Source organism: Chlorocebus sabaeus, chromosome 11 (genome assembly GCF_047675955.1).
Source record: "Chlorocebus sabaeus isolate Y175 chromosome 11, mChlSab1.0.hap1, whole genome shotgun sequence".
Taxonomy (NCBI): Eukaryota; Metazoa; Chordata; class Mammalia; order Primates; family Cercopithecidae; genus Chlorocebus; species Chlorocebus sabaeus.
The window spans coordinates 39,416,407-39,480,218 of NC_132914.1; the positions used below are offsets into that span (position 1 = coordinate 39,416,407).

Below are 63,812 nucleotides of genomic sequence, written 5' to 3' on the forward strand. Positions count from 1 at the left end.
AATTCAACAAAATTTTTAATAATAATTAAATTTTTAGGGAACACTTATTCTATTTTAATGGAATGAAGTGTTGCTCAATTCAACAAATGAAAAAACCATTTTAAATAATAATAATGAAATTTGTATAAGTACCTGAAGATACTCATGCTTTGCAAACACCTAGGCCATAGGCCCTCTTAGAAGAAAAAGCACATAGTTCATGTCCTTATCAGAAAACTGAAGCCAAACCTTGTTTGGGGTAAATTCTTGGCCAAAGATCTAGGAATATCCTAAATTTAATAAGAGATTCTATTTGTATTCAATGAGTGAACAATAAAGACTTATAAAAGTCAAACATCAGAAACATTTTATCAACAATGTTTGATCCAGCCCATCTCTATTTATATTGCTTTATTTTTTATAGCACGTACCCACTTACATATTATACATTTATTTGTTTGTGGGTTTTTTCCAATTTATAAATTTTAATTTAAAAGTAAACTTCAGTGTCAAAAATGCAAACTTAGGGAGGGCAGAAATATCACACACAAGTCTGCCACTTCACACTTGGAGGGTTGCATAGTGACTAGGCAGAGGCGCCCCTCACTTCCCAGACGGTGGGTTGGCCAGGCAGAGGTGCTCCTCACTTCCCGGAGGGTGGGGCAGCCGGGCAGAGGCGCTCCTCACTTCCTGGAGGGGTGTTTATCTGTTTATCGCCTGTTTTCTCACTAGAGTGTTAGCCCAGTGAGGCTAGAGATTTTGTTTGCTCGCCTCTGTATCTGAATGCCTGGAACTGTGCCACTCTGTCACTGACTAGGGCCCTCAGTAAGTACCTGATGGTTAAATACTCAAAATAACCCACACTGGTTTCTCAGTCCTCTGCTAGTGAAGTTTTTCCTTTAAATATCTCATATGTCCAAGCATCTAAAATCCTTACCCTCATTCCCAGTTAGAGTGAAGAAAGGGAGGTCTATCCATGGTCAAGCTCTCTAGATTTGCCACGGTTATGGGTAAGGTTGGGTCTTTTATTCTTGAGGGGATTGGAAGTGCTGACTTCCAATGACAACAACATCCTTTCATTTGGGGGTGGCAAGAAGTGAGATTATTCCTTTCTTTCATAGAGTCTTTAAAGAGGTCCCTGGGCCGGGCACGATGGCTCACACCTGTAATCCCAGCACTTTGGAAGGCCAAAGTGAGCAGATCACTTGAGGTTGGGAGTTCGAGACCAGCCTGGCCAACATGGTGAAACCCCATCTCTACTAAAAATACAAAAATTAGTTGAGCATGGGAGCACACACCTGTAATCCCAGTTACCTGGGAGGCTGGGCAGGAGAATCACTTGAATCTGGGAGGTGGAGGTTGCAGTAAGCCAAGATTGTGCCACTGCACTCCAGCCTGGGTAACAGAGCAAGACCCTGTCTCAAAAATAAAATTTTTAAAATTAAAAAAATAAAGAGATAATTAACTCTTTAAAGTTCATAGGGGTGGGCCCTAATCCAGAAGGACTGGTGACTATAAGACGAAGAGACACCAGATCTCTCCTCTCTCCTCTCCTTTCTCCTCTTCTCCCCTCTCCTCCCCTCTCCTGCCTTCCACCTCCTCTCTCTCATCCTCTCTCTCTCTCTCTCTCTCTCTCTTTCTCTCTCTCTCTCTTTCTCCTCGAGTATAGAAAAAAGGCCACATGAAGACAAAATGAGAAGGGGTTGTCTACAAGCCAGGAAGAGAGACCTAAATTGAATTTCCCAACACTTTGAGTAGTGACATGGCAAATGGCTGAAAGTTTCAGCTGGTTAGGCAGGACTATTCAAAGAAGTATGTGTCTCAGCACCAGCTGGAACTATCCCAAGCTTCTATACAGGGAAACTTCTAATAGATTGATGTTTTGAAAGGGCATGTACCAAAGATAGAATGAAGGGCAAGTGAGTAGCATCGGTAAGATTAGGACAGGAAAGTTAAATAGCACCGTGAGCTAAAGCTTAGGAGAAAATGCTAAGACAACACGAAGGTTAACCATGCTCAATAAATCAATGAAAATGGAATAAATGAGCCCACTTCTTGAGAAAAGCTGTGTAATAGTAATATATGAATAAAAAAGAAGAGTCCTTAACAGCCCCTGTCTTCACCAAAAAGAAAGACACTCAGATTAGGAAAAGAACAAATATGGTTAAGAGGAAATTGAACAGCTAAGTAAATTACAATACTTCCATCTTTAACATATGAGGCAGCCACTAAAAATTATGTTTCTAAAGACTCTTTAATAACATGGAAAAAGACATGGCATAAAATTAAGTGGGAGGGAAGCAGGATACAAAATTGAATCACAAATAATCCTGATTTATGAAAAAATGAAATCAGAGAGAAAGTACCAGATGGCTATCTACCAACACTGCTGTCTCTCACTAGTAAGATTATGGGTATTTTTTGCCTTGATGTTACATTTGTATGAACTTTCAGACACGGAACATTTGTTACTTTTATAGTCAGAAAATAGAAGTAGAAAACTAAAATCAAAAATAGCAGGCCAAGGTACTTGAAGCTATCATAAGGCAGCTTTACACCAGTATTAAATGAGGCCAAGAGTCCAGACCCAGGAGCTGGTGATGAGGAAATCAGTATCAGTAACACCTAAGGACTCGTAAACATTAAGTCAGAGGCCAGAACACTTTCACTTTCAAAATAATAGGAATCTTAAACCCTTGGGCACTATGTCTCAGGAAAACTCTTGATTTGATAAATTTGAGAACCTGGAACACATGATAGAAAGGAGGAGGCTTAACTTTATTCTGCCCATCATTCCCCAAAATGTGAGCTCTGTGTTGCTTGTGATGATGACCAAAACCTAGTAGATATAAGATGCAGAGGCCCCCATAGCCTCTAGCACTGTGTTCCCTGGGGCCCAACACAGTCTACTTGTAATTGATGGCATCTGGGAGTCAGGGCATAAGTTCTCTGTTTTTCCTGGAGCCCACTATTCCTCCCAGCTGTCGCCCCTCCCTGTCCTCACTGCACTCTGCATCCGCCCTCTCCTGGTCATTTCCAGTCTTAACAATGGTCTAGTCGGTCCCTGCTCCTTCTGGCAGGTCCTTCCGGGCTCTGCCTGCTATAGCCTTCTTTGTCCATGGGCCACTGACAGCCAACGTTGACAACATCTGAGGATATTTTCCAGCGTGTGCTTCTCATAACTAGCCCTGCAAAACACTCTGTGATAGCCCATGACCAAGGGGACTGATGGTTTAAGCCATGAGAAACTCCCTTTGGGAGATTCCTAATGCCCATTAGCATAGTAAAGGTTTTTGAAATGCCTACAACAAAGACACTGGCTTAAATTTGGCCAAATTTAATAAACTTCTAAGACTTTTTTTTGAAAATATCCTGTTAAATACAATAAATTTGTAATGTGAAAGCACACTTCATTACCCTTGGAGGACACTGCTTATGTAGCTTCCTCCCCAATAACACATTTGGCCTAGAAATAATCTGTAGTTCCTGTGCCTTTGTCTAATATCCTGATGTTGGAATTGGGACACCAAGGCCCCTTAAGAGCAACAAGCTGCAGCTTCTGCATCAAATCACATGAGAAGTGTCTGACCTGCCCAAATGGAAGTGGACTCCACCTCACCGCAACCAACAGACTGGAGTCCTGATCCTCTCACTTTATTCCCTCTGACCCTTTCTTCTGAGCTACATTCTGCTTCTTATATCTCTCATGCTATCCACCAAAGACTACTCTGCATAAAAGCTCAGACAACCAGCAGATATTACCAAAGAGGCAATCAATCAAACAATCCATTATCCAGCCTTGCTCACAACCTATCTTTTCCAGGGTTTTTCTAGAAAGGATAGTTACATCTTGATTGGTTTTTGTGATAAGTAACTCATAGCTCACTCACCACTTCTTTAGGAACACCTCCCTGACCAGATTGGAATCCCAGCTGTAGTCTCTTGCCCCATCTTTGGCACCATAAACCACTCCATGAAGTACCTGTCACAGTTAGTGCTTTACATGTTTTTGTATGAACATGTAATTAATGTCTGTCTCCCTCACTAATACTCATGCCCAATAAAAACTGTATTCCACATACTACCACATCAAATGTTTTACAAATCTTTCCACTTAATCCTCATAACAAACCAGTTAAGCAAGGAGGTGAGGAGTTGCAGTTATTATCCCCATTTTATAAATGAAGAAACTGGGGAATAGTAGTTAAGGAACCTGACAAAGATTAATAGCTAATGAACGGCAGACTGGAATTTGAATCCACGCATTCTGATTCCAGAACACTTATGAGCCTCTAGGCCCTATCATCTGGCCACTAGACACTAAATTCCATGGGGGAATGGACCATATCTGATTCTGCCCACCACTGTATCTCAAGTGCCTAGCACATATAATCTTTCATTATATTTTGGGGAGTTCTGTGTTTCTTTTTTTTTTTAAGAGATGGGGTCTCACTCTATCACTCAGGCTGGAGTGCAATGGCATGATCATAGCTCACTGCAACCTCAAACTCCTGGGCTCAAGTAATCCTCCCACTCAGCCTCCTAGGTAGCTGGGACTATAGGCACAAGTCATTACACCTGTCTATTTTTAAATGAATAAATGAACGAATAGATAAATATAATTTCAAGTATAAAATTCAAACATTTCAGAAATATACAATATAAAAAATAAAAATAATCCATAATCCTACCATCACCTGACCCAGGGAAAACAATTTTCAGCAGTTTTCTAACTGTTCCTTACAAAGCAAAGCTTCACCAGGCAGTGTCATGAAGTACGTTCGGTATGTGACTGAGTCCATGAACGCTGGGGACCTCATGAGGATAAGCACCTTACCTCCACTGCCACCACACAAATGCTCATGTGTGGCTTAACGTGAACAGATGATAACATCATATACAATATCTGTGATGAAAAAAGGAACTATGGGCTCAGTAACAGTACAGTTATGTAGACTCAAATGGAATGAGTAACAAAAGTCAGAAAGGAATGCAGCAAATATGAAAACTGAAAAGGGATTCACAGCAGCAGCCACATGCTCTCTCTGTTTCTGGCCTCTCCTGCATTTCTAGTTACCATTTCAATGAAAACAGAATGCACTGTCATTTGGTCATTTCTGCAGATAACACAAAACAGAAATAGATATTCCAGATGACAAAATCAGTTTTTAAAATTATTCCCACAGATGGAAATAATGAGTCAAAACCAACAAGATTAAATTTAGCAGCATATAATATAAAGTCTGCATGTGTTCTAAAACTCAATCATACAAATTTAGAACGGGGGCCCCATTTCCTTGTTAGCTTATAAGAAAAGCCTGGACACAGCCAAAGGATGATTAAGCAATTCACACTTCAGCAGCAGATATAAAAATCAGTTTCCAAACTTAGATGTGCAGGAAATGTCTATTTATTTTCTGTAACTCAGTTCAACTTCTGACTTTGAGATCTAAATCTGCCAAGTAAGCAAAAAATATAATCTCAGTCATTCTCGAAAATTTTTCACATCCCTGGAAAATTTCAGGAGTCTTATACGGTGGCAAGACCCGGGGGATAGGGTGGACCCTTCTGTCCCAGGATGTTTGTCTGCACAGCCTGTAAGGACCGAGGGCCCTGCTGCTCCATGGCACTCTTGGGCCATCCAGATCCCTGCCAAGGCCTGAGCTGTCTCTGCTTTCCACCTCCCCACCTCTGTTGCCAGCAAGTAAGACTGGATCCCCCTTACTCAGGAACCCACAGGCCTCTTTCTCCACCTCTCTCCCATCCTCTGGCCTCCTTTTTGGCCTTGGGAAATTCTACTCGCAGAAATACTTTCTTTTTCTCTTTGACAAATCCCCTGGACCCTTATACAACTTCAGTAAACATTCCAAGTTCCACTATGGGCTTAGGCTTTTGGAAACAAAGTCCAGAAGACTACACATTGCTTCTGCTCTCCACCTGACATACATCTCTCCGGGGCAGCAAGGGAGTGCAGGCTACCTGCTTGAATTGGAGGAATGAAAAGGGAAGATACAAAAAGAAACAAAACAATATCTGAAAATATGCAGCCGTAAAGGTAATGGAACACTATTTTATGATATTCAAAGCAATTCCATGGAATGGCAAAATTAAAAGAAAATGTGTACATGAAATAACGTGAAGTGAGAAAGAAGAATACATACATAAGAATGACTCCAATGTAGAAATACAGATTTTATAAGTATTGAAAGCTAATTTGAAATGACATAAATTGATTTTATGTCCATTGTAATATTTTGATGTAAAACTAAGTGCATAATGACTTTGAGAGAATACATCATACTAAAGAAATGTAAGACCAATTAAAATCTTTTTAGCAATATTTAATTTTTATAAACTCAATGTGAGCTAATAAAATGTTTGTTTAAGGAAAGTTAATGCAACTTAGAGGTGTGTGGCAGAAACTGCTAGCCATTTAATAAAATATATTCTTTCCTTCCTCCATTGTAATTGAATTGTAGCAAGTCACATGGCTGCCTAAGTAGACCACATTCCCCAGTCTCCCCTGTAGCAGGTGTAATCATATGACTAAGTTATTGCCAATGGAACCAAACTGGAAGTGATATTTGCCACTTCTGAGCCCACGGTAGGTCTGCCTTCTCCTTGCTGTCTTTTCCTACCTTTCTAGCTAGAACCCATCCATGGCTGCTACCAGCTTCGACTAAGATGATTCCAAGGCCCTAGGGGATGGCAGAACAGCACACCAGAAGGCACCTGAATCCCTAAATGACCAAGTGGAGCAGCACTCCCCACCAGCTTAGAATGTTCACCTCTGACTACCACAGGAAAGAGAAATAAGCTCCTATGTTCTTTAACTCAGTTTCTCTCTTGTTTCTACAACTTTAGCTTACTCAGATAAATACAGTGTGCATCACCAGAAGCCTCACATTCGGCTCTATTTAGTTGATTATATAACTGGACTTTTTCAGTGATTAAATCTGTTCCATTGATACCCTAAAGAAATAGGTTCCATTGATACCCTAAAGAAATAGGTTCCATTTTTAAAACAAAAGCACAACCCAAAGGCAAAAACTAAGATGGACCTCTTCTTCTGGTGACAGAGGGAGAGAGCAAGAAGAGGGTTGAAGCAAACATCTATTTAAGTCCTATGGCAAGCACTTCACAGGGAATCTCACACATATTATGCCATTCCACTCTGAGAGCTGGGGTTTAGCCTGGAGCAAGAGATCCATCTTCAGATATTTGAAAGGCCATTCTAAGGGAAAAGACATCCTCTTTCTTTTTTAAATTATTGTATACTTTTTATCACGTGTAAATATAATCTCATTCTAACACACTCTCGAAGTATAGGAAGACATGGAATAAACCATGGTAGTTTGTTGTCAAGCCTCTTTCCTCTCTCCAACTCCCCTCCAGAGTTATCTGTGTTATCATTTCCAAGTGTATTCATCTGTAGATTTATTACTTGCAGTTTCATAAAAAAGCCAAGCAGTTCACACACCATGACCTGCAAGAATCCTTCCTTGAACTTCTGCCCTCAAAATTAGCTAAGGTAACTTCTCTTGTACCATCATAGCACTAGTACCATTCCCTAGCCTTGTACTTAAACATGATATGCTATTTATTTAACTGTCTTGCCCATTCGACTGTATGTTCTTTGAGGACAAGAAGCCTTTTATTTATTCAAATAACTGCACAGAGACTTCATAGTAAATTCAACAAATGTCAAACCGAATGAAGTGAAGTTAAAGGGAGGCGGATCTTGTTCGATGAACCCCAAGTCAAAGATTTAAGAAATCACTGTTCAAAGTAGAACCAAATGCTTTGAATTAACTATTTTTTAAGTCAGAGAGTTTTAAAGAAAAGGTTTTCAGTCAAAGAGTTTCTTACATTCTAAGAGAATTTGACTCATCCATGACCAATACCTCTTAACTCCAAAATTTAATCCCCTGTAAATCCTTGTTCCACTTAAAACACTCACTGTGTATTTCCGAGAGCTACAAGAGAGGATCCAACATCTGATATTTTCTCCTTCTTCATTTAGGACTCTTCTCTACTATGATCCTCCCTCGATCTTTCTTCGAGACTCTAAGAAGAGACTGGGAAACAAACCTCTCGTTAAGAAAAGAATAAAATATCCAGACCTTATTTCTGTAAATGGTTTAACCAGAGTTCCCTTTCTTCTTCAACGCAAGAGGGTGAGTATGGTTACCTAATAGAATTTTTTTAAACAATATTCTTTTATATGTTAAAAAAGCATGCTTTTATGTTTGCTGAATTCTTAAATGTTAATAATTTTATTTATCTAACAAGAAGTTTTCACAATAAGCTGCACTTCCATAAAAACAATATTTAAACTGAAGCATGGTCATTTTTCTTCCCTTATGGGTAAAGAACTAGGTTACATTTAACTTAATGGAGTTTTTTTCCTGTTTCCTCTACTCTTTTACTTACTTCTTCTTCTAGATCTATTCCTATTAAATTTTCATAATATCCCATTAACTCAATGAAAAGAATTTTGCATGCTATGAGGTTGGAAAGAAAGCATTTCCTTTCATTATTGTCATGAAACATTTTTTTTTCTGAAATATTTTTTCTTTTTCCTGTGGACCTTTAGTTTGCTCTCTTTCAGGATTTTTATAATTATTCTACTGTTATCATTTTCCCCTTAAGGCCAAATTGAATTGCTTTGAGTTTATCTCCAACCTTTAGCATTACTTTCAAATTATTGGATATCTAATTAGAGAAGGTTTTTTCATAAATAACATTTCAAAACCATACCACTGAATGGTTGAATACCTGCTGTTACCTCCTCAATTTTTTTTCCTCAGGTTCTTCTAAAACAGCTTTCACTGAACAGTGAACACTGTTGCTGTGTTGCAAAGATGAAAGCAAGATTCCATGTGTGAAGCCCAAATTGAAATCACAGAAGGCAGGATTCACACTGCTAATTGTTGCTTAGCAATAAAATGTGCAAAACCTGCTAATGGAACAGTGACACCAGGCACCAGAGGCATCTGTATCCACACTGGCAGTAAATTAGGGAATTAGAAACCCTACAGTAACAGCAAGAAAAGGAATGCCATCCCTTAGGAACCCAGGGAGGGTTTCTGCACTCGTTCCTGCTTGCTGCTCAGTTGAAAAGAAAGTCTCTTCATTCACTAGATACTGCTATTGTGACACTTGAAGACTGCAAGGAAATAGATGCTTGGAGGTTCAGATTATTCTAAAAAGTGTCCCTGATGGATTTGCACGTGCCTACAAAAAAAAAGTATTTTTTTCCCCTGTTGAAAAGATTTGCAGTAAAGATAGATCTTCAAATCCCAGCCTGTACATTTGCTAATGGAGCAGAGTGGGATAGGAAGCTCTGTCACTGCCACCTCATCACAAGTTTTCTGTGGGTAGTAGTCATGCCTCCAGCATAAAGACTGTGTGTCAGAAACCAAAACAAACAAGGAGCCCACAGTGTAGGAATAAACTAACAGTGGGCCTTAACCTGAGAAATGACTCCAGCCTTTTCTGGTTGTGCTCTGCTTTGGTTTTGTTCTACCTTCATTTGCTCCTGCGAGGGTTTCCAAGATAAAATGTTCCAAGTTGTCTGAAAAGGAATCAGTGTTTACCTGTTATCTGAAACTTCTCTGATTACATTTAAATCAAATCAACAGGATGGTGGGCAGGCAGGCGATGCTTGGGGATTAAGTAAGTAGAAACTCACTTCATATGAAATCAACTTTAAGGGAAAAAATTCTATAAAAAAGAGACAACAAATGCTTTCAGAGAGAGATAAGACTCCTATATACCATGAGGTGACTGCTGAGCAACAGATGCTGAGAAGTCAAGTCACAGTCTCCCTTTCCTTAGAATCTCTCTCAAGAAATCCTTGTTGATGATACATATCTGTCCCATTCTTTGCTAAGTGCATTGGGCAACACAAATATTTCGTCCATGATCCCTTACTTGTTAATAATGTAGAAAAGATAATATGCATAAAGCCAGTTGGGGACTTACAAGACATGATATAAAAGCTATAAAGCACTTTGGGAGGCCAAAGCAGGAGGATTGCTTGAGCTCAGGAGCTCAAGGCCAGCCTGAGCAACATAGTGAGACCTCAACTCTACCAAAAAACATAAGAAAAAGAAAATAGCCAGCATAGTGGCACATGCCTGTAGTCCAAACCACTCAGGAGAATACAGAGAGAGGATCACTTGGGCCCAGAACTTCGAGGCTGCAGTGAGCCATGATCACACCACTGCACTCCTGCCTGCAGGACAAAGCAAGACCCTGTCTCAAAAAAAAAAAAAAAAAAAAGCTATCAAGAACTGCATACGGAAACAAATTCATTTATTTTGCAGTTATCTAGACTGCCTTTAACGACACCCTGTTATTCCCTAAATTGGTGAATGAAAAAAATCCAGATGCTTAGCAACCCAACGGACACTTTGTAAATGCTTTTTATTGAAGTATACCCAACACACTGTAAAGTCCACACATTTTATCAGTATTTATCAGTACATTTTTTCACTTACATAGTGTATATCCATGTAACCAACCACATTGATCAAGACTTAGAAATTCCCAGCACTCTTGAATGTTCTTGCAAGCAATATTGCCCCCAAAATAACCACCATCTTGACATCTACCACAGCAGATTATTTGTGCCTATTGTTGAACTTCATATACATAAGGTCACTAAGTATTTTACTCTTTAATGTCTAGCTTCTTTCACTCAACATTATGTCTAAGAGACTCATCCATGTTGCAATTAGGATTTTTTATTGCAATGTAGTATACCATTGTGCAAATATTCACAATGGTTTATTTACCCATTCTCCTTTGATGGACATTTGGGGTTATTTTCCCATTTGAACTACTATGAATAAAGCTGCTATAAACATTCTTGTATATATCTTTTGGCAGACATGAGCACATATTTCTGTTAGGCATCCACCCAGGAGTGGAACTGCTAAATAGGTAAATGTTTAGCTTTGGCACATACTGCCAAGTTTTCCAAATAGTTGTGCCAAACTGCACACCTGCCAGAGATGGAGTTTCACATTCCCCACACACTTGCCAAGATTTGGTATTGTTAGTCTTTTAATGTAGCTATACTGGTGAAGTATTGTGGTTTTAATTTGCATTTTTCTAATGACTAGTGATACTGAACATCTTTTTTAATGTTTAAGATGCTTTTGTTTACATTTTTTACAAGACTGAGAAAATTTTAATTATCCCTATCAAAGAGAAATATCATTTCCATGTGGGTGGCAGGGAAGTGAAATTTCCCCTATCTAGCATGCTCTGAAAACCAGGGAGGAAACTGACACTAGATTCTGAAGAAGAGAGCAGTCTTCCTTGAGGAAAAGAGCCCTTTCCTTGGGCAAGTGGTTAATGTGGCATTGGGCCCTCAGGGTGTGGGTGGAAGTTGGTGGAACGCTTATAAACACCTTTTTATATGCTTATTGGCTATTTAAATATAGCCTGTTGTAATAATGCTCCAGCAGATATGTTTGAAAAGGGCTGCAGTTTCAAATGATCAGGATGCAAGTCTGCTGATCTTGTGGGCCTCAGAGAGTCTATGTCCTGCTTAGCAAAGGATGCCAGAGTCATGACTTTTGTGAAAAGGGAAGCCTCAAGAATGAGCTGCGTGTCACTGGAGCTATTTAAGCAAAGACTAGACAGAAAGTAAATTAGTAGAGGAGTGTAAATACCAGCTGCAAGATGAGACTAAATATACTTAAATGTCTCTTCCAACACTGGTAAGTGCTACAGGGATTCAACTATTGCTAGATCAGTGAAAACTGGAAGGCAGAGGGTGGAAGTCAGGGCATGAACCTGTTAACTGTTGAGTATCTATTGTGTGCCAAATACAGTACTAAGCCTTTACGTGCATTATTTCATTTAATTCTCAAAACAATCATATATTGTAGATAGTATCTATATTAGTTATTTATTGCTCCATGACAATATTACCACAAATTTAGCAACTTAAAACAACATACTTTATTATCTCATGGTTTTCTGGGTCAGGAGTCCAGGCATGGCTGAACTAGGTCCTCTGCTAGGCTATAATCAAGGTGTGGGCCAGAACCGGGCTCTCGTCTGAGGCTCAACTGGGGGATCAGCTTCCAAGCACATGACTGTTGGCAGCATTCAGTTCCCTGCAGGCTGCCAGACTGAGGGCCTCAGTCTCTTTTTGACTGTTGGCTACTTTTAGCTCCTGCTATGTGGCCCTCTCCATGAGGCAGCTCATAATCTGGCAGCTTGCTTTTTCAAAGCATAAGGAAGAGGGTTTCCTACCAAAACTGAAGTTACAGTCATATGTAACACAATCATGTAAATTTAATCATGTATACTCTGTTATCTTTGCCATATTCTGTTGGTTAGGAGCAAGTTGCAAGTCCTGCCCGTATTCAAAAGGGGGGAAAGACACATCAGAGCAGGGATCATGGGAGTCACCTTAATGTATTAGTTCATTTTTACACTATGAAGAACTCCCTGAAACTGGGTAGTTTATAAACAAAATAGGTTTAATTGACTCACAGTTCCACATGGCTTTGGAGGTCTCAGGAAACTTACAATGATGATGGAAGGTGAAGGGGAAGCAAGGCACATCTTATATGGTGGCAGGAGGGACGGCAGGGACTGCTAAACACTTTTAAAGCATCAGATCTCATGAGAACTCACTCACTATCATGAGAACAGCATGGAGAAAACTGCCCTCATGATCCAATCACCTCCCACCAGATCCCTCCTTCAACACATGGGGATTACGACTGAGATAAGATTTGGATGGGGACACACAGTCAAGCCATATCATTCCACTCCTGGCCCCACCCAAATCTCATGTCCTTCTCATATTTCAAAACCAATCATGCTTTCCCAACAGTCCCACAAAGTCTTAACTCATTCCAGCATTAACTCAAAGTCCAAGTCCAAAGTCTCATCTGAGACAAGGCAAGTCCCTTCCCACTGGGAGCCTGTAAAAATAAAAAACAAGTTAATTAATCACTTCCAACATAAAATGGAGATACAGGCATTGGGTAAATGGTCCCATTCCAAATGGGAGAAATTGGTCAAAACAAAGAGGCCACAGGCCCCATGCAAGCCTAAAACCTGGCAGGGCACTCATTAAATCTTAAAGCTCCAAAATAATCTCCTTTGACTCCACGTCTCACAGCCAGGGCATGGTGACACAAGGAGTGGACTCTCAAGGCCTTGGGTAGCTCCATCGCTGTGGCTCTACAGGGTGTAACCACCTTGGCTGCTTTTCTGGGCTGGTGTTGTGTGCCTGCAGTGTTAGCAGGTGCACAGTGCAAGCTGTCAATGGATCTGCCATTTTGGGGTACGGAGGATGATGTCCCTCTTCTCACAGCTCCACTAGGTGGCATGGGGGCTCCACAACTCCACATTTCCCCTCTGTATTGCCCTAGTAGAGGTTCTCCATGAGGGCACCACCCCTGCAGCAGACTTATGCATGGATATCCAGGCATTTCCATACATTTTTTGAAATTTAGTCGGAGGCTCCCAAAGCTCAGCTCTTGTCTTCTGCACACCTGCCAGCCCAGCACCACATGGAAGCTGCCAAGACTTGGGGCTTGCACCCTCTGAAGCAGCAGCCTGAGCTGTACCTTAGCCCTTTTCAGCCATAGCTGGAGCTGGAATGGCTGGGATGCAGAGCATCAGTCTTGAGGCTGCACAGAGCAGCAGGGCCCTGGGCCTGGCCCACAAAGCCATTTTTCCCCCCAGACCTCTGAGTCTGTGATGGGAGGGGCTTCTGTGAAGGTCTCTGATATGCCCTGGAGACATTTTCCCTGTTGTCTTGGCTATTAACATTCAGCTCCTCATTACTTATGCAAATTTATGCAGTTGGCTTTAATTCCTCCCCATAAAATGGGTTTTTCTTTTCTACCACATGGTCAGGCTGCAAATTTTCCAAACCTGTATGTTCTGCTTCCTTTTTAAACATAACTTTGTATTTCAAACCATCTCTTCGTGAATGCATGTAATTGAACACTTTCAGAATAAGCCAGGTCACATCTTGAATGCTTTGCTGCTTAGAAATTTCTTCTGCCAAATATCCTAAATCATCTCTCAAGTTCAATGTTCCATAGATCTCTAGGGCAGGCGCAAAATGCCACCAGCCTCTTTGCTAAGGCATAGCAAGAGTGACCTTTGCTCCAGTTCCCAAGAAGTTCGTCATCTCCACCTGAGACCACCTCAGCCTAGACTTCATTTTCCATATCACTATCAGCATTTTGGTCACAACCGTTCAACAAGTCTCTAGGAAGTTTCAAACTTTCCCTCATCTTCCTGCCTTCTTCTGAGCCCTCCAAACTATTCCAATCTCTGCCCATCACCCAGTTCCAAGTTGCTTCCACATTTTTTAGGTATCTTTCTAGAAGTGCCCACTCCTGCTACCAATTTTCCATATTAGTCCGTTTTCACACTGCTATAAAGAACTCCCTGAGACTGAGTAATTTATAAACAAAACAGGTTTAATTGACTCACAGTTCCACATGGCTGGGGAGGCCTCACAATCACGGTGGAAGGGGAAAGGGAAGCGAGGCATGTCTTACATGGTAGTGGGGGGTGGAAACTGCCAACACTTTTAAACCACCAGATTTCATGAGAACTCATTCACTATCACAAGAACAGCATGAGGGAAGCTGCTCTCATGATCCAATCACCTCCCACCAAGTCCCTCCCTCAACACATGGGGATTACAATTTGAGACGACATTTGGGTGGAGACAGAACCAAACCGTATCAACTACTATTATCCTTACTTCATGGGTGGAAAAAATGAACTAAGAAAGGTAGAATAAGTTGCCAGGTACAAGTGTATCTAAATCCAGGGTTTACTTTCTTAACCACTATAGTACCAGGTTCAAAGAGGAGGTGAAATGACAGCTGGAATGGCTTATTCTGAATAAGCTCAGAGAACGGGTTGCAAAACCAACATGAGCAAGGAGGCAGGAAAGAATGGGTATTTGTAGGAGAGCAAGGAAATTGGTCCAATTAAAATACAAAGTTTATTCGGGTGATAGGGGAACCAAGGCTGGATAGCTAGAGTAGCACTAAACTCCTAGAAAGTCTAATGGAGATGCATCAATCTTACACAGTATTCAATAGGGAACCAGTGTCAGTTTTTAAGCAGACGTTTTTAAAGTATTAAGATGAATCAGGTATCACAGCCTCATGCTAATCAATATATCTGAAACTTCTTAGAAAAATAAATCTTGATGTTAACCAAAGTAGATATCCATCTCTACTTGGCAATGCCTTTTAAAACATGGCTGTAAATGATTTAAACAAATAAACATTGACTACTAAGTAAAATGTTTCTCACAGGAGCATCTTTGGTGAGATCTAAATGGAAGAAAGACTTTGCAACAGAAAAAGCAAAGTTTTTGTTGTCCTACTCAAGTCATAAGTCCTAGAACCCATACTCTTCTTGGTCACTCCTGTCAATGGTGAGCTGTGAGGACAGTGTGAAAATCTGTTACTCTCTAAGCATTGGATCACATGACCCTCCAATCCAAAGGACCGCTAGCCTGACTCAGACCAGTCTGACCCACTAGTGGTCTTATGGAATGGAATGAAGGGGGGAAAATGCTGTATAAAATAATCAGTGGAAATTATAAAATCAAGTGTTTCCTCTATCCAACATTTATGTTACTTGCTTTCACTCCTTCCAGATAAACAAAATCACCTTGATGTTCAGTATAATTACATGAGATAACTGGCTGGCTCTCCACTAACATCTCAGAGTGTGGGTTTAGAGTCGGGCTGCCTGTGTTGGAGTCCCTCCTCAGCTTGCAAATTGTGCAACCACAAACAAGTTACTTTTCTTACTTAAACCCCAGTTTCCTCATATATAAAATGGTGAGTAAATATATCCTTCGTAGCAACATGGATGCAGCTGGAGGCCATTATCCGAAGTGGATTACACAGGAACAGAAAACCAAATACTGCATGTTCTCACTTTCAAGTAGGAGCAAAACATTGGGTACACGTGGACATAAATATAGGAGCAATAGGCATTGAAGACTACTAGAGGGGTCAGGGAGGGAAGAAGGGCTGAAAAACTCATAGCTGCTATGCTCACTACCTGGATAACAGGATCATTTGCACCCCAAACCTCAGCATCACACAATATACCCATATAACAAACCTGCACATGTACCCCTTGAAACTCAAATAAAAGTTGAGAGTATTTTTTAAAAATAAAATAAACATAGCAAGTAAAAGTGAGAAAATGCATAACAAGGTTTGTAGAAGGATAAAATGGGACAATGCATAATGGGTTTTATATAGGGAACGAACTAGACGCATTAAAACATTCATGATTACATCATTAGTGCACAGTGTAATAATTTGCTACTAAAAGTATGATAAATTTCATTGAATAAAAAATTCAGTAGAATGAACACAATTATGAATCCTTTTCTATCCTGTGTTTTTCCTACAAGTATACACGTAGCTCCAGGGAACATGGTCATAGTATCAGTGAACAAGGTGCTTCTCCCTAGAGTATCCATTTTATCCCAAGTGTCAGGAGAGGGAAAATAAATTAACTTACAAGTACCTTTTTAGTTACCCTTATATTAAATTCATATGAAATGTTTTATGTGGTTGGATATATATTATTTTCCAAATAATACTGAGTAAAAATATCTACAAGTGTACTTTTAAGTCTACAATTTAGAGCTCATATGTATGACTTTAAAAGTTATAATATATGATTTTTATATTAAGTGTCTGGAGGAACGATTTCATTCAAAACAAAGCTTGAAATATTATGTGCATGTTTTTCTCCATATTTTAAGTATATAATATTTTTAAGTTATACTCATCTTTTTTTTAATCTGGTGATAAAAATATAGTGCAACTTCCCTGTCAAATTTTTCCACAGATCATAAGCAATTTTTTATTATTTTGTCAAAGAAATAACATAAAAAGTAGGGATCCATGTGAATTTTTAAGATAAAACACAAGATATCAATACCTGCAGGGAATTCCATCTTGTCAGGCATTCAGACAACTTAACTACAAATTGAAAAGCAAAAAAACTGATTGCATATTAGTTGTATTTCAGTATGTTTAATAGTTAATAAAATGCCACCAAAAAGTCATATGAGGCAAGGCCCTAATGTCCGAACCTCACTCTTTTTTTTTTTTTTTTTTTTTTTGAGACAGAGTCTTGCTGTGTCACCCAAGCTGGAGTGCTGTGGTGTGATCCTGGCTCACTACAACCTCCACCTCCCAGGTTCAGGGGATTCTCATGCCTCAGCCTTCCAAGTAGCTGGGAATACAGGCATGTGCCACCAAGCCTTGCTAACTTTTGTATCTTTAATACAGGCAGGATTTCGCCATGTTGGCCAGGCTGGTCTCGAACTCCTGACCTCTAGCAATCCACCCATCACAGCCTCTCAAAGTGCTGGAATTACAGGTGTGAGCCACCACACCTGGCCTCCTAACTCTGCTCTTAACCACCCAATGGAACAATTCAACTTTGAAAACTGTAAGTCAGATAATGTATGCCAAGTGATACATAGGAAACCCTCTAAAATTTTAGCTGCATTTCCCAGATTCAATCTTCCCTATTCCACGATTCAGTGATTACCTCTTCCTGCAAATGTCAATTTGCAATTCTACTCTGAGATTTCCACCCAAGAGGAACAAAGCATATGTTCACAGAAACACTTGAACAAGAATACTTGCAGCAGTTTGATTTATAATAGCCCAAAACTGAAAGCCCAGATATCCGTCAACAGGAAACGAATAAACAAATTATGATACATTCACACAGTGGAACACTACTCAGCAATAAATAGGAACCAATTACTCATACAAACAACAATATGGGTGAGTCTCAAAATACTATGCTGCAAAAATACATTTGAATGGAAGGAATAAGTTCTAATATTCATTGGTACAGTAGGGGAATTAAAGTTAACTATAATTTATCATATATTTCCAAATAGCTAGAAGAGAAGAATTGTAATATTCCCAACACAAAGGAAAGATAAATGTTTGAGGTGATGGATATCCCAGTTACCAGATTTGATCATTATGCATTATATACATGTATCATAATATCGCATGTACCCCCAAACTATGATATAGCAACAAAAAATACAAAAAAAGAACATTCTACTGAGTGAAAGGAGAATAGTATATACTGTATGATTCCATTTAAATAAAATCCTGGCACAAACAAAAGGTAAGGATTGCCTGGGAAAAGGCATAAAGGAACATTCTGAAGTGGTGGCAACGTTCTGTACATTAATAAGGATTTGCATCACATAGAGGATTTGCATCATATAGAGGTTTGCATTTATCAAAATTTAATAAATATACTCTTAATATTTGTGCATATCTTTGTATAGAAACCTTAGGTCAAAAAATTATGATAAACATATATTGCAGATTAACCACCATGGTACACGTTTTCCTATGTAACAAACCTGCACATTCTACACATGTATCCCGGAACTTAAAATAAAATTAATATATATATATATATATATAGCAGACTGTTTAGGAGGAAGTGTTCTGATGTCTGCAGTTTATTTTAGAATGCATCAAAAGTTAAGATGGATTAAAGGATGAGATGAGAAAAGAAACTGAATAGATATGTGTTAAAGACAAGTAGAGTAAAACGTTAGAAGCAGAATCTAGCCAGTGGGGATATGAGGGTTCATTGTAAAATAACTTTTTATAAAGTGATTTTATACTGGAAAATTTGGCATGATACAAAACCGAATTGTAAAAACTAACTGGTGAAAAAAGCTTCAGAGTAATTGTTGAAGACAATCCATGAAAGGCATAATTCTTTTTAATCACAGACACACACACACACACACAAACACACACACACACATATATATACAGTCTTTTTAGTTACAATTGGAGCTTCACAGCATATTTATAGTACTGTATACTGTGTAATTATTTTCCTCCAAAGACACAATAAAAACAATTTTTAAAAGTTACAGTGATCATGAAATAAAAATATTTAGAAAAATAATTTGAAAATACTTAGAAAAAGTTACAATATTACCACAAGATCTCAATCCCAGACAAGAGTGATAGCTTCTTTTGGCACCAAAAATATTCTATGGAAAGAAGAGGATCTGTAAGGAAAAAGGGGGGATGCAAAGGTTTCTCCAAATTACATTAACATCTGTTGTTTCTCAGCTCAGCCCTACTGACGTTGAAGTGTACTTTTAACACTTTTTGTCTAAAGTTTACTCTGTTGCCTTAGTTCTTGAACTGCATCAGATTCACTGGAAGTATTTGTTGAAAATTCAGATTCTTGTGCCCAACTCATACCAGCTGAATCAAAATCAGAGAAAGGTAGTGTAACTTATTCTTTTTCTTTTTAAAATTCTCATATGTGATTGAGCCAGAATTGAAACCATGGCTTTCAGAATTGAAAACCATTGAAACCATATCACTATTAGATATTAAATATGCTCTGAAAGCAATGGGCACATAATGAAGACTCACCGGCAATCTACCCACTAACTTGTGCCAACTTCTGAACAGCCCCAGTGTGTGATCCCCAGCCACTCCTCCCCATCTTCGCTCACATATTTCTGAGTGGTCTCCTTGTGCTAGGCATAAGCTCCTTAAGTGCAGGCTCATTTTCCAGCTGATTTATAGAGTAAGGCTGATGGTTACATTAGAGGGTAATATAGGATCACTTACGATGTTATTTCGATGGCTCCCAGCCAGGGCTGGTGTAACGGGGTATGCAGAGTATGCTGTGCATAGGGATCCCCAAAGAGGAAGGGACCCAGACTCTGATCATTGCTTTTATTCATTTAGTAATAAATGAGTTTGTGCATCTATAGTACAGAGGCCAAGACTCCTCTTTATTTGTGCTCCTTGGAGAATATCCGTCCAAGGTTTCCAGATAAGACATGCACATTGCAGACTCATTTATGATTTAATAGGCACATACCCTCTAATCTTCCATAAAGATAAAAATCAATTCATCAGGAAGAGCTAACTATCCTAAATATACATGCACCCAATACAGGAGTACCCAGATTCATAAAGCAAGTCCTTAGAGACTTACAGAGACTTAGACTCCCATACAATAATAATGGGAGACTTTAACACCCCGCTGTCAACATTAGACAGATCAACGAGACAGAAAGTTAACAAGGATATCCAGGAATTGAACTCATCTCTGCACCAAGCAGACCTAATAGACATCTACAGAACTCTCCACCCCAAATCAACAGAATATACATTCTTCTCAGCACCACATCGCACTTATTCCAAAATTGACTACATAATTGGAAGTAAAGCACTCCTCAGCAAATGGAAAAGAACAGAAATTATAACAAACTGTCTCTCAGACCACAGTGTAATCCCACTAGAACTCAGGACTAAGAAACTCAATCAAAACCGCTCAACTACATGGAAACTGAACAACCTGCTCCTGAATGACTACTGGGTACATAACGAAATGAAGGCAGAAATAAAGTTGTTCTTTGAAATCAATGAGAAAAAAAGATACAACATACCAGAATCTATGGGACACATTTAAAGCAGTGAGTAGAGGGAAATTTATACTACTAAATGCCCACAAGAGAAAGCTGGAAAGATCTAAAATTGACACCCTCACATCACAATTAAAAGAACTAGAGAAGCAAGAGCAAACACATTCAAAAGCTAACAGAAGGCAAGAAATAACTAAGATCAGAGCAGAACTGAAGGAGATAGAGACACAAAAAAACCCTCCAAAAAATCAATGAATCCAGGAGCTGGTTTTTCGTAAAGATCAACAAAATTGATAGACCACTAGCAAGACTAATAAAGAAGAAAAGAGAGAGGAATCAAATAGATGCAATAAAAAATGATAAAGGGGGTATCACCACCAATACCACAGAAATACAAACTACCATCAGAGAATACTATAAACACCTCTACACAAATAAACTAGAAAACCTAGAAGAAATGGATAATTTCCTGGACACTTACACTCTCCCAAGACCAAACCAGGAAGAAGTTGAATCCCTGAATACACCAATAGCAGGCTCTGAAATTGAAGCAATAATTAATAGCCTACCAACCAAAAAGTCCAGGACCAGACGGATTCACAGCCGAATTCTACCAGAGGTACAAGGAGGAGTTGGTGCCATTCCTTCTGAAACTATTCCAATCAATAGAAAAAGAGGGAATTCTCTCTAACTCATTTTACGAGGCCAACATCATCCTGATACCAAAGACTGACAGAGATAAAACAAAAAAAGAGAATTTTAGACCAATATCCCTGATGAACATCGATGCAAAAAATCCTCAATAAAATACTAGCAAACCGAATCCAGCAGCACATCAAAAAGCTTATCCACCATGATTAAGTGGGCTTCATCCCTGGGATGCGAGGCTGGTTCAACATTTGCAAATCAATAAACATAATCCAGCACATAAACAGAACCAAAGACAAGAACCACATGATTATCTCAATAGATGCAGAAAAAGCCTTCGACAAAATTCAACAGCCCTTCATGCTAAAAACGCTCAATAAATTCGGTATTGATGGAACATATCTCAAAATAACAAGAGCTATTTATGACAAACCCACAGCCAATATCATACTGAATGGGCAAAAACTGGAAGCATTCCCTTTGAAAACTGGCACAAGACAGGGATGCCCTCTCTCACCACTCCTATCCAACATAGTGGTGGACGTTCTGGCTAGGGCAATCAGGCAAGAGAAAGAAATCAAGGGGATTCAGTTAGGAAAAGAAGAAGTCAAATTGTCCCTGTTTGCAGATGACATGATTGTATATTTAGAAAACCCCATTGTCTCAGCCCCAAATCTCCTTAAGCTGATAAGCAACTTCAGCAAAGTCTCAGGATACAAAATTAATGTGCAAAAATCACAGGCCTTCTTATACACCAGTAACAGACAAACAGAGAGCCAAATCATGAATGAACTTCCATTCACAATTGCTTCAAAGAGAATAAAATACCTAGGAATCCAACATACAAGGGATGCAAAGGACCTCTTCAAGGAGAACTACAAACCACTGCTCAGTGAAATAAAAGAGGACACAAACAAATGGAAGAACATTGCATGCTCATGGATAGGAAGAATCAATATCATGAAAATGGCCATACTGCTCAAGGTAATTTGTAGATTCAATGCCATCCCCATTAAGCTACCAATGAGTTTCTTCACAGAATTGGAAAAAACTGCTTTAAAGTTCATATGGAACCAAAAAAGAGCCCGCATTGCCAAGACAATGCTAAGTCAAAAGAAAAAAGCTGGAGGCATCATGCTACCTGACTTCAAACTCTACTACAAGGCTACAGTAACCAAAACAGCATGGTACTGGTACTAAAACAGAGATATAGACCAATGGAACAGAACAGAGTCCTCAGAAATAATACCACACATCTACAACCATCTGATCTTTGACAAACCTGACAAAAACATGAAACGGGGAAAGGATTCCCTATTTAATAAATGGTGCTGGGAAAATTGGCTAGCCATAAGTAGAAAGTTGAAACTGGATCCTTTTCTTACTCCTTATACGAAAATTAATTCAAGATGGATTAGAGACTTAAATGTTAGACCTAAAACCATAAAAACCCTAGAAGAAAACCTAGGTAATACCATTCAGGACATAGGCATGGGCAAGGACTTCATGTCTAAAACACCAAAAGCAATGGCAGCAAAAGCCAAAATTGACAAATGGGATCTAATTAAACTAAAGAGCTTCTGCATAGCAAAAGAAACTACCATCAGAGTGAACAGGCAATCTATAGAATGGGAGAAAATTTTTGTGATCTACCCATCTGACAAAGGGCTAATATCCAGAACCTATAAAGAACTCAATCAAATTTACAAGAAAAAAACAAACAACCCCATCAAAAAGTGGGCAAAGGATATGAACAGACACTTCTCAAAAGAAGACATTCATACAGCCAACAGATACATGAAAAAATGCTCATCATCACTGGCCATCAGAGAAATGCAAATCAAAACCACAATGAGATACCATCTCACACCAGTTAGAATGGCAATCATTAAAAAATCAGGAAACAACAGGTGCTAGAGAGGATGTGGAGAAATAGGAACCCTTTTACACCGTTGGTGGTACTGTAAACTAGTTCAACCATTGTGGAAAACAGTGTGGCAATTCCTCAAGGATTTAGAACTAGAAATACCATTTGACCCAGCCATCCCATTACTGGGGATATACCCAAAGGATTATAAGTCGTGCTGCTATAAAGACACATGCACACGTATGTTTATTGCGGCACTATTCACAATAGCAAAGACTTGGAATCAACCCAAATGTCCATCAGTGACAGACTGGATTAAGAAAATGTGGCACATATACACCATGGAATACTATGCAGCCATAAGAAAGGATGAGTTTGTGTCCTTTGTTGGGACATGGATGCAGCTGGAAACCATCATTCTCAGCAAGCTATCGCAAGAATAGAAAACCAAATACCGCATGTTCTCACTCCTAGGTGGGAATTGAACAAAGAGATCACTTGGACACAGGAAGGGGGGCATTACACACCAGGTGCTATTGTTGGGAGGGGGTAAGGGGGAGGGATAGCATTAGGAGATATACCTAATGTAAATGATGAGTTAATGGGTACAGCACACCAACATGGCACATGTATACATATGTAACAAATCTACACGTTGTGCACATGTACCCTAGAATTTGAAGTATAATAATAAAAAAAAAGATAAATATTGACCAAGATGTACATTGAAGGGTAATCTTAAAGAGGAAAAGCAAAGAAAGATATCACCTGGAAGGCATTTAGGAATAGAGATGGGGATAGAGTCAACCCAAGATTCACGCATGTAACAATGTCTTTGGTCTATCACTGGAGAGCAATGATCCTTTCTTCTCACTCAACTAGACAATCCACAAGCCTAGTTACAGAAGCTGCTGCTGGGAGTGGGTCTCCTCACTCTGGGACCCTGGAACTACTGTCCCCGTTTGCCAAATTGTGCTCTAAAGAAAACTTATTCCTACAGACTAGTAGCCACAGTAAAATAAGTGTTGGAAATGCTGCAGACAACATCCTATTTTGGTTAATCACAGTGCTGCTCATCAAATTAATAACTGAAACGTTCTTTTCTAACAAAAAGTATTTAACTTTTCTTAATACATTTCTGAAATGTATTTGCCTAATAATGCCTTTTCCACATAACACATAAATGAAATGCCCTGTAGAAGAATATTTTAGAATTGCTGCCTTGGGGAGGGCTCTGCCTTCTTGTATCTCTTTCTTATCTGCCCAAGACAAGCACCTTACAACACCTTCTGACTGTCCAAAGTCCCAACCAAGATGTTAATCCCACACCCAGGACCCAGCTACCTAATTTTCAGGGTAACCCAATGTAAAGTGAAAGTGTAGGGCCCTTTGTTCAAATGTTATTAAGAATTTCAAGATGGCAAACAGCACGCATAAAACCAAGCATAGGATCCCTCTTAATGTGGGCCAAGTGTGACTGTGCAGGCTACACACTGACGAAGCCACCCAGCCCATACCTGCCTTCCTCCTCTCACCTTCCTACTCACCTATTAAAAAGGAAAACAACCTAAGTTAATCATATGAGCTAAATAAATGAATTATACTAATAGAGGAAAGACCTGTAAGGTTTTACTGGACAAGGTACTAAAAAATAAACAGGAAAAAAAAAGACCGCTTAAATCCTGGGCTAATTTTTAGAAGTAAAGAGATTATGTCTAAGAAGATGGTAGATGGTAAAGCATTTTAAAATTAGTTTATAGAATACAAAAAAAAAGTTTAGTCTAAAATGTGTCTAGTTCAAAGGAGAAGGAGAAAGGCTTGGAGGTCAAGAAAATACAGCATGGTATCTGCTAGTCTCACGGACCCAGGACTTGAGCTAGTTCCTAATACCTGAATAGGATTTGATGAGGACTAGGGGTTAGGGAGGGCACCATAGGCAAGGGACCAACATATATCAAACAGCAGAAAGCTTCTTGGTGGAATTCTCTTGCCACATAAAAGGAAGATGAGGCTTCTATTTCCCTTATATACTACTCTGCGGTATACCACATTCAAATTGCTGAAAAGAAAAAAGAAAAAATCTTGAAGGAACAAGAGGAAAAAAAGACATGTTACATACAGAGGAACAAAGATAAGAATTGTAGCCAGCATCTCATCAGAAACTGTACAAAACAGAAGACAAGGGGGTGATATATTTAAAGTGCTGGAAATTTTTAAATGCCAACCAGAATTCTATACCCAGCAAAACTATCCTTCAAAAACGAAAAAGAAATACTTTCTCAGATAAATAAAAACTGAGGGAAGCCAATGTCTGCATACTTAACTCTATGGGATGTACTGAAGGAAGTATGATATCTGTCTTAGTCTGTTCAGGCTGCCATAACAAAACACTACAGACTACGTGGCATGAACAACAGAGATTTATCTTCTCCCGGTTCTGGAGGTTAGAAGTTCCTGATAAGGATACCAACATGTTCCAGATCTGGAAAGGTCCATCTCCCTGACTTGCAGATGGCTGCCTTCTTGCTGTGGCCTCACACGGTAAAAAGAAGAAAACAGACTCTCTGGGGTCTCTTTTTATAAGACAGCAATCTTATCAGACCAGGGTCCCACCCTCATGATCTAATTACCTCCCAAAGAAACCATCTCCAAATACTATCACATTGGGGGTTAAGGCTTCAACATATGAATTTGGTGGGACACAGGCATTCAGCCCATAAAAATATCAGACTGAAACCTCAATCTACATTAAAAAAAAAAAAAAAAAGAAACTGAAGAGCACTGGAAATAGAATACATGAAACTCCAATAGAATGAGAACATTACCTAGTTTTTCACTCCTAGGTCTCCAACAGTTGGAACAGTATCTGGGATGTGCTCAGAAGTATTCAAAATAAATACTTCTAAATGAGTGAATGAATGTCAGAATAAGTGAACATATGCCTGATGAATCGATGTGGATTTTGAGGAATCCGAATGATGATCAATAGCTCAGTGGTACCATGATAAGCTCATTTATGCAACCAGTTTTATACTGGGTCTCATAAAAATTAATTCCAAGAGTTTTTAGTTTCACATCAGCAGGATTCCATTCTTTTCTAGCATTCTTTTATGGTAAGACAATCCCTCTCACTACTATCGCTTTAGCAATCCTGCTAAATAAGAGCAGAGTTTCATGTAAATATGAAAATGAGCATTCAGATTTAGAAATAATTATGCAGAGCTACACTATAAAAATGCTGAAAGAAGTACAGTTAAATTGTAGAGGAATTGAAAATGAAATACAAAAATATACACATACTCTATGATTCCACTTATAAAGCAAACTAATCTATAGTAAAACAAATATGTAAATTAGTTTATTCTGGAAAGATTGACTAGAAAGGGGTGCAAGTGAACTTTCTGGAATGATTTTTTAAATGTCTATATCTTCATAGGAATGCAGGATATTCAGATGCATGCATTTGTCAAAACTCAGCAAATCGGACTCCAGATTTATGCCTGTGATTGTATATAATTTTTATCCTCAAAATAATTATAAGTGAAGATTGAATTCTAGTACATAGGTTTACTTTTGGCAATAGTATGGGTTAAGAATTCTAGCACTAGCTTCTAAGTCTGAATAAATTAGTAAATATTTTGGATAGTGGCAGCCAGGTTTTTCACTGTCAGAGATGAAAGTTACAAATATGGAAAAGGGAAGCCTACAATAAAAAGCCTACAGTGTTGAGTTAGAATTGGAGGTACGAGAAATAATCGAGGATTTCTAATATACAGATGATAGGTAGAAGAGAAATAACTATAAATACATGTGTTTGCGCGTGTGTGTGTGTGCACGCGCGTGTGTGTGTGTTTTTCCTAGCTGTGTACACTGAGAGCTACTTACACTAGAAATAAATTGCACTCTGGTATCAATGCCTGCCAGAGCTTGGTTTTCATATAGCATTCTCCCCTAAAAAGAACCAAAGCTCTTTGGAAAAGAAAGATTGATTTCAGGGTTAGGGCAGAATAAGTGTAAGATCAGCCTGGAACATCTTGTGCGAGAAAGTACAGAAGTGTTCCAAAAAAGTGATAGAAACATGCCCAAAAGACACAAAAGCCAGCTTAAGATTTCCACTGACCAAATGCAAAACATTTTAAGTAACAAAATAAATAGTGATAGTAATGAATTATGACTCATTGACTAAAATAAGACTCCATGAGTCCATACTGATAAAAATAAATAGTTAGATAAATGGAGGACGAGGGAAAACATGTTCTGACAGTAGAATGCTAATGCATATAAAATAAAGGATGGGTGTTAGAAAATCACTAACGAATGCTAAAATTGGTAAGTGAACCAATTTGATGAAGAGCAAGATGTACAAAATCTCAAAGTATCTCCCCATAAATTACTTATTAATTATAAAGAAAAAATAGTAACTTTCATTGGAAAAATCTTGCAGATATCATCTTAAGCAAGTGATAAAGTTTAACAATACTGAAATGGGAACAAATCAACATAATAGGCATCCCAATACAATAATGCACTGAGAAAGACACAACATCACTTCTTTTTAAAAAAAAAAAAAAAATGGAGTCCCTCTCTGTCGCCCAAGCTGGAGTGCAGTGGCACATCCTCAGCTCACTGCAACCTCCACTACCAGGTTCAAGCAATTCTCTTGCCTCAGCCTCCCAAGTAGCTGGGATTACAGGCACACACCACCATGCCTGACTAATTTTTTTGTATTTTTAGTAGAGACAGCATTTCGTCATGTTAGCCAGGGTGGTCTCAAACTCCTGACCTCAGGTGATCTGCCTGCCTCGGCTTCCCAAAGTGCTAGGATTACAGGCATAAGCCAGCATGCCCAGCCCACAATATCACTTCTATGGTTTTCTTGCCAGACATGTATAACACCAATCTAGTCATAAGGAAATATCACACAAGTCAATTGAGCACTATTCTACAAAATAACTGGCCTGTACTATGCAAAATTTCAGACAAAAAGCACAAAATAAAGGCTGAAGAATTGTTCCAGACTGAATGACTGTAAAGAGACATGACAATTAAAAATAATGCGTGATCCTGGACTGATCTTGGAGAATGGACGATATTTGAATATGGACTGTGGATTAAATCATTGTACTGTGTCAATGGCACAACCCTTCATTTTGATCATTATACTGTGGTTATTGTCAGAAGTTTCCTTGTTCAAAGGAAAGACACACTATCACATATAATGGCAAAGGAACTCTGAAGTGGTGCAGGAAAAAAATTCTATGTATATATGTAAAACACTCAATTTACCCTGATTTGGTCATTACACATTATATGCCTGTATCACAACAGCACATGCTGTGGATGTGGATTAAATCATTCCACTGTGGCTTACATACATATATGTATATAATTATATACACAGAATTATAAAGCAAGTGGAGAAAAATATGCATGTATAAACTTGGCAAATTTGGATAAAGGGTATACAGAAGTTCTTTGTACTATTCTTGTAAATTTTCTGTAAGCTCAATTTATATCAAAATAAAATACTTTTTTTAAAAAAAAGAAAGTGAATATTTAAGGATATAGCAAGAACCTTCAATTCTGAGCAATGTCATTAGGATCATGTGACTAATAACATCCAGAATCCCTAGCTCAGCTTCATAGAGTGTCAGTATAAAAGATTTTAAAAAAGCTTTTATTTTCCCTGGAAGTCATAAATCTATAATCTCTTTTTGCAAGACAAATATGTAATGAATGTGTAAATTATGCAATAATCCTTACTTTTAAAAAATTTATTTTTAGTTATTATAGGTACATAGTAGTTGTATGTATTTGTTGGGTGCATGTGCTGTTTTGATACAGGCATACAATGTGTAATGATCAAATCAGGGTCACTGGGGTGTCTATCACCTCAAGCACTTATCATTTCTTTGTGTTATGAACATTCTAATTCCATTATTTTAGTTATTTTAAAATATACAACAGACTGGGCACAGTGGCTCACACCTGTAATCCCAGCACTTTGGGAGGCTGAGGTGGGTGGATCACGACACGAGGTCAGGAGATTTGAGACCACGGTGAAACTCCATCTCTACTTAAAAATACAAAAAATTAGCCAGGTATGGTGGCGGGCACCTGTAATCCCAGCTACTCGGGAGGCTGAGGCAGGAGAATGGCGTGAAGCTGGGAGGCGGAGCTTGTAGTGAGCCAAGATCGTGCCACTGCACTCCAGCCTGGGTGACAGAGTGAGACTCCATCTCAAAAAAAAAAAAAAAAATATATATATATATATATATACACACACACACACACACACACACATACACACAATAAATTATTGTTAACTATAGTCACCCTGTTGTGCCACCAAATACTGGATCTTACTCCTTCTATCTAACTGTATTTATTTAATAAGAAGAAATTATTTCTTTTAGACCCTCAGTTACAAACTTTCATGGAAGGAGCGGAAAAATCTACCATTGCTGAAGACCTACCATGTGGGATGGAACAGAGTACAAGCTCATGCTGTGGAAACTGTAGACCCAGATGTGAAGCCCACTCAGTTCCTTACTATCTACCATCAACAAGTCACTTAACCTCTCTGATTTCTCATCAATAAAATGGAAATAAGAGTGTCATCTAGCTAAATTGAGTGAAGAGTAAAAATAATATATGTAAGGTTGGGTGCAGTGGCTCACATCCATAATCCCCGCACTTTGGGAGCCTGAGGCAGGAGAACTGCTTGAGCTCAGGCGTTCAAGACCAGCCTGGGAAGCATGGTGAAACCTCGTCTCTACCAAAAAAAAAAGTTAGCTAGGAGTGGTGGTGCACACCTGTAGTCCCAGCTACTCAGGAGACTGCAGTGGGAGGATCACCTGAGCCTGGGAAGTTGAGGTTGCAGTGAGCCAAGATCACACCACTGCACTCCAGCCTAGGCTACACAGCAAGACTCTGTCTCAAAAAAAAAAGTGTGTGTGTGTCTGTGTGTGTGTGTGTAAAAAGAGTGGAACAACCATTCCATAAATATAATCAATTTTTTGTGCAAAGAACTTCTCAGCATTATCACATTTCACCTTCACAACCACACTGAGGAAGGTGGCATTATTCTCATTTTTACATTTTAGAAAGCAGACTACTCACGTTAAATATGTTGCATGATTTGTAAGTAAACCACCCTAGATCTGAACCCCGGTGTGACTGATTCCAAAGTCCATGCTCAGTTTACCGTGCAATACTATCATGCAAAATGCACAGGAACAGGAAAGGCAGTGACAAGATGGTCTCTGGACCAAACTAAGGTAAAAATGACCCTGCAGCTAATGGCTCAAAGAACACTTGTTGATCTTAACCTGAATTTTGAGGATGTCATTTATGTCTTCTTAATAAATGATAGAATAATTTGAAATGACATTTTCATTATTACCTCGAACCATAATGCCAAACCACTGCTCGTGACCAGTCGACTACTATGCTGTTACACTGATGGGTCTTTTTTCATCTAACCTCTTCCATCGCTGGTAGTGACATCATCACCACCACCGACATCACCACCAGCATTGCTGGTATTAAAGAATGTCGGGCCAGGTGCAGTGGCTCACGCCTATAATCCCAGAACTTTGGGAGGCCAAGGCGGGTGGATCACCTGAGGTTGGGAGTTCGAGACCAGTCTGACCAACGTGGAGAAACCTCGTCTCTACTAAAAATACAAAATTAGCCAGGCATGGTGGAACATGCCTGTAATCCCAGCTACTAGGGAGGCTGAGGCAGGAGAATCGCTTGAACCCCGGAGGTGGGGATTGCAGTGAGCCGGAATCAGGCCGTTGCACTCCGGCCTGGGAACAAGAGTGAAACTCCGTCTCAAAAAAAAAAAAAAAAAAAAAAGAATGTCGAGGATGGATCTAGAAATCTTTGTTATCAACTCAGTCATACTTTGTTTTTAAGGCGAATAACATAGGCTAAAGTTTTGCCCTTAAAAACCCATCAACCAAGAATTAGAAGGTATATTTCAATTCGCATATTTTAGGAGAATGTTAATACGGTCATTTCACAGATGAGAGAACTCAGCCTCAGTGATTCTAAGTGTTTCTGAAAACCTCATGCTCACAGTTTTCTGAGACTCAAATCTGAAAATCATTAGCCAGGCTAGTGTAAGCTATCTTAATGGCTGTGGTTGTAGATGAGGGAGATAAAAACTTCTAACAAAAATGGGTCACAAACTATCTAGGCTTGTTTTAATCAGTGATGTAAATTGGCTCCAGACCCACAAACTAAGCCAATGGAGAAAAAGAAATCAGGCTAGGCGGAAAGATAAATGACCATATATAGACATATTTTAAATTCAAGTATATTTTAAAGGCACATTGATCTGTACATTGCAACCTTTAGTTGCACACAATAGAAACAACCTAAGCATTTGAGAAAGGGAGGGGGGAAGGAGAGAGGGAGGGAGGAAAAGGCGGTGTTTTCTAAGGCTGTCAGTGCTCACTGATGGCCAATGTGTCATTTCTAACCGCAAGAAGAGTACAAAGAAATGGTGAAAAATTGCTAATTCCAATGTTGTAGGGCTTAATCATTTTTAACTAATCTGCAGTCCTGACATGCAGCATGAATTCAATTTGCCACCAAATTTGAATGTATAACTCTCTGGAAAAAAAGATCACTAAAGATTACAAAGCATAGTGTAATTTTGTCTATTCTCATAAAAGCTATTCAATCAACACTCTTTTTCAAAAGCAATCAAACAAACCTAGTTGAGTTCAACCAAAAGAATGAGGGAAATAATATCTGCCCTGCCCCCAGCAATGTGGCTACTGTGATAAGGTAATGACCTTCACACACACATGCACACACACGCACACACACACACACACTTTTGTATGAAGACATTGGTTAACTGTAAAGCACTGTCCGTGTGAGTTTTAACACTAAGGAAGTCATTAGTGGTCTGGCCCAGGGCTGTGCACTGTGCAACTTTAAGACGGTGTGTATTGTTGTTGTTATTATTATCAAACATGATTCAATAAACTCACAACCACATCATGAAGAGATGCATGTTTCACCCAAAGTGCACAGACAGTACCCACTAGGCCAGCACAGAACAAAGTTCTTTATTCAGAACTTTCCTGAACAGCAAAGTCCTTCACATACCTATAAAGTGCTCAGTAATTTTTGAAAAATAGACCTAAGCTGAAGCACTGCCTGGCTCTACATGGAGCTTTCCTCAAACATCTCACCCACAAGGCAGCATAATAAGAACAATACAATTAGTAACAGGTACTATTTGTTCACACCAACTGTGTAATAAGTTAAACATGCTAATCACTTTACATCCATCACTTCATTTAATCCCTACAACAAATTTATGAAGTCTATACTATCCTTATTCCCGTTTCACATAAGAGGCAACTGAGGCTCAGATATGTCATTTGCCCAAGGGCAAACAACAAATAGTAAGTAATAGAAATGAGCTTCCAACCAGATTTCTCTAACTGCAATAACTGTGCTCTTAACCACAGATGAGGTTTTAATGTCCCTATATCCCCTTCATGTCAGAGAAAGAAATACAATCACAAAGTGGCTAACAAACAGTTAAAAGGATGGCTGACAGTCCCAGGTTCCCTTGCATTTGAAAAATCCAGGTTATTAAATCTGCGTTTTGTAAGTGGGAATTCCACATGACATTCAAATCCATGGGTCTCAATTAATGTGCACTCACAAAAAAGCATCCATGTCCACAGCCCTCATTGATGGTATATTTATCATGGTTATGAGGTTTAGACTTACACAACTCACTCTGGTTTAATAGCTTCCACTTTTCGCCTATTGCTAATGAAGCCAGATCATCCCCATTCCACTCTGGAGACAGAAATCCCTGCAGAAGAGCGACACTCACTGAGCTTCTGGCTGTATGCCTTTGAAAATGAATGGACTTTTTAGCTGACCTTTGAATGGTCTAGTAGAGAGGCCCCAGGCAGACACTGCCAGAGTATCTCTCTGACCATATCTATTGGATCCCTGAAGGCTTCCCTTCTTGAGAATTCTCTATTAAAATGCAAAAGTCTTCACTACTGCCAAACAGAATGCTGAGCCCTGCTGGTTCCCGCAGAGTTCCAGACTTGGCACTCGGCCATTGGATTCACAGCACCTGCCAGAGCCTCTTCCATCCAACCATATTCCTGGCCAGGCTCCCTGGTCTACCCAGGCCTGCTTCTGCCCAACCAGGACCTGGCAGGACTTGCTCCCTCATTACACATGCTCTCTCCACTGGCTCACCTACCTTGGCCTTCAAATACTGTGGAACCATGAGATTTATCAACACCAGGATACTTCTCAGCATGAAAGGGGACACCATATTGACCACACCCTGGGACAAAGACATAAATCTGCAGACCTAGATCTAGCCACTCCATTAAATACCCATAGGACTTCCCTATCTTAAAATTACAGTCTAGTCTGGTGTCTTTTCTAGAGATTCATCCAATTTTTTCCTCTATCTTCTCTGCCAAAAGTCTAGAATGAGTTATCTACAAATATAGCCTCCATGTACTCACCACCCACTCCCCTCTAATCTCCAATCAATTAATTTTCTGCCGCCACCATTCAGCTGAACTGACTTTGTATACTCAATCAAACCTTTCTCTTAGTCGTTTTTCTCCAAAACTCTATATCTGGTTCACCTTCCATGCCCCAGTCTTTAGCTTCCTCGAGATCTCACAGTCTCATCTGTTCTTTGATTATTCCCTACTGTAAATGGCAGATACCTTTAAACATTTGAAAAAGCTGTCTTTTCTATGTTAAATCTCAGTTGTCCTTCATTTAGCACAATTTTTGCAATCCTCTCATCCGGGCCACTTCCTCTGGCTGAGCTCTGGTTCTTCAATATTCTCCTTGAAATGTTTCATCAAGAAACTCAAGCTCACTTCTCCCGACTCCACCTCTCTCTACGAATCCAGACTCATATAGTTGTAGCTTTGTTGGCAGCTTTTTTACTCTGGTGGCTTCTACCATGGACACCATCAACAACATCTGCTAGGTCCTCATTTATGAATTCTTACTAAGTTGCTTGCTTCCATCTTGACCTTGTGCAGTGATTTTTTTTTTCCTTTGTCAACCCAAATATAGGATTTTACATTTATCCCTCTTACATTTCAACGTCTTAATTTCAATCCCATTTCACAGCCTGTCAAGACCCTTTTGAGCTTTAATGCTGTCATCTATCATGTTAACCCTTCTTTCTATTGAGTTGTCTACAAATTTGATAAGCATCTCTTATATGATTTTCTCTTTTCTGTGTCAATTTCAGCTTAGAGACAGCTGATTTTTCAAACATACGTGTTAAAGACCTTTTCACTGCCTCTCAGCTGCTCTATATGTCACCAGTTCTCACCTCCCCAATCTAGGTTATTATTCCTGTTACTTGAAACAGTGGTTCTGAGACTTTAGTGGACATCAGCATTACCTGTCACATTCATTAGAATGCATATTCCCAGGCCCAAGCTCCAGCAATTCTGATTCAGTAAATTGGAGAAGACTCCAAGAGTAAGTGCCTTTAACAAGCACTCCAGGGATCAACGAATAATCTGCACAATGGTATTTAAACACTTCTTTAGGACCGCAAACTTCTGCTTTTTTGGAATCTGTGTGTGTGTGTGTCAGAGAGAGACAGAGAGAGAGAGAGAGAGGTAGGTGACAGGGGTAGAGATGAGTTATATTTTCTAACTGCCTTCTCAGCTCTCAAATGTCTTTTAAGGGAATCAAACATAATGTCACTCTACCTATATTCAGCTACTCTTCATTCACATTTTCTAGGCAAATTCACGTTGTAAGTAAATGGTACCAAAAAGCTCTTTAAAGGACTAGACATTCAATTTGAAATTACTTAATACAGTGAACATAATCAAATGTCTTCTTAATGGTCTTAAATGTAAATAGATTATTTTGGGTCTTCATGTATATGTCTGTAACCTCAGGTTTATAAAACAACTGTTCCAGTCATAAATTTACGAAATGTTTCATCTTAATTGTTCAAAAGAATTTCAAATATTTCTGTGTTATATTTTTAGATTATCTCACTGTATTTATTTTAATTCAGCATTATTGTATTGGTTTTTAACCTCATGGGTTTCATTTGCCTTGAATCTTTTTACACTCAGCTCTTTAAAAATACTGTATTTAAAAATGTATCATGGTGATAGATACCTTATTTTATTTTAAAATTTTTTAGCTTTAAGACTGTGTTGCCTTCTTTAATTAAGTTCTTTCCTTTTCTTCAACCATCATTATTCTCATTTTCTGCCTTCTGTTTTCGGTCCCTTGCTTTCATGGTGCCTGACAAAAAAAAATTATGGGTCACAGAAATGCCCCAAACATAAAAAATCCCCAAAACAACTGGGAAAGCATCAAAGTTGCCTAGCCAGATTTGTACCTGCTCCTCTGGCTTCTCCTAATTCTTCATCCCAAAGACTCAAGACACTCACAAGAAATCCCACATTAGGGACCTTAAAATAATCTCCATCGAATATCCTACATATATATTTTTGCTATTAATTTGTTAAAGAAAGTCTGTTAAAACTACTAGCATTAGGATGTGCATGCTTCAAATTGGTTTTGTTTTGGTTTTTCTAAAACTTTTTAACTACCCTGATGCAAAGTCAGATCATTCAGTAAAATGACCCATCCAGCAAGCATGAATTGATTCATTAGGCCCATGTGGAAAGAGAGAGAGAGATGATAGTAGTTGCCATTTATTTACCTATGACATGGCATACTCTGCGATAAGTGCTTTATATATTGGACCCAACTGATCTTCACAACAATTCTGCAATGAAGATATTAGTATCCTTATTTTACAGATGGAGAGTCAATACTTCCCTGCTCCTTCTACCACTGCACACAGCCCTTCAGCCAGGTGGATCATTGTGGAGAGGTGGAAATGCTAGTTGTGGAGGACACTGTGCTGCTGAAGGACTCACTCTTGGAGCTGCTGGAGTAGCTGCTGCCACCTGACTTCTCTCAGATTTGCTCTTCAGCTTGAAGAGACCCCATATCCCAAGGTCATACCCCTTCCCATGGCCAGGTCATGTTCCATAACTCATCCCCCAAGGTGGGGAGGGAGTGATAGGGTCACCCTCTTCACCCAACCCCAGGACAACTCTAAGGGGACCTCCCAGCTACACAGAGCTCTCACAGGGCTGGCTGAAGCCTTCTTGCGACTGTGATGCGGCCAACTTGGCATCTACCTGTCCTGCTTCCTCCCTCTGCTCTCCTCCCCTCCAACTAATGGATCCTGAGAGCAAGTTTCCTTCTCAGTCTCCTTCTTGGAAAATCTGACCTACAACATTAGTTTTGTGGTGAAACATAGCAATTTTTATGTATGCCTCCTCTTTAACAAAAGAAGCATCAAAGGCAGTTATCACGGCTATGTAAAACATAACCCGTTAGCACAGCTAAAGTGGCAGAGAAAGGAAAATGAAACAAACAAAAAAAAAAAAAAAAGGGAAAGGAAAGGAAAGGAAATGACATAAAATTGAACCAGATATGTGGCTAACACAAAAATGAATCCATTCGTTCTGCCAGAAATTTGGCTCTTTTTTTGCCAAAGCAAAGAAAAAGTAAACTCTTGAATTCTACAATTCACAGTAACCTTAGGTTGTTTGGTTAAATACACAGTTTCTCAGGAGAAACTAAGACCAGAGAGAATTACCTCCTGAGAATTCACACAAAGATATTCATGGCCTCACGTTAGATGCACATGTGAATTTTATGGAGACATATGCCTAACTGATAGGGTGACCAACTGTCCAAGTTTTTCCTGGACTAGGACATTTCCTGACGTGGGACTTTCAGTTCCAAAACCAGGACTGTCTGGAGTAATTGTTTATGACAGTTGGTCACCCTGGTGATGGCACAACTCCAACATCAAATCAGTAGAAAGCAAATCTCCAGGGGACAACATGAATCGGTTTAGGTACACAGATTTCTGGGGCTCTGGCTTAATCCAGGCGTCATTCTGGGTTGTCTAGAGGAGTGTTTAAACTGCATGGCCTCCACACAACAATATTCCCCCTCCATGAATATCGTGGAGCTCCCCTGAGCTTTCTGAGAGATAATACATACAGCAGTGAGTTTAAAGTTGTACTCCTCAACAACAACAACAACAACAACAATAACCAAAGTACAGTTATTTTGTGCTGTTAATTCAATAAAAATCCTCATGCTTGGGCAGGCAGTTGAGCTAGGAATAGAGTTAACATTCTTAGGTGAAAATTGAAAAGCCTGACAAGCACGGAAAGGTGATTTCAACTCCACTTGGCCGTGAGCTACGGGAGCATTTTGGGGCAGGAACAAAATTCTCCTTTGAAATGAATACTGAATCTTCTTCACTGCGTAAATGCATGACCTTAAGTTAAAATATTCCACACCAAAAAATTGGGTCACCACAATTTTCAGCCTGGAAAAACTAGAAACTGAAAAAAGGCAGTGGCTACCCCAAAAAAATCAATCATAATAAAACACCTATGGAAAAATTAACTCTTCTACTTTCAAGTATACCTGCTATGATAAACTATTTGAGCAATTACCAAAAAAGTAACTGAATAATTGCCCACAACTGGCATCTCATTAAAAATGAGAGACTTCCATATATCCATCGTCTATTCTATAACTAAAATAATCATCCACTAGTTTATAATGCTGACTTGTTTCTAATGGATTGGGCCTAACAGTTGCCGTCAATAATCTTGACTTAGAAGTTCCAGTATAGCAGCTGTCTCTCAGCAAATAACCTTTGGAAGTCATTTAACAAATAAATATTCCCACTTCCTGAGTGATCTAATCAGCAGTCATATGGATTTTCTTTTCCAGTTAAGTTCTAGTTGTCAATTGTAATTTGTAAAAGAAACTGGAAGGAAGTTAGAAACAAAGATGGTAATTATTCAACCAATGTGGGTTTTGTATATTGTGGCATGCTCTTCAGATGTGTTCTAGAATATTTACCATTTCCATTGACAAAATTTCCAGATGATTGCTAACATTCTTTTTTAGGTTCTACTGTATAGACAGCCATAAGTAAACCTGAAATAAAGACATTCTATGTTGTCAGATCTGCAAAACCTACTCTTCAGTGGGGGGTGACAATTGTCACCTGGATTCAGAAGGGGATCAGTAGAGGTATAGTCAGTTTTATTGTTTTAAACCAGTATTTTCTCCATCCTTACTAGAGGAATTGGTTGAAGTATCTACAGAGTAAGATTAAGAAAAGCACGCTGAAAAGAAAACTAGACCTTCCTGTGTGTAAGTTGTACTTTTCCAGGGAGACGCTGACTCTTACAAGGCATCTCTGGCTTTTACCTTACAAAAGCTGGGGCACTGACGTCTTTCAGGGGGCTTCTAAGCTGTAACAATGGCCCCAGAAGCGTTCCAGCTCTGAGGAGACTTGTTTGTATTTCTTCATCATCTTATTCACCAGCTAATTTCCAACCCTCCGTTTCATTTCATGCAGTGTCGATCCAGTGCAGGACGGACAGGATAGCTGGGTGCCCTCGAACCACGCAATGAGGCCATGCAGCGAGGCATTATGCTTCCCTTCCCTTTGACTCCTTCTTGGTCCCCTACCTGCTTCACAGCTACCTAAACTCCATTACATGCCATCTGGCTATTTGCCGCCGCCGCTTTAGTCATTAAACAGGAGGGAAAGAGCACCCTTGGCTGCACAATGAAGTTATCCATTGCCTCAGTTCAACACACAGGCAGGCTTTTCTTCCTTCTGAATACCTAGTTTTATCTGTGACTAAGAGGTCTGAAATTTTACTACTCAACCCACTAACTTTTGCATTGCATCAAAGGGAAGGTCAGTAATCTTCTTGACAGAAGATTTAAAACATAAGGAGCTTAGCATTCGGGTCTAGGAACTTAACCCTGGTGCCCTCCCAGTGCGCTGCTAATGGAGCTCGATTTCAGTTTCCAGCTGACTTTTCAAAAAAGCTGATGAGGCCAGAAAGGCTCCTCCACTCTCCCCCTCCCACCGCACCCCGCTGTGACTAGGCCTTTTACACACCTCCAAACAAGACGAACGAGCAAGCTCTTCCTGGTGAAATGGAGGACTGCAGCAGGCATCCCAGCTCAGTTTTGTGAACTCTTGATCAGAGTAATTTCCAAATACATCACTGTCAGTACACACTTCGAGCCTGCCATCAAGGAGCCCAGAAATTGGATTGCCACCTTATTCCTTTCTAAAGGTGAAACAAGCCCTTTAAAAAAAAAGTAGTTATGTTTTATTATATTGTTTCATATGAATAAATGAATTATATGTAAGCATTTTTCACACTTTAAAGAACATAACGTTTCTGTTTCTAAAATGTACATGCATACATTTGTTTAAAAATAGCTGCCTTCATTATCATAATGATTTTTTTCCTCCTGTGTTCAAGAGCTCAGGGAATTAGTGGTAAATGTAAATGTAATCAAGGGCACCACCATGCTTTTAATTTGGCAAATAAAAACCATTTTTATCTCCCATCATTGTGGCAGGACGAGTCAGTTCTATTACCAAAAGAAGCTTAGAAGTAATGTGATTTCCATCTGACATTTTTTTTTTATGTTTATGTCTTGGCTGAATAAAAATCTTGCTCTTAATTTCACATGTTGGGGTACAGTTATGAGGAAATGAAATATTATTGGAACTACCTTTCTGGGAGACAATCTGCCAAAATATATCAAAAACATAAAAATGTGAATATCCTTTGACCCAGAAATCCCACTTCTTTAAATTTACCCTAATACAGTGGTACTAATAGGAAGAGATGCATGTCCACTGTGCGGCTGTTTACAAAGCACACACACAAGAAAAGATCTTAAACATCTAATAAAAGGCAACTAGTTGAATATATTATGGTATGCAAATAAAATTTAAAACAACTATTTAGGGTGGTATATGGAGACACAGGAGGAGAAAAATTAAAAAATAAAAAACAAGACGACTATAATAATTGTGTGACTAGGATATTTGAAATGTTGTTAAATATGAGCACATAGAATTTATTTAAAAAATTATTCATTCAACAAAGATTCATCAAATACTAAGTGACAGATATTACTCTATAGCAGAGGTCAGAAGATGTTTTCCAGCCAGGTGCAGTGGCTCACGCCTATAATCCCAGCACTTTGGGAGGCCGAGGCAGGCCTGAGGGCCTCAGGATTACCTGAGGTCAGGAGTTCAAGACCAGCCTGGCCAACATGGTGAAACCTCGTCTCTACTAAAAATACAAAAATTAGCCGGGTGTCATGACGGCCTCCTGCAATCCCAGCTACTCCGGAAGCTGAGGCAGGAGAATCACTGAACCCAGGAGGTGGAGGTTGTAGTGAGCCAAGATCACGCCACTGCCCTCCAGCCTGGGTGACAGAGTAAGGCCCTATCTCAAAAAAAAAAAAAAAGAGAAAATAATGTTTTCCATGGAAGTCCACATAGTAAATACTTTAGGCTTTGTAGGCCACAAGGCCCCTATGCAGTTGCTCAACTCTGCCACTGTCATATGAAAACAGCCACAGGTGATGTGTAAATAAATGGGTGCAGCTGTGTTCCAACAAAGCTTTACTTACAAAAACTAGGCTGCTGGATGCATTCAGCTCCTGGCAGTTAGTTTGCTGACCCCTGTTGTGGACAAGTGAAATATACAAGTGAAACAAAACATGCAAAAAGCTCTGACCCAATGGATCTTACATTCTATAGCTATCTGTATATCTGTGTGCATATATGAATATGACTGAATAGATGCACACTGATCATTGATTAAGCAAATCTCTGGAGATTGTGCCAGACACTATGCTGTAATTGTTAATGATTTGGTGGTTAAACAAAAGAGACTTGGTCCCTGCCTTCAGAAAGTTCATGATATGGTAAAGAAAACAGATAAGAAAGCAAATAAAAAGAATAAAGTTTGTTAAAATTGATAAAAAATAGAATTATTAACATGGTTATCTCTGGATATTGAAATATTTAATGAGTGCATCTTTATTCTTTTTTACCATTCCTCTATTGTTTGATGTTTTTATAATAAGTATGTATTACCATTTGAAAGAATGGCATTAGTCTCAAAAAGTTGTCATCAATGAAAATGATAAAAGCTTAATTTGTATTTTCTTTTTAACGTGTAATCCTGATGAATATAGAACAGTAAATGATCTCTATATTTTTTATTGTATTTGTTTTGTCTTTGAAACTATCTAGAATAAAAGGTCTTACTCTTCTCTAAATAAATAACAAAACTCCTTCTCTTTGGTATATGGATGAGGGTCTTAGGGACTGAAGAACTCTCATTCTTCTCCATTCACTTACGAATTTCAAGTATAAAACAGAGTGCTTAAGGAAGTATAGGAGACCAATTTTCCCAAACGTTGGTAACACTTTGAGGTTACTGCCCCCTCTTGAAAATTTTTTTGTTTGCTTTTATTTTGAAAGGGAAGTCTGCAGTGTAAAATGGGGTTTTACCCAAAGAGAGGTCTGGCCCTTGCCCTCAGCTTCTGGGAGGTCATCTGTGTCATACCCAGTGGACACACCTAACAGTCTTAGGTTGGAGGCTGGCCATGCCAACAAGACCAACCATGTGTTTTAAGGTGGCAGCTTTGGGTCGTATTGTGTCAGTCCACCCGGTGACCAACTTCAACCACATGGGCAGTCAGTCATTCACTCATGCCTATGTAATGAAGCCCCAGTATCCCGTGGCCACCAAGGCTCATGTGAGCTTCCCTGGTTGGCAATACTCCATGTATATTGTCACACATTGATACTAGGAGGGCAATACATGCTGAGGACAACAAAACCTTCATGATTGGAACCCCCAAACTCTGCTCCATAGGTCTCTTTCTTTGGCTGACTTTAACCTGTATCCTTTCCCGTAATAAACCATAACCACGAGTATTGTCAGTTTCAGTGAGTGCTGTGAGACTTTCTATTGAATTATGGAACCAGGGGATGGTTTAGGGAACCCCCTAAACTTGCAGTTGGCATCAGATGTGAGGGTGGTCCTATGGAGAACTCAGACGTTTCAGTTTGGCTAACTCCCTGTAGGGAACATTAGGAGGACACAGAAGAGAACATGTTGGTGTAACTTCTGCTCTCCATTTGCCAGGAGACTTCATGCTTCTTTTATCCACTGCTTCCTCTGAATTTCAAATATCATTCATCAGGTTTTGCAGAAGGAATAACTATGTAGAACTTGCGTCCTAAAGAAAGGTGTACCTTTAGGGCACATTTACAAATATTTTCATACTTTATATGTAACTATGCCTTAGAAAAATTTACATGCAGTCTTCTAAGATATCAGAAGCAAATAAGGACACAAAACTCAAGTCAGTGCATTTGCATTAATGTAAAGAATGCAAATTTTGCCAAAATATTGGGCTAACAGTTTTTTTGTGAGTCAGAAAAAAACGTGTTTCATTTATTTCTGATTTGTTCCTTTAAAAAAAAAAGTTTTCTAGAACCTCGGAATTTAGATACATTCCTTTTTATTCTTCAAGAGACACAAAGACTACATCTTTGTGAAAGTTTAGATGTGTGTGCATGTCTGTCTTCCAAATGATTGACATTCTGGGTACAGTCAGTAACTTCCACTGAAGGTTTCTTGGGGGCAACCTTGGGCTTTTCTAGTTCATTAATCTTTTAGGTATGAAAACCTGAGACAATCCCTAAAGCTTAAACTATCATTTCCTTAAAAATTACCCTAGTGGCTATGCCAGTCAGATGTGGGTGTATCACAAATCCTAGGTCACCCAGCCCATAATTTCTTTAATATCAAAAAATAAACCAGGAAAATTAACATTGTGAACCTCCATCAATAATTTAGGCTGGAATGCAAAAGTATTTCAGCTGCATAAGTCATCTGTTATTCACTTTAAAGGCTTGAATGCAGGAGAGACTCCACCTGTAAAAAGTCTAGTTCTGAGCTTGTCCTTGACGCCAAGTTCCAGGACCTCGCACTTGAAAAGATCAGGTGAAATTCAATTATGAAGTTGTGTCTGACTTTTTGAAGTGTAAATCCATTGCACTTGAAAATGGCAAGTGTAAAATCCATTCTTAAAAAGCACTTGACATTTTCACATACAGCTTTACAGCTATGGAAATGTGAGGAGGCTCACAAGAGATGGCCAAGAGTGGATTACAAAAAAAAGAAAAAGAAAAAGAAAAGAAAAGAAAAGAAAAGAAAAGAAGGAAGGAAGGAAGGAAGGAAGGAAGGAAGGAAGGAAGGAAGGAAGGGAGGGAGGGAGGGAGGGAGGGAGGGAGGGAGGGAGGGAGGGAGGGAAAGAAAGAAAGAAAGAAAGAAAGAAAGAAAGAAAGAAAGAAAGAAAGAAAGAAAGGAAGGAAGGAAGGAAGGAAGGAAGGAAGGAAGGAAGGAAGGAAGGAAGGAAGGAAGGAAGGAAGGAAGGAAGGTTTTAATTCTTGGTCAAGAGCAGAAATCTGATTTTTAGCTCTTTGTTTTGACTAGGAAATTAGGACTTCTTTAAAAGCTCTGCTTTGTAAAACTCATCTCTATGAGTTGATTTTTTTTTTTTTTTCTGGTAATGTTTAACTTCTGGTTTATATACCTAATAGTGCATGCCTTTTCTCTTCATGAGGACTTTGCAGGTTATCTCACTGTCTTTATTCTGTACTTGCAGGTTGAAGTCATCATATACATAAGGGGTTGGCAAACTTTTTCTGAAAAGGACCAGACAGTAAATATTTTTGGCTTTATGGGCCATATGGTCTCCGTCAACTCTGCTATTGTATCATGAAAGCAGTCATAGACAATATGTAAACAAATGAACTTGGCTGTCTTCCAATAAAACTTTATCTGTGAACACTGAAATTTAAATTTTATATAATGCTCATGTGCCATAAAATATTACTCTTCTTTTGATTATTCTTCAACCATTTTTTTTTTTAAATAAAAGCCATTCTTGGCTGGCAGGCTTTATAAAAACAGTCAGTGGGCTGGATTTGACCCCCAGGCCACACTTTGCCAACTCTGATACAGATGGCAAAAATTATTTGACAAAATAAAGCATAAATGACAATGTACATGTTCTGAAGTTTTACACAATTCTGTGGAAAGGATCTATTGGGTATCCTCAATGTCTCTAAGCACCAATAAGCCAACAAGTCCACTTGATCCTATCAGTGGTTCAACAGGAAGTCAGAGAATCAGTGGTCCAGTCTTCCCTGATGCTCACTGGACTGCAGTGCCTCCGCCCAGGAGATGCAGCCTTATCCAAGATCTTTACACCAGCAGCAGCAGCATCACCTGGGAGGGAATTAAAAATGCAAGAAAATCAGCCTCTGCTCCCAAACTTTTGGAATCACAATCTGCATTTTAGTGAAAGAAGCCAGAACATGAAAGATCACGTATTGTATGACTTTATTTATCTGAAGCATCAAGACCAGGCAAATCCATGGCAACAGAAAGCAGATGGGTAGTGGTCAGGAGCTGAGGGCAAGGGAGGAATGAGGAGTGACTGCTTGATGGACATAGAGATTCCTTGAAGAAAAACATGTCTTGGAACTGAATAGAGGTGATGGTTGCACAACACTGTAAACATATTAAATGCCATGGAGTTGTGCACTTTAAAATGGTTAATGATTACTTTTATGTTATGTGAATTTTACCTCTATAAAAAAATACCAAAAGAACTATACCTTAAGATCCCCAGGTGATTCACACGCACACTGAAGTGTGAGAAGCAATCTCTCTACTAGATGCAGTATCAGGGATTTTCAGTCTGGCTTACAGAGACATTGGTTTTTACCATAAAGTAGCAAAACTCCACTCATTAATACTAAAGCATCTAGTATTACAATATTAATGATTATCTAAATATTGTGGATACATTGTCTTAAATCTTTGGCATAGAAAATGTTAAAATTGCCTCACTTTTTACACTCTTTTTCCCCAAATTTTTCTACATATTCAATAGGGAAATTGCTAATGACAATAAGCTATCAAATGTGCTTCATTCATTAAATTTGAGTTTGTGCGATTTGTTTCTTGTTCCAAAAACTGTTCCCTAGCACCACCTATTTCTTTCTATGACTTATTCCACTGTAACATTCTTTGAATTGTTTTAACTTTCACAGATTAACTCTCCAGAAGACACGTTACCCTGCTTGGTATTCAGTATATATTTTCTGGTGACAGCTTTATGGTACAATTAAATTTCATACATTTTTTCAGCCTTCCCTGAATATGCATTAGAAAGCCAGCCATCATAATTCTAAGCCAATTGGCTTGATTTGCTTATTTAAGCCCACATCTCATAGGCCTGCTACATTTCCATACATTCCATTCCCATCTGCACTCCATCCACCTGCCCAAAGTTATTGATCATGCTGACAGTGAAGGAAACCACAGGACCTTGACAGTCAAAATATAATTTCCATTAGAAGGCCCTTTAAAAAGTACTCGGGACTTTAAGATGCCAAACGGTACAGTGATGTCAGTTTAAACCAGGTCACAGAAGAAGCTGAAAATTGATTATCAACAGCAGACTGAACCTGCGCTTTTCAAAAGTGTTATCAGCATTTACAATAAGAAATTGTTATCACAACTTGGCGTATGAGAAAAAAACCCTGATGTTTAGATGGACTAAGTAACTTAATAAGGCTCATTTGGATGCAAAAATAAATGAGCATCAAGTTAGCATTAACTTTTAATGCTTGCCATTTTATGTTAATTCACATTTTTAAATTATGGCTGATACTTTGCAATCAGTCTATGGCTAATTATATCTCCCACATGTAAATCTGATGGAATGCTGGAACCAAAGAACAACAAAAAATATCCAACAAAGACCGTATAGATTCAGAACCGTTCACGTGCCTCTGTTAACTGGAAAAATCCAGCCCGCACAGAAAACCGCAAGCTCTGAACTTCAGTCACCAGTGTTTTCCAAAGATCAAAGCTTAGCTTGCTTAACCATGAAAACCATATTGATGTATCCTGTTTGCAGGTGTTTTTCCTGATATTTTTCCGTGTAACTGATAGCTGTATCCTAAGACAAGATTTAGGTGCTGAGTAGATGCAGACTGAACTTGTAGGAAACCTCCAAGCTAAAATCATCTAAATAAGAAGGAATCAGGAGTCAAATACATTCTTTCACCTAACACCAAGAGTCTACATGCTCTTCAACTCCAGACACAAGGATTCTTCCAGTAACAAAAAGGATATCCAGATTCAATTCTTTTCATGAAGATGTATTCTAATGTACAGTCTTATCAGAAGCTTAGATTTTAGTAACACAAAAAGTAAAAACTACCATATAATGACAAGTCTACCCTGAGCCAGGCGCTTTGTAAATGCTACTTTTCTTATTCTTCACAATAACCCCTCATGAGAAAACTGAAAGTCATCTGATCAAAGTTACAAAGCTAGTAAATGATCAAAGGAGAGTTTTCTAATTTAGGAGTTAAGTAGGTCTGGGTTATTCAAATCCAGATGCATATAAAAAATATTTATGTGTTCACTAATCACTAGCTGTAAGAATCCAACTTCTGTGCTCCATGAATGAAGACACCAAGGTCCAGAGAGGTTAAGCAACTTGTCTGAGTTTACACAGCCAACTAGTGGCAAATTCGGCACCAGAGCCTGTATCTTCTCTCTGCTCAGCCATCATTTGTCCTTCACCTCACGGCATAGATCTTTAACGTACATGTGAGTCACTTGGGGATCTAGTTACAATGTAGGTTCTGATTCAGTAGGCCCGGGAGGGGCCTGAAATTCTGAATTTCTATCAAACAAATAAAGTAACTATGGGGCCCAGGACCAATGCTACACACCACACTCCCATCATCACTGGTAGAAATCAGAAACCTGGAGATGTGCTTCAGGATTTCAATTTGGAGAAATCATTATGTAAAATAATGTTTTCTGCACCACTAGAGTGACAAACTCCTCCCAATTTGCCTGGGATTTTTCCCAGTTTTAGCATTGAAAGTCCCACCTTCCGGGAAATCCCTCAATCCCTCAATCCCTGGCTAACTGAGATAGTCAATCACTGTATCCTCAACTGCTTTACATGCCATGTGTTAGTTAACACAGCATTAAATGTGGAAGAAAATACGCAACATGAGTTAGGAAGAGAGGAGGCAAAGGGTGGGAGGGCTTAAGAGACCGAAGGCAGGGTCGGCTGCGTGAGTGTGCATTGGTACGATTTCGCAGAGACCTGAACTCAGAGGGGCTCAAGGCTCGCTTTAATGCTCTGCTACTGCTGTCTTGAAATTCTTAATGTTTTCATTGAGATATAACTTACATACCATAAAAATCACCCTTTAAAGTGTGCAATCCATCTTTTTTTAGTATATTCAGAAGGTTGTGCAACTATCTTATTTCAGAACCCTTTCATCACTCCAGATGGAAATCCTGTACCCATTAGCAGTCACTCCCCACTCCACCCTTCCCCCAGACCCTGGAAACCACTAATCTACTTTAGGCCTCTATAGATTTGCCAATTTGGGGCATCTCATATAAAGGTAATCTCACAACATGTGGCCTTTTGTATCTGGTTTCTCTCACTTAGCATAATGTTTTCAGGCGTCATATGCCTTGTAGCATGTATCGGCACTTCATTACTTTTTGTTGCTGAATAATATTCCATTGTATGGATACAATGTATACAATATCCCATTGCATAGCTATGCCACATTGTGTTTGTTCATTCATCAGTTAATGGACATGAGGTTGTTTGTACTTTGGGCTATAATAAATAATGCTATTATGAACATCCATGTACAGGTCTTTATGTAAACATATGTTTTCAATTCTCTCAGGTCTGTACCTAAGAGCAGAATTGCTGGATCATATGGTAACTCAGTTTAGCTTCTAAGGAACTGCTGGATTCTTTTCCAAAGTGTCCACATCACTTTGCATTCCAACCAGCAGTGTATGAGAGCATGAAATTCTTAATAATCTCATTTTTCATTTCACCCTGAACCCAGCAAGTTAGGTAGCTGAGCAAAATAACTATAAAAGTTATTTTATAGTTATTTATAGAGGTACAAGCACCTCTGACCCTAGGAACCACAGTCCCTCCTTGTTTTCTACAGAGACCAAAAAAAAGGGGTGTAGGAAGAAGGGGAAGAAACCCACCCCTTTCTGACATATCTATCAGATACCCTGGAGGAACTAAGTCAAGGTTATTCTCAGAGGAGACCTACTAAGATTTCAATTCACCGGCTTCACTAAGCCTCCCCTGCTTCCCCACCGCACCCAAGCCTTTCCCTCTGCCACTCCCGCTTGGATTCCTTCAAGTGCAAAGGAACCAAGTCTTTCATTATTCATTCAACTACCCTCTGTGATTTGCCTCCCAGGAACTGAGCTAGATGCTTGGGCTACAGCAGCTCAGAGCCCAAGGATTCACAAAGCTTGTATTTATAAAAGGCTTGAATTCAAAGGACTGGTTTGGTTTACCATATCTATTAAAATTCATTCACATTAAATTAACATTCTGTGTATTAACAAATACAATGGATACAAAACCAATTTCTGATGGAAAAAAAAAAGTATGGAGTTCTTTAAGTCAGAAACAAGGCAGCCTGTCAAAGGGTAACAGAAAGTAAAAGGTGGAGAAAGAGAACTTTGAAACATTTTATAAATTTGCCAAGGGGTAGCCTTGTTCGCTTACATCTGGGCAGGGCTAAAACCACTCTGCTCAGTTTTGTTTTGTTTTTTTGTCTTGCCAATGCCTAGAGGCAGTACTGTCTGGCTTGATTTATGAAGGAGATTGGAGCATATTTATTTCAATACTTCCTCTTTCCCTAAAGATTTGTTAATTGAGGTATCACCTTTCAAGAATCATTGAGTAAAACTAATATATTACATTACATGTTTCTGATTTCCACCAGAGCAATTATTTCACAATGTGTATTAAAGGGAAGACCTCGCTCTTGAGTATGCCAAATAGAAAGCAGTTCATTCAGAAGCAAACTAGAAGTAGTTGATTTCCCTAATTTATACACTGTAATTAGACTTTACTTCATTTCTTTATCCTATTTCTAGAAATGAAATTATAAATTTCTCCTGACAGGTTGGCACAGATTAGTTTTAAGTGCACATAATTCAGTTACCTTTGGGTTGTCTTTGGCCAGCGTTCAGCAGAAGTCCATCAGATAACTTTGTAACACCCAAGATTGTATACTTAACCCTTTTTAATATTTTAAGACAGTTACTTCATATCTAGAAAGATTATAAAATAACCTAGTAATAAATACCACAGTTTCTTGGACACAGAGAAATTTGGGAAAGTGGAAATGCCAGCCCTTAGGTATTTTTATGGTTCTGAGAGTCCAACAAAAATCAAATGATACATCTGCACAAGCCAACAATAACAAAAAGTTTATCTGCTTTTGGCAACAATTGTACCAACTCACATTCATCAGACATCTGATTGACGATCACATGTTGTTATTTAATAAAATATTATTTATTGCTTAATAAAGTCATTTTGGAGACAAAATATCTTAAAGCCTGAGTACATGAGAGAAGTGTCTATTAAGAAACAGGTCCTTGGTATTGAAAAGTCTGGGGAAACCTGGAATAGATGATAAAACCTCAGAAAATTCGGGCCGGGCGCAGTGGCTCAAGCCTGTAATCCCAGCACTTTGGGAGGCCGAGACGGGCGGATCACGAGGTCAGGAGATTGAGACCATCCTGGCTAACACGGTGAAACCCCGTCTCTACTAAAAAAATACAAAAAAACTAGTCGGGCGAGGTGGCGGGTGCCTGTAGTCCCAGCTACTCGGGAGGCTGAGGTAGGAGAATGGCGTGAAACCGGGAGGCAGAGCTTGCAGTGAGCTGAGATCCGGCCACTGCACTCCAGCCTGGGCGACAGAGGGAGACTCCGTCTAAAAAAAAAAAAACCTCAGAAAATTCTGTTCCATTTGCACCCATTGCTTTTGAATGGAAAGCTATTCAGCAACTTGTATTTCTTCTTTCTTATCCTTGATCACAGGTCTCCCTCCACCCTATCACTCCCACCTATGAACTAAAACCAAACACACCAGAGAAATAGGATTTTCAGGGCAGGTTCTCTTTGCACATTAAACAATCAAAGTGACTTGTTGCCTGTCATCCCAGCCACCCAAGAACCTGAGATAGGAAGATTGCTTGAGCCTAGGAGTTCAAGGCTGCAGTGAGCTAGGATCACGCCACTGTATTCCCCACTGGGCAACAGAGTGAGATCCTGTCTCAAAACAAAAATTATTAGCATTGTTGATATATTTTTACGGCAACACCAGCCTAGAGTTAATCTTTGGTTGTTAGTGACAACCATTTTCTCTCTGCTAACTGGAGGGGCTTTTACCCAGCATGAAAGCCCACTAAAATCCACATGCTCCAGAGAAGGTTTGAGCAAGAACATCCCTGGTTAACATACCCCTTATCTATTGGGATGTTTGAGGAACAACCAGCTTATCCAATACCATGAAAATGGCCATGCTGCCCAAAGTGCTTTATAGGTTCAATGCTATCCCCATTAAACTACCATTGACATTCTTCACAGAATTAGAAAAAACTACTTTAAATTTCATATGAAACCAAAAAGAGAGCCCACATAGCAAAGACAATCCTAAGCAAAAAGAAAAAAGCTGGAGGTATCACGCTACCTGACTTCAAACTATACTATAAGGCTACAGTAACAAAAACAGCACAGTACTGGTACCAAAACAGATACATAGACCAATGGAACAGAATAGAGGCCTCAGAAATAATGCCACACATCTACAACCATCTGACCTTCAACAAACCTGACAAAAACAAGCAATGGGGAAAGGATTCCCTATTTAATAAATGGTGTTGGGAAAATTGGCTAGCCATATGCAGAAAACTGAAACTGGACCCCTTCCTTACAACTTATACAAAAATTAACTCAAGATGGATTAAAGATTTAAATGTAAGACCTAAAACCATAAAAACCCTAGAAGAAAACCGAGGCAATACCATTCAGGACATAGGCATGGGCAAGGACTTCATGTCTAAAACACCAAAAGCAATGGCAACAAAAGCCAAAATTGACAAAGATCTAATTAAACTAAGGAGCTTCTGCATAGCAAAAGAAACTATCACCAGAGTGAACAGTTAACCTACAAATGGGGGAAAATTTTTGCAATCTGTCCATCTGACAAAGAGCTAATATCCAGAATCTACAAGCAACTTAAACAAATTTACAAGAAAAAAACAAATAACCCCATCAAAAAGTGGGCAAAGGTTATCAACAGATACTTTTCAAAAGAAGACATTTATGCAGCCAATAAACATTTGATAAAAAACTCATCATCACTGGTCATTAGAGAAATGCAAATCAAAACCACAATGAGATACCATCTCACGCCAGTTAGAATGGTGACTATTAAAAAGTCAGGAAACAACAGATGCTGGAGAGAATGTGGAGAAATTGGAACACTTTTACACTGTTGTAGGAGTGTAAATTAGTTCAACCATTGTGGAAAACAGTGTGGCGATTCCCCAAGGATCTAGAACCAGAAATACTATTTGATTCAGCAATCCCATTACTGGGTATATAACCAAAGGATTATAAATCATTCTACTATAAAGGCACATGCACATAGATGTTTATTCCAGCACTGTTCACAATAGCAAAGACTTGGAACCAATCCAAATGCCCATCAGTGATAGACTGGATAAAGAAAATGTGGCACGTATACACCATGGAATAGTATGCAGCCACAAAAAAGGGTGAGCTCATGTCCTTTACAGGGACATGGATGAAGCTGGAAACCATCATTCTCAACAAAGTAACACAAGAACAGAAAACCAAACACCACATATTCTCACTTATAAGTGAGAGTTGAACAGTGAGAACACATGGACACAGGGAGGGGAACATCACACAACAAGGCCTGTTGGGGGTGAGGCCCAAGAAAGGGATAGCATTAGAAGAAATACCTAATGTAGATGAAGGGTTGATGGGTGCAGCAAACCACCATGGCACATGCATACCTATTTAACAAACCTGCACGTTCTGCACATGTACCCCAGAACTTAAAGTATAATATAAATAAATAAATATACAAATAAATAAAACTTTTTAAACACTTCCTGAACAGAGTCTTTACCAAAAGACTTCCATCATTCATTAGAAGTGAATTCTAGATCAAACCCAGTGTTATCCTAAATTAAGTGTGAATTTGCATAGCAAAGTCAAAGAGAGATAGGAAAGAGGCAGGGATGGCCCATTCTCCCCACATAGAAAGCAAGTGAGCAATAGTTTCTTGTACTCTCTTTTAGTCAAGAGTGGATACAATAATAATGACAATAATGCACAAAACAAGTATTTCATTAATACTTTCTTTCAGAAAAAAAAAAATGAAATGCTTCATAGGATTCTGCACAAGCTAGGGTTGGTCTCTCACAGGGAGACTTAAGCTAACATAAACAAACTCACGTGGTTAACTTTGTCTGAGCTGTGTTGGGAGTAAAACAGCTTTCCTCCCTCCCAAGCCAGGGGCCTCTGGCATATGTAGCTTCAGACACTGCAGAACTAAACAGAATAGAACAAAATGGATGCTGTGATTTGTACATTCTGTTTATTTCAGTTAGTAAATATAGTTACTATGAGCCATAAATACATGTTATTCACATCCTACATTTTAAAAATATTTTTCTTTATTCCATAGGCAATGAAAAGCTATGAAAGTTTTCTGAACACACAAATGACATTGTCGAACTTATGCATAGGAAGACAACTCTGGTGGCTGTGGGAAGGATAAACAGGATGATGGAGAGACTGAGGGGTAGCCAGATAAGGAGCTCCTTGCTAAAGATAGTGCCAGGCCAAACCAGGGTAAAGATAGAAAGCTCAAGGGGGTAATAGATAAAAGAAACATTGCAAAGAATAAAAATCTCTAGCAGTTAGTTCCAAAGCTGTTCAGGATCCTGTGTTTCTACTTTCTTATCCCTGTTCACAGGTCTCCCTCCACCTCATCACTCCCAGCTATGAACTCAAACCAAACACACCAGAGGGGTGGAAGAGGAAGAAGCAGAAATGATGCTGAAAAACCAGTTAGAGGAGAAAGATATGTATGGATAAGCTATAAAGTAAGAAGACATTCTGGGGTGATTTTACAGATGCCTGTGAATCCCTGCCCAAGTGCCCCAGTGAATAGTGATTGACCATACGACCTGCTCAAATGGCTGGCTGTCACCTGCCTCCAGCCAAAAAGGGGAGAAGTAAGCCCATGGATACAGCACAGTAGAAAAAGCACAACAGTGGAGCTAATTGCCTGGGGTTTGAATACCTGTATCCACCCTTCTTTCCCCATCTCTGTGTGATCTGGGGCAAACCGTAACCCTCTCTGAGCCAGTGCTTCCTTGTCTGAAAATAAGGATAATACTCTCATTAGGATTGCTATGAAAATAGTCATATGCAGAACTGGCATGCATCAGGGGCCTCATAATTAGTAATGGTTATTATAAGCCACACAAATGTTTCTGTACTGGGGCTCAGAGACAATGCATGACCTTTCCAGGTTTGCACAATATATCATTATAAAACCAGAACTCCAAGTCATGATATCTATAGTATTCTTCCCCTGAGGCTATACTTCCAAAAACAAAGCCAGAGATGAGAGATACTTCCTCCTACATAGCTTCACGTTCTCTGTGTCCTGTGCATACTTTCTTTTGAGATCCTGAACAATGCCCAAGGCAAACCACTAAAGACTTTCATTCCCACTATCAAACACTCTTTTGCTTATACAGTGCTTATTATCATTTCATTTCCTTTAGCCCATGTAAAACTTTTTGAATGACATAATTTACAGCATTGTTTTATGTACCTATTGTGACACGACAAACTGCCTCAGAACTTACTAACTTGAAACAACAATTTGTTATTTTTCTTAATTCGGTACCTTGGCTGGGTTCAGGTGGATGGTTCTTCTGTTTCACATGGCATCAGCTGGGATCACCCTTGCAGCTGCCTTTAGCTGGGAGCTCAGCTGGAAAGTCCAAGATGGCTTCACTCATACATGTGGTGAGTCTGTAGGTGTAACTGGAATAGCTGGGCACTCTCTTGGCTTCTCTCTCTACATATCTTTCAGCTGTCTTGCTCAATCTTCTTTCAAAGCAGCTGGCTCCCAAGAAGTGAAGCAGAAGTTGCCAGGCCCAGGCTCAGAAATCCAGAAGGTCACCTTCACTGCATTCTGTTGGTCCAAGCAAGTGACAAGGTCAGGTCAGGTGCAAAGAGAGGAAAATACAGCCTACCTTTGGATGTGGACATCCTTCCACAAGGATAGGGAGAAATTGTTGGGAGGAAGTATTGGTGACCATCTTTGTAAGTATCCACCAGAAATATTATTTGTAAAATCTGGGCTTCAGAGTCCACAGAAAACTACTCAATTACGACTTTTTAGAAAACACATCATCCATTCACAAACAATAGTTATTTTGTGTAAACATTCTAACAACTTTTACCCTTGATTTCTTAGGAAACATTTATTTAAGGATTGTAGTAGAATGGATAATGACCTTCAAAAAGACATCCAAACCCCTAGAATCTGTGAATGTGACCTTATTTGGAAAAAAAGTGAAGATGTAATTAAGAGTCCTGAGATAAGATCTAACTAGATTACCCGGGTAGATCCTAAACCCAATGACAAGTGTCCTAATAAGAGACAAAGAAGGAGAAAACACATAGAGGAAAGGTAACAAGAAGATGGAGGCAGAGGCTGGAGTGATGTAGCCTTACGTCAAGGAAGCCAGTGAATGCCTGAGGCCACTGGAAGATGAAAAGGCAAAAATGGATTCTTCTTTGCAGGCTCCAGAGGAAGTATGGTCCTGCCAACACCTTGATCCAAGATTTCTGTCCTCCAGAACTTTGAGAGAATACATTGCTGTTGTTTCAGGCCACCCAGTTTTCTTTAATTTGTTATGGCAGCCATGAGAAACTAATATAAGTATCTTACCTCTTTATGATTAAGACTAAATGTTTGCCTCCCATTTAGGGATTGTGATTTATAAGGAAATGGCTGTAACTCTTGGCTCCTACTTCCCCACACACTCAGCAGAGGTATCGAGTAAAGGCTTTACCAGAAAACTCACCTCTGCCCAGGTCCTGAGCCAATCCTGACAGGAACACATAAGATGTTAGAAGTCTCTGTCTTGCCAGATCCTTCTGAAAACATTTTGCTGCTCACAGTTATCTGAGCCACAGCCCCTCCCTACATCACCTTCGCTCATTCCTGGGTGGACTCAGGCTTTGGGATCAGACACAGTTGAAGTTGCAGCAGGATAACATGTAAATTCTCAGAGCTCTTGTTTCTTTCTCAGTAAAATGGGATGATATCACCTTCCTCACAGACCTACTTCAAAAATTAAAGTTAACTAAAACACCTGGCACATAGTAGGACCTCAAGAAATGGTGCCCATTATTACTACTACTTTTAAGCTGTATGTAGTTGCTTATCTGTTTCACATACCTGATGCTCAGTGGGGCTGGAGCCATACTCTAAAGTCCAATCTGATTAGCAAAGCCTCTGACCCCTTTCCTAACCTTTGCCAGCTAATTTGCCCCTCCCAAATCAGCTGCCCTCTGTGATCCTCCCACCTCAGCCTTCCAGGTAGCTGGAACTACAGGGATGCATTACCAACTCTGGCTAATTTTTGTATTTTTAGTAGAGAGAGGGTTTTGCCATGTTGCCCAGGCTGGTCTAGAACTCCTGGGCTCAAGTGATCCTCCCGCCTCAGCCTCTCAAAATGCTGGGATTACAGCCATAAACCACCATGCCCAGCCCGGCTTCTGATTCCAGCTTTCCTCTCCACACAGCTTTTACCCTCCAACAAACTTTTCACACTCCTAACTCTAGCTCCTCCTCACTGGACCCAGCTATCATCTATCCTACCACAGCGGTTCTCAAAAAAGTGTAGTCCCAAAACCAGCAAGCATCATCAGCATCACCTGGGAACGTATTAAAAATGCAGATCTCAGACCCTAACCCTAATCCAGACCTACTGACTCAGAAACTGAGGTGGTCAGGCCCAGCATCTGTATGTATGTAACAAGCCCTGTAGGAGACTCTGACGCACGCATTCTGAGAACTGCAGCCCTACTATATTTCAGTAAGAGTTCACATTACCTGATTGCCTCTGCAGTAAATGAATCACCTGCCTGGGGTTCTGCAAGAGATGCTGCTAGCCCCCTCTGCAGACCATGCAAATAAAGAGGACTACATCATTTGCTGGGCAGCAAGACCTTGCCAAAACCCAAGGCAGCTTTCTTAATAGCTGACACACTGGATATGCCCAGTTTCTGTCTCTCCAAACCCAGACTGTCACCAACCTGGCCACTCCACTGGAAGTAACATAATCAATGCAGTAAAGTTAACTGCAAGGTCAAAATCAGAGTTTGAACTGTAAAGGTACAATATTTGACATTTATTTTGCCAACTGCTTTCTACAGCATCTCAAGTGTTTAACAAATGATACCTTCTAATATTTAACTTTTCAGGGCTCATGGTGTATTTGATGCTTCATAGGATGTGATTCAGAGATCAACCTTATCCTGCTCTTAAATTCTGCATTTATCTTGCCAGGATCCCATGAGCTAGGCTGTAAAAGCAAACCATGTTGACAAAATTCGGAGCCTACTGTAAGCACCCAACTGCTGGGGTATTCCTTGCACTGACCCACCCTGGAGCCAATCTTCAGCCTCTTTGGCCCCTCCTTGTAATAGTACAAATAGATTTTGTTGTTAAAGCTTCCTCCTTAATTACTGACATATGTGCAATTCAAGTTACTTTCTTGCAATTATGTTATTCAGCAATAATTGGATTTCTAGTTTTAATTGGACCATAAATTAGCAATAGCTTTCATGAACACCATTACAGTGATTTCTAGCTACAGTTTTTGCTGCTTTTTGAGTACATTATATTTCAAACAGAATGAATCACCAGGAAAAGAAGTCACAGCTGCAGTGAACTCTTGCATGGGTTCATATTAATGATTACAAGTTGGGTGCTATGCTGTTGTAACTAAACATTTGCTACAACTACTGCCCACTGGGCATTGCTGTGTCATGAGGCTGCCTCCTGCCCAGGGTGAGAGCACACAATTGTGCTGGGATGAAGATCCAGCCACATGACTCGATATTTACTCAGCTAAATGGGGAAGAGAATCTTTTTCTTACCACCTGCTACTGCAGATAAACACTTGAAAATAAAACAAAAGAAAACCAAACTCTTCTTGAAAGCTGCTGAAATAAAAATTTTGCTGAAACTACCAAAAGCATAATCCCATTGCTATCTTCCTTTCCTAAAGGGACTATTTACTCAAATCAGTACAATAAATATTTGCTGAGCATTGGCAATGTGCTGGTTATTGAAAAAGATGCTAAGCTAGTAAGAGACAATAAAGTGATGTAGTTAAGAGCATGAGATTTGGAGTCAGGCCTCCTGGGTTAGAATTACAGCTCTGCTGCTTCTTGGCTGTGTGACCTCTGGCAAATTACTTACTCTCTCCATAGTTCTTTTTCCTTATTTGACAAATATACCACACGGTACTTGTCTGGATTAAATGACTTCCAACATTTAAAAAGGACTTTTTAAAGCACCTGGCACATGGTAAGCACTTACTTACTAAATGCTCATTATTCTAGTTCAAGGTGATAAAGGCTTCATCTGTCTTGTCCATCACTGTATTCCCTAGCATCCAGAATAGTGACTGATTGACAGATGATAAGTGCTCAAGAGATGTCTTTTGTCTAATAGGAAAATCCTACACTACAGGAAGTGCCCAAAGAAGGAGGGGATTTAAAGAAGAGAGGAACTGGATCTAGTTTGGAAGTGTATCAGTCAGGGTCTTGGCAGGAAACAGAGCACATTCAAAAGGGATGATGAAAGAGCATTTCATGAAATAACTACTTAAAAATTTATGGGGGCAGATTAAGAGAAACAAACAAAAATGGTGAAGGATCACAGAGTCAGCAAGAACAGAGAATTATTACCTCCTGTCTTAGTCCATTTTCATGCTGCTATAAAGAACTGCCAGAGACTGAGTAATTTATAAAGGTTTAACTGACTCACAGTTCTGCACAGCTAGGAGGCCTCAGGAAACTTACAATTGTGGTGGAAGGGGAAGCAAACATGTTCTTCTTCACGTGATGGCAGGAAGGAGAAGTACCTAGCAAAGAGGGAAAAGTCCTTTATAAAACCACCAGATCTCATGAGAACTCACTCATTATCATGAGCGCAGCAGCATGGGGGTAATGTCCCCATGATTCAATTACCTCCCACCAGGTCCCTCCCATGACATGTGGGAATTATGGGAACTACAGTTCAAGGTGAAATTTGGGTGGGGACACAGTGAAACCATATCACAGCCCCAGACCCACAGGGGCCCAAAAGAGCTGTGGAGAGAGGCCCTGACAGGAGCAATGGCCTTCAGCAACAAGTACAGTCTCTGCTGACCTCCAGCCACACAGGAGGGAAGCCAGAGGAATCAAGACTCTGACCTCTCTCTCATGTCCTCTGATCTTGTCCTGTTGGCCAAACCCAATTGGAAGCAATATATGTGATTATTTTTGCATTAACTAATAAATTATTTATTTTTATTTATACACACACACACACACACACACACACACACACACACACACACAGGTATAGTAATGACCATAATTTTGAAGTGGAAATAAATGAAAATACTATTTTTATATATCTGCAAAACCAATGATGTAACGTGGGAAAAAAATCCATGGTTTTTATGGCCAACAAAGTTTCTTGGGGTTTGTTGCCTATATTTATAGTTGAAGAAAATGCTAAATTTCAGCTAGAAGTTAATGAAAATAAAGAAGTAGGGTTTTTGTCTCCTCCAAGTTCATGCAATCCCTGAATTAAGTACCCCTGGCGTAGTCCTGTTATACCTATTTTCATCTTCCCAATAGGCAGAGGCTACTGAAGGCAAAATTTACAGGGCTTCCCTAGAGGAGTGTTGATTCAGAAGGCCATTACTTTTCCCTTGAAGGGAGACTATGGTTGAGCTAATTAGATTTGTGGAGACTTTTCTGTGTCCCTGTAAAACCTAATACATAGTATGAGTGAGGTGGTCATGGATAACTTATGAAGACCATCTCATTAGCTTATAATCATTGCTCATAACATTTATGTATTCAGCAAATATGTACTGAGCATCTACTATGTGTCAGACACTGTTCTAGATACTATGGATACATCAGTGGACAAAATAGATTTTTAAAAATATTCCTTGCTCTCATGAAGCTTAGATTGTAGTTGGGGTGAGTGGGTGAAGGTTCAGACAACAAACAAAAATAAATAATATAAATGGTATCATATGTAAAGAGGTGATAAGTACTCTGAAAAAATATAGAGAACATTTTAGGAAGTATAGGGAACCATGGGGAGGGTTGTAATTTTAAACGACGTAACCAGAGTAAAGTTTATTATTAATAAGAATGTGAAGTTTGGCCATGCACGGTGGCTCATGCCTGTAATCCCAGCACTTTGGAAGGCCAAGATGGGTAGATTGCTTGAGTCCAGGAGTTCAAGATCAGCCTGAAAAACAGGGCAAAACTCCATCTCTACAAAAACTTAGCCGGGTGTGTGGGCACACACACCTGTACTCCCAGTTACTCAGAGGCTAAGGTGGATCACTTGAAGTCCAGGAGGTGGAGGTTGTAGTGAGTCATGATTGTGCCACTGCACTCCAGCCTGGGCAACAGAGAAAGACCCTCTCTCAAAAAAAAAAAAAAAAAGCCAGGCACCGTGGCTCACACATGTAATCTCCACTTTGGGAGGCTGAGGTGAGGTGGGCGGGTCACCTGAGGTCAGGAGTTTGAGACCAGCCTGACCAACATGGAGAAACCCCGTTTCTACTAAAAATACAAAATTAGCTGGGCATGGTGGTGCATGCCTATAATCCCAGCTACTTGGGAGGCTGAGGCAGGAGAATTGCTTGAACCCAGGAGGCAGAGGTTGCAGTGAGCCAAGATTATGCCATTGTACTCCAGCCTGGGTGACAAGAGCGAAACTCTGAAAAGAAAAAGGAAAGAGAGAGAGAGAGAGAGAGAGAGAGGGAGGGAAGCAGGGAGGGAGGGAGGGAGGGAGGGAGGGAGGAAGGAAGGAAGGAAGGAAGGAAGGAAGGAAGGAAGGAAGGAAGGAAGGAAGGAAGGAAGGAAGGTCAAGTTTAAGAAAAGACTTTAAGGAGGTGAGAACAATCATACTACCTTAACAAATGAGTTATCTCACCCAAAAGCAGCCACACATTCTTCTGTGTCAGTAGGAGCAGCACAAGAATGGATTTAAGAATCCTTGTCCCTGTCTTCTCTCTGAAAGTTGACATTTTCTGGATGTGGTTTCTTCATCTCTGAAAGAGGAGAGCTGGACTAGGTCAACAATTACAGAACTGTGACCAGCACACCCTTGGGTGGGGTGCATCCGGGGTGTTGGAGAGAGATGATACGAGAGAGGCTAAGTAGACAAAGATTTCAGTCACTTCCCCAACTTCAACCTTTGATCTGTTTTATACAATGGGGTCGTAAGTCAGATTTTGTTTTTAGAAAAAGTGTTTCCCTACAAACCAAAGGAAAAAAGTTTGAAAGCCATTAAGTAGTTATTGTAGATTTTCTTCCTTTTAAATAATTGTCATCATCCAAAAGAAACATCATGACAATGTTGGCTACCGCTGCCTGCATCTTCACTTCTCACAGCTTGCCATGACTTCACTACTTCTTTTGGTTTTAATTCATTGCTGTCCACACAGAGGTATTTACAGTGATGATCATGAGTTTCAAAACAAGTCTAATGAAATGTGCATTTTCTTAGGATAGTGAGTTCCCAAAACAAACAAGCATTGATTTCAGGAACCAAATTACATAGCATCCAGGCGAGGAGGAGGCTGCCCGGGAGGGTAAAGGGTCTTGCGTCTCCTTGCCCTGCCAGCACCCCTACCTGCTCCACTAATGCATTCCGTATTAATTTTAATAAGGAAATATCTGATTATCCCCATTTAAAAGAGTCCTCCAACCTATACACACACACACACACACACGCACACACACATGCACGCTCACCCACAGGAATTTTCTAATAGGCGATAGATCCTTGGAACAGGGTCCCCTTCAGTCCGATGTCAGACATAGCACAGCCACATAACTGATTATATTGCTCTCCCCATAAATATTCTACCACCAAGGAAGAGATTTACGATATTGTATCTTCAGTTCAATTTTCAGAACGATTTACAGCTCACATGCATCCAAAAACTTATTACCAACTGCATTATTTGAAAACAAAGCGATAACCTGCTATCCTCCAAGAGGACCAAAGGAGGCTTCAGCGGCACCTTCTATCTCTCTCCACACTCTCTCTGCCACTCCTATTACTATAACAAATATAACAAATATCTTAAGTGAAATTACAAAGCACACACGCTACATGGTGGGTAGTAGTCTATTAAGTGAAAAGCCTTCAGAGGACCACATATTTGTCTTACCTTGATAAGACTTTTCAAGAAACAGAGGGGCCTAAAGCAGAACTGTGCTGAGAAACAGTGAGTCCCTGGGAGCACATTCCTGCTGATAACAACCAGCTTTAGAAAATGCGACACCTAGCACAGAGGCTGAGTTTACTCATTCTTAATGTGCTGCACCCACCTGACTTCATGACTTAGGTTCCATCCCTAAGCAGACCCATGCAACCTTGCAGTGTGTTCCTATGAACCCCAGATGCACATCAGAAGCCCTGAGGGAACTTCAAAAGAATATACTAATTCCTAGCCCCATATTTAGTGATTCTGATTTAATCAGTCTCGGGTAGGGCCTGGACATCAGTATTTTTCCAAAGCAGAATGGCCCTCCACCCCCACCCCATGATTCCACCACTAGAGCAGAGTTGAGAACCTCTGACACAGTGGCTGTGAGCTTTCGATTCCTCAGCTGTGAACCACAACTAGCAGGCACGCACTTTGACAAGTTGTGTGAATGGATATACAGGTCCAGCTTGTTAACCTTCATGGCCCACACTAGTGCCTGGCATACTTTAATAACTCAATAAATATGGGTTGAATTAACCGGTGCATAAACACCAGGTTCTAGGCATGGTATTACATCTCAGTCATCAATAAATGTCAGCTAATACTGTTATTCAAAATGCCCTTTAAAACCTTTTAATTTATAGTTTTCTCCAATAAAAGTGTCTTTATTTGAAATGAAATACTATTTAAAAAGTGTCTTGTTTTTCCATCCCAAAGGCATTATTTACTTTCTGGACTAATCTTTTTAGCATTATCACATACTATCACATGATAAGGAGAACTATGAAATTCAGTATAAGAAATGTACCAGCACCCAGCACTGGCATGCATCTTTCTACCCTGAAATGTTTTCCCATGTCCTGTTTCAGTGGTACGGTGGAGAAGAAATGCACCTTATCTGCATTTGCCATTCCTCATGTATTGAGAACATACTTTTAACATACCATGACTAACTTCATACTGTCATGAACATTTATGTCCATAAATTCAACATTCTTGCAAAAACTGAGCAAATACCTGTTTGTAGAAGCAAAATCACAAGAAAAATGTCTGTGTGTCCATTTTCACTTTGGTTCCAACAGCATCGAAGTCCTCTGCTGTTCAAGCAGGAGGGGGACACCAGTCATATCTCCAATGGACATGAACCTCGTGGTAACAGACACAGTACAATCATTCTGGCCCATTTCATTGATTGGTGCCTGTAGCCACACAATCAATCCCCCTGGGGAAGTAGCTTTCATGATGTGCACTGGTAATGAAGGCAGGTGAAAGAATTGGTGCCCCTGAGCTGCATTCCAGGGACCATCTTACATTATTGTTTTTGCAGCTATATAATTGCAAGCTCAATTACACCAGAGAAAGGGAATTTTGAAGAAGTAGCTGGGGACCTGGCCCACACAATGAATCAACCCTTTTCATTAAGATTCATCCCTAATTCCTCCTTCTTTCTCAGTCCGGATTTCTCTCCACTTCACTCAGGCGGCACTGTGATTCCCTAATACTAACTCTTCCTTTCAAATCCAAGTACTTCACAGTCACGATTTAAAACTTTTGAGTTTCATTCAGATTTGGTCCCTTTGAAAGCCAGCTTCAGACTCCTCTTTAAAATATGAATAATGTCTGCCCCCTCAGCCAATCAGGCCGGCCCCTGCCACATCCTTTTGAGGTGCCTGTCCCCCCAGGATTGCCTGGAATGCTTGCATCTTTGAAAAATATCTATAATAAAAATTCAAATACATTCAAAAATGAATATAAATAAAACATAATTTCCTCCAAATGATTTATAAAATACTAAAACATTCACTTCCCTGTCTTCTGCCTGTCAAGAGCGCAGCGGCACGCATCCTTGGGGTGGCGGAGCTGCTTCGCTTTCCCCTTCAGAGGCCCTTCCTCGGCTCAAGCGAGGCGCTGCCTTGGCAACACAGAACACCCCAAAGCCTGCCAGTCCCCACAGCACCTCGCTCTCACTTTATCCATCAAAGCAGCAGCGCGATCCTATCCATGGAGAGATGGGATAGCTCTATCGTTCCTCCTCAGGGGGCTCGAATTTTAGGGGAAGTGCTGAGATGGAAAAACCTGTCAGGACAGCAACAAGTGGGGTACAGGGGAAAGATACAATCCCTCCCCTGGGGATTTCTCCTCTACCCCCACTGAGTGAAAGGCACTGTGGGAGAGCTTCACTCCTCCACCCACCTCAGCCTTCCCCACTCCCTGCCAGCCCCTGATTCCCTGCCTCTGTAACCACGGAGATGCCTGGGGTGGGTCCAAGGCCGGAAGTGGCACCCACAAAATCCCCTGAAGGGCATAAGAA

At 39.7% G+C, this 63,812-nt stretch overlaps 1 long non-coding RNA gene across 1 annotated transcript; it reads right to left on the reverse strand.

Annotated features, from left to right (window-relative positions):
• Nucleotides 1-43,848: 43,848 nt before the first annotated feature.
• LOC103238165 (uncharacterized) lies at nt 43,849-60,600 on the reverse strand. The gene is made up of 4 exons (XR_005240010.2): nt 60,217-60,600; nt 58,071-58,132; nt 53,869-54,159; nt 43,849-44,251 (listed from the first exon to the last, which is right to left on the reverse strand). It is a non-coding gene; the product is annotated as an uncharacterized lncRNA (long non-coding RNA).
• Nucleotides 60,601-63,812: the final 3,212 nt, after the last annotated feature.